Raw genomic sequence first — 72,089 nt, 5'->3', positions numbered from 1 at the left:
TAACATGAATGTCATGCGTTTCCTTCTTCACGACAATTCTCGCGTCTAGTCAAGGAGGGGATACAACTCTTGCCGGCCGGGGTGGCAGAGCGGTTCTAGGCACTGCAGTCTGGAACCGCGCGACCGCTACTGTCGCAGGTTCGAATCCTGTCTCAGGCATGGATGTGTGTGATGTCCTTAGGTTAGTTAGGTTTAAGTAGTTCTAAGTTCTAGGGGACTCATGGCCTCAGAAGTTAAGTCCCATAGTTGTCAGAGCCATTTGAACCATTTTTGATACAACCCGTCGGATTTGACCAATGACATTATACATTACTCATAGATAATGATCACTTTCAGCCATAGACAAAAAAACAGTTCCGTGTTCTGGATAAGCGCAGTCATTGTACATTAAAATAAATGAATGTGGTTTTAAAAGAGATCGCTACATATTGCTCAAAATATTTTTCGTATGCACCTACTTAAATAGCTGATTGTTTGCAATTCATTCGGTACTTAATTTCATTCTTAGTGATGTTAAGGTAATTTTAGGACAATTTTTAGTGTCTCATTTTCGTTTGTAGGTACGGATTTATCTGTTCCCATGAACCTGGACGATCTGACATATTGGCCACGATTTGTTTTTTTTTTTTTTTTTTTTTTTTTACAAATGTGTGGTCTCTTTGCCGAATATGTTCCGACGTCGTGGGTGCGGCGAACATACGCACCTCATAAGTGTATCTCGTCGCCGTACGCACGACTTATTCGTGTGGCGCTGCAGCGAAGATCGGTTGTGGCGGTCCATTAGTCGAGCTCCTTCTGCCATCGGTAGTACTACTATCTGCGTAAGAACAGACTATTAGTAGCGGAGGCGAAGGATACAACACATGTGAAATTTGTATCCCGTGCTTCAGCTGACCTATACAGTTCAACTGAACAACAGTATATTAATGCTAACGAAAACGAAGAAATCGACGTACGCTAAACTTGTATCCCGTACTGTAGTTAACCAATACAGTTCAAATGAGATTCGAGATACAACCCATATATACATGATATGAGCTATTCTATGCTACCAATATTTCCATCCATTTTTCCCCTTTGTTTTCCAGAGAAATAATACGATACAAACACGCGATATCCTTAACGTGAAAATACTACTTGTCTTGATATATGTCAACCATACTTTTTGTTTCTCGTATTCCTTTGTTTCTGAACCCTCTTGGCAGCTATTAAATCTGTGTAATAAATGATCTCCGGCAAATTCTGACTTCAGTGGTCAAAGCGGACGGGTTGTACCTCGTGCTTCACTAGACAGCAATTTTGCCCGCACTATGCAGGGACGTTTTCGATGGGAAGCCTTTGATTACCAACAATTCAGCCCGTAATTGGCTCCCACTGAGTTTCGTTTTTCCTCACATGAACCGCTGACTATAAAGACAACATTTTGGCGTAGGCAATGAGCTGTAGACCAGCGTAGAGTTTTGGCGGAAAGTACGACAAATTTCTAAGTCTGAGCGGCGACTGTGTAGAGAAGTAGATGGAAGGCATAGCTAACTGTTTCAAATAAAATACTTTCGAATTTCACAGTGGTTTCCATTTCGCCGATCGGACCTTACTGACCGATTAGCCGTCGTATATTCCCAGATTTCCGGAACGCGTTTGACTCGTGCCCCACTGTAGACTGTTGTCAAAGGTCCGAGCTTGCAGGCCGCGCGGGGTAGTCGTGCGGTCTAGGGCGTCTTGTCACGGTACGCGCGGCTCCCCCCGTCGGAGGTTCGAGTCCTCCCTCGGACATGGGTGTATGTGTTGTCCTTAGCATCAGTTAGTTTAAGTTAGTTTAATTAGTGTGTAAGCCTAGGTACCGATAGCATCAGCAGTTTGGTCCCATAGAACCTTACCACAGATTTTCAGATTTTCGAGCTTGCAGATTAGGCTCCCGATTATGTAAGTGTTTCAAAGACTCCTTAAGTAACAGAAGTCAGTACGTTATCTGCAACGGTGAGTGTTCATCTTAGACGACCGTATCGTCAGGTGTGACCCAGGGAAGTGGAGCGCGTGCGAAGAAATTTGCAATGCGTGCATTCCTGCCAGTTGTTATCGCAACGGCTGGTCCCAGCGGAGGTTCGAGTCCTTCTTCGGGCATGGGTGTGTGTGTTTGTCCTTAGTATAATTTAGGTTAAGTAGTGTGTAAGCGCCGGCCGCGGTGGTCTAGCGGTTCCAGAGGCGCTACGGTCGCAGGTTCGAATCCTGCCTCGGGCATGGATGTGTGTGATGTCCTTAGGTTAGTTAGGTTTAAGTAGGTCTACGGGCAGGGGACTGATGACCTCAGAAGTTGAGTCCCATAGTGCTCAGAGCCATTTGAACCATTTAGTGTGTAAGCTTAGGGACTGATGACCTTAGCAGTTAAGTCCCATAAGATGTCACACACATTTGAACATTTTTTGCCATCGCAAACTCTTTAAAGAACCATACCACTCTACGCCTTCCGCATGTGGATATTTTCTGGAGTTCACTCTGCCCTGATGGATGACAATACGCGTCCGCATCGAGCTGCGCAGGTGGAGGACTCTTGGGATGGCAAGATATTCGGTGAGTGGACTGACCTGCTCGCCCCACCGACTTACGTGTTGTCGAGCACGTGTGTAGTGCGTTGGGAAGACAGATTATAGCACGTCCACTCGCACCAACTACCGTCCAGCACTTCTCAACCGCGCTGGTGGAGGAAGCAACGCCCTGCCAGAACAAGTCCTTATAAAACTTGTTGTTAGCACGGGAGCACTTTGCAGAGCTTACATTGTCGTCCGTGGTGACCACACACAATTAAGGACCATGCCCTGCCTCTTGTAATCTCCAGGGGACCACCATAAATAGTGGTGACTTCAATGTAATTATTGTCAGTTCTGTTCGTCTCGTTGCGTATTTCTTTCAGTTACCTTCTGTATGCACTGTAGAAATTCTTTCTTTGTATGGCCCAAATTTCATCGGGCTGTGTTGTTTGGCAGTGACGCAGCCAGCAGTAGTTACTTTCGTCCTTAGGTTTTGCAGACTAGTCTGTTTGCACGCTTTCTAGGCACTCTATGTGCTAGGGTATTGCCGGCCGCAGTGGTCTCGCGGTTCTAGGCGCTCAGTCCGGAACCGTGCGACTGCTACGGTCGCAGGTTCGAATCCTGCCTCGGGCATGGATGTGTGTGATGTCCTTAGGTTAGTTAGGTTTAAGTAGTTCTAAGTTCTAGGGGACTGATGACCACAGCAGTTGAGTCCCATAGTGCTCCGAGCCATTGCTGGGGTATTGCCAGATCTTCCCGAGACCAACAGTCTGCTTAATGATTGTTCCTCAAAAGACGGCACTTAAAGCCTACTTGTTGCCTCCGCTATATGGACGTATTTGCACTGGCCGCACAGGAGAGAAGAGTTACATGGATTCCTCACTTTTTTAACTGAACTCATCCCAAAATGAACTTCAGCTTGGGAGGTAGAGTGTGAGTCGATCTCTCTTCCTAGGAGATTTGGTCTGACAGGACTGTAGGACACCAGTAGGTCTTGAAGAATTTCACGGTTGAGGTGTCAAGACGTCGATATTTGAGGAGGTAGATAGATCCTGACTATCACAGGGTTTCCAAACTGCATCAGGATCCACTGCAAGTACTACGACAGGTAGGCAGGAGGTGAGAAAACTTGGATTTCATGATCGCACGGCTGCTCATAAGCCACACATCACCCCGGCAAATACCAAACGACGCCTCGCTTGGTGGAAGGAGCGTTAACATTGGGCAATTGAACGGTGGAAAAACGTTGTGTGTAGTGACGAATCACGGTACATAGTGTGGCGATTCGCTGATAGGGTGTGGATATGGCGAATGCCCTGTGGACGTCATCTGTCAGCGTGTGTAGTGGCAACAGTAAAACGGTGTTTTTCATGGAGGGGGCTTGCACCCCTTGTTGTTTTGCGTGACACTATGACAGCACAGGCCTACATTGATGTTTTAAGCACCTTCTTACTTCCCACTGTTTAAGAGCAATTTGATGATGGCGATTCCATCTTTCAACACGCTCGAGCACCTGTTCATAATGCCCGGCCCGTGGCGGAGTGGTTACACGACAATAAAATCCCTGTAATGGACTGGCCTGCACAGAGTCCGGACCTGAATGCTATATAACAGCTTTGGGGTGTTTTGGAACGCCGACTTCGTGCCAGGTCTTACCGACCGACATGGATGCCTCCCCTCAGTGCAGCACTCGGTGAAGAATGGGCTGCGATTCCCCAAGAAACCTTCCAGCACTTGACTGAACGTACGCCTGCGAGAGTGGTAGCTGTCATCAAGGCTAAGGGTGGGCCAACACCACGCTGAATTCCAGCATTACCGATGGAGAGCACCACAAACTTGTAAGTCATTTTCAGCCACGTGTCCGTACACTTTTGTTCCCATAGTGTATACTGAGTTGTTAATGAAATCTCATATTTAAAATATCAAATAAATGTCCTCTTGGGTTCTTTGAATAAAGAATCATAAATTAATAAATTATAAATTACTCAAATGTGTTAACCCTTTGTCTCTGACCGACCCCCACCGCCTTCCCCGGTTTTTCCTTTTACTCGGTCCAAAAGTACACGTCTTCCCATGTGACCAAGGTAGCTGTGGCCCAGGTTTTTCCCCGCAGTCGGAAGAGGGCATAATGAACAGCTATAAACTTAATTTTATGTAACATCAAACGTATACGATGTGTAGTTCACGAAATGTAGCCAACTGATATTACGCCCAACTTGTTCAGTCACCCCGTAATTATGTAGTATATTTGATTTCCTATGATCATGGTGAAGGTATGAGAAATAATTGAACAGGTTCCAAGTGAGACTTGGCTCTATAAAGGGAACGCTTACCAACAAGGAGACACGAATGTGATTCTGTAAACTCTATTGTTATGAGAAGCGGATTTTTAAGAGAAAGTGAGAGCTATTGAAACAGCGAGAAGAAATTTCTGAGAACAACAGCTGGACTTACTGTCAGATACGAGGGAAAGAACGAAACCACCAGACAAAAATTCAAATCCAAAAAAGACAGAAGAACAGAAACACTACTAGTACTAGAACATCTTAATCAAAAGAAGACAAAAGAGCTGTGCTTTACGAACCATATTCCAGGTGGCACGATTGACGTTCATTGGAGAGGTGAGAGAGTATCCTTGAATTCCTGTTTGAATGGAAAGGGCTGCGTGGTCTTCCATAGTGATGGATGATGATCTGATAATAAATAATTTACAACATATAGGTATTACAAGGTGGTGGTTCCCATACCGTATGTTGTTTGGTTACGACCGGAGTGGTAGTATAATTAAGTGATTCACCATGTCAATCATCGATGTTCTCAACGAAATTTTCTTCTACTATTTTATATTGTGCTTAGCCTGTTATAAACCTATATAAAGTTTTTACATGAGCCCACAAATGCAGTATGGAGTGACAGAGCTGCTGGTGGCGTGCAGCGATAGGAGTGGTAGTCAGGCGAAAGGTTCAGCTGATAGTGATATTCCTAGTAGCACTCACGCCATCGAATTTATGGATGGAATTTGCTTGTTTGACCAAGGTGCCGGTATAAAAAGCATTACAAGCTTTACAGTTGTACAGGAAATCGGTTTTGAAGGTTCAGATATGTTTTAGATTGAATTTTTGTCAGAATGTGTGATTTGCCTCAAAGGCAAACACTATTATTGATGGAAGCTTTGCTTCAATGCGTGTATGGGCTACTTACAGGGAGGACAAAATATGGAAACAACAGAAACACAAAGTATTAGGATGCCTAATTGGCTGTAGGAGACCCCTTGTCACTCAAAACAGTCCCCAGTCGTCTCGGAATGGATCAATATAGGTTCAGCATGGCCTGCAACCTCAATGACTGGAGTGGAAATGTCTCTGGTGATAGTCCCACTTCGGAATAGTGCCCGATTACGAGCAAGGACGTGACTAGAGACACCCCGTACAGTGGTGGGGTACCGACCTGTCTGTCGCCCACCATACGGCCCGACGACCAGGAATCATGCTCTGGGCTGCCGTTTGTCTTCATAGCTGGACCCCATCAGCGGTCATCCAAGACACCCTTACAGCACCGCAGTACGTGGATGATATTCCACACCCCTTTTCGTTGTCGTTCATGGTAAGCCCTACTGTGCTTACATTTCAGCAAGATAATGCCCGCTCGCACACGACGAGAGTTCCTAATGCTTCTCCCCGTGCTTGACAAATCACTGCCTGACCAGAAAGGTCACCATATCTCTCCCCAATGGAGAATGCTTGGAGCATTAAGGACAGGGTCCTCCAAGCCCGCTCCGTATTTTGACGATACAACGCCTCAGTTGGACAGAATGTCGCACGGTACCCATCAGAAGGACGTCCAACATAACGGCTTACATAATGGCCAGAGTTGAACCAAAAAACGTTAGTGACGTGCTTGGTTTGTGAGGCTTTTTCTCTTGAATAAATCGTACAATCTTCATGAAATTGTGACCATTGGTATTTCTGCACATGTTGTCGAGTATCATTCCGATAGTTCCTTCATGGTGCTTGGTTTATTCGTCTTACAATGTACATAAATTTTATTCAAATATAGGAAAAATGGTTGTAATGTAATCTACGTAGATTCAGGTCACCTGTGTTTTCTGTGGCAACTCCCAGTCAGAAATTTCCCGCTTGAAATTTTTTCTACCTTGCATCACTTGTTACTTTACTTCTCTTCAGCTCTCCACGGCCACCTCGTTCCCCCCTACCTTCTTTCAGATCTTCTTCTATTGCTACAATTCGGTTTGCTCTCTTTATTTTATTTTTACTGATTCTACTCTTTTAACGTGCCCAAAGAATACTATGCCACGTTCTATAATTCCGAAAAGAAATTTGCATGGTTGTGTGTTTCCTTGTCTGCTCTAAGCCTTGTACGTTACTTCTGTTGCAACGCGCGAAGAATTTTAGCCAGTGCACTTTTATGAGAGAAAAGTGTGATTGCATACTTTCTAGATTATTTACCTGCTCGTATTCTGCACTTGGATTCTTTTAATATGCAGAAAGAATTTTAGCTAGCGTACTTCCATGCATGGAAAGAAACGTTGGCACACTTTCGTGTTTTATGTATATCTTAGTTCAAAATGGTTCAATTGGCTCTAAGCACTATGGGACTTAACACCTGAGGTCATCAGTCCCCCAGACTTAGAACTACTTATACCTAACTAACCTTAGGACATCACATACATCCATGCCCGAGGCAGGATTCGAACCTGCGACCGTAGCAGCAGCGCAGTTCCCGACTCAAGTGCCTAGAACCGCTCGGCCACAGTGGCTGGCTTTGCTCTATGTGTTTCCATGATTTTCAGTTTCTTTGTTGGCTCCTGGGCTGTAGTCCATTTTTTTTTTTCAAAGCACCGAAAGAATTTTAGCATAAATTTTCACCGGTCCCCGTTGATATATATATTATCACCCGACAGCAGCTGAAGGTATTAATAAATAATTCTAATTTGATATACTTTTATGTCCGAAGAAAACGTGTACGTACTCCCATATTCCCTTTTGTCTTATTATACCGAATCAGCTATAGCCAGCATACTTTTACGTGTGAAAAACAAAAGGTTGCAGATTTTCCAATTTCCTTAACTGCTCTTCGCCTGTACGTGTTTCCCTTTACCACGTTCAAAAAAAATTAGCTCGTGTGCCTGTCCGTAGGAAAAAAAAACAGGAAAATCTCTCATCGTTGTTTTCTTGGTTTGCATTTAGTTCAAATGCTTCAAATGGCTCTGAGCACTTAACATCTGAGGTCATCAGTCCCCTAGAACTTGAAACTACTTAAACCTAACTAACCTAAGGACATCACATACATCCATGCCCGAGGTAGGATGCGAACTTGCGACCGTAGCGGTCGCGCGGTTCCAGACCGAAGCGCCAAGAACCGCTCGGCCACCCCGGCCGGCTTGCATTTAGTCTGTTCTTTTTATATGCCCATTCATTTGCAGCCTATATTATTGCATGTCGCAAGAAAATGTTTCTTAATTTTATGTTTTCTTAATTGCTCTCAATTTTGTACGCCCTATAAATTTTAGGCTACTACTGCGTTTTCTTTTTTTATCTTCATCTGAACCTATTCTCTTTGAAAGCGTTCAAAGATTTGTAGCCAAAATACATATACGGCTGATAAGAATGGTTGCGTACGTTGCTTATTGGCTCTGTCCGTACTTTCACAGTCTTAATATAGCTACGTAATTTGAGGTAGCTTTCTTAAAGTCGGAAAAGCAGAAATGTTTACGAGCTATCGAGTTTGTTCTTTGCCCTTAGGCTACGCCTCCATTTGTCAGTGTATTTCAAACAACAATTTTTTCATCATTGCTCTTAAAGCTCTTACTTTTGAATTCTTCTGCGTCTCTCCTTCCATTTGTGCTATTTTCAATATGTTTAATCATGTGCGGTTAGCGTGAGCTGTTTGCTCAGCCTTGCCAGACTGGGAAACACAAGCATCTTTGCTCGCCCTGTCGGTATACTCGGAGCAGATTCCTGCCATCTCCGGCCGTTTCCCCGTCGTCTCTTCCGACAGCTGCTGCTGCTGTATTGCCCTCCGCCCGCTCTCTATTAACGCGCAGATGAGCGAGGGTCGCGAATTACGTATTCATGTATACGTTAAATCCGGGGTCGGAGACGTGATTTATGCAATGGCAATGATGTGAGCAGCGACTGAATTATGTATGTCGCGCAGCCGGGCCACGTCGTGTGTGTGTGTGTGTGTGTGTGTGTGTGTGTGTGTGTGTGTGTGTGTGTGTGTGTCAAACCGTGCTCTTCTGCCGCCTGACACACACACACACACACACACACACACACTCACTGGTGAGGAACATGTGAAGAGCGGTAGATGGACACATTGATTGCTGGCTGTACGTTGCGCTGCGGTCGCAAAAAACCTGGGTGCGCGGACGCATAGTAGTGCATTCATCTGTGCGTTCGAACGCTGCTGCCGCCCGTTACGGTAGACTTGATCTATCGCAAGTGGAAGCCGAATCGAATGTTGCACCGAAGTTGCTGACGCCGTCACATTCCAGTAAATGGCATTGCAGCACACCAGATTCATGCTGAATGTTACTTCGGGCGTTGTTAGTGACACGTTCTCTGCCAGATGCGATGCACTGTGAAGAGAACCCATGAGCTCAATATGCAGGATGGTCGACAAGTGTCTAGTATTCTGAGATGTGAGACGGCGTGAACCTGTGAGACCATCTTACCTACGCAGCAGCCAATTGAGAAACCTCCATTTTGCATGCAACAAGTAATTTTCAAATGGCAGGGCATCATGTGACGCACAGCGTGTTTCCGAAAGAGCGTGCATAAAAATGACAGAACATAGAGAATGCTCCACTGAGCCGGCCGCTGTGACCGAGCGGATCTAGGCGCTGCAGTCTGGAACCGCACGACCGCTACGGTAGCAGGTTCGAATCCTGCCTCGGGCATGGATGTGTGTGATGTCCTTAGGTTAGTTAGGTTTAAGTAGTTCTAAGTTATAGGGGGCTCATGACCTCAGAAGTTAAATCCCATAATGCTCAGAGCCACTTGAACCATTAGTTCCGAAGCTTTCAGACCGGACTGGCTCAAGTAGGGTAACATCCCTCTCTCTCCCTTTCTATTCAAGTTTTTCCTATCATCTGTCATCATATCTTCTTAAAATCTAAATATTTTTTTGAGTTTTTTCTTTCAATTTTTAATGTATTTTTAATTTATTAATAGTTCCACTGCAGTTACCGAAAACAATAATTGCTGCTTGTTATATGGAATATGTTCTGTAAACTGCAAGAAAATCTATAAAATGAACTACCTGTTATAAAATGTCAGGTTTCTAAATGAGCAATAAATCGAATCAAATCTCTTAACGTTCTGCTGTTGCTGTTTCCCTAGTGACGACACAATACTCCCGCCTCCTTTTACATTGGCGGGTCCGTCTCTTGCATCTGGCGGTCAATTCTGCATTATATTGGAGAGTCTTCTTAATTTTGCCGGACCGCGACTCGAACCCAGATCTCCCGCTTAATACGAGTGGTCGCCTTAACCACATCGGTCATCCGAGCACGTTTTCCATACAACCAAAATCCCCTGCCTGTTACACTACTAGCGTAGCGTCACCTACCCATTACGGCAAGAAAGAAAGAATGAATTGATTGTTGGTGTCAATAACGGTCATCCTCTACCTCCTCTGCATCGCAGCAAATGACGTGTCACTGAGCACATTTGTTCTGTGCATGCAGAACACGTGAGGCGCCTAGTTGTTTCCACTGCACTGTGTGAAATACGAAGGTTCTGTTATAGTTCACTAACCTGCTGTCTTCAAGTTGATGTCCCCAGCGCAGAAAACAGCACGCAGGTCGGAGGTTCTGTATCTTGAGACTGAAACTGACTTTCAGCGAGGTTCTGTTCTGAAATAATGTACCACATCTTTGGGATGCCACTCGCGTATTTTAATATAGCCACACGAGAAGACTACATGATCTTAATACAACACCTTCTGATAACAGCAAAGTACATGATCAAACACAATGTTTACGAAAATGTATCTTTACACTATTTGTAGCAAGTGTCTGTGCCTCATGACTTCCGGACTGAATCTTTTAATACTGAATAATGGCAAACACATCCTACAACATGTCTGTTCTGCCTATTCCAGAGTGACGAACAGGAACTTAAATAAAAATTGGAAACAGATCCTACGACAGACAACATGTCTGTTCTTCTCAACTGCGTAATCCAGAGAGACGAACAGCCCGAAACACGTCACGCGGTATACCAGAAAAGGCGTGACCCGAACACTTTCGAAGTGCTTCGTCTGCAGCTTCGTCAGTCTTTCGCTTTTGATTTAAATTGTTTTTAATAATTCTAAAAATGACTGTTTGATAGTCAGCTGGTGAGAGATATTTATATTAAAAAGTGAAGTCATTCCAATGAGTAGTTTAACTAATAATAATAACTGTACTTTAACGTTTTGGCGCCCTTGCTCCGAACACAGCAGCCCATCACAGAGCAGTAGCATTATGGAGGCGGTCTTTCTCACGGGAATGGTAACGAATCTAACATCTGTTGCAGGTACCTCACACCACATTTCGTCATCTATATACTTCTTGCATCTCCACTGCTCTGGGAGTAGCTTCTCGGAGCTTAATATGTTGGCTGACTAAGCCAGGAATATTACGCCATGAACCCGTTTACTCGTAGGGTAGGTGACGCTGCGCTAGTAGAGTGTAACAGGCAGGGGATTCGGGTCGTATGGGAAACGTGCCCGCCCGGTTGGTCGTGCGGTCTAACGCACAGCTTTCCGGGTGGGAAGGAGCGCCGGTCCCCGGCACGAATCCGCCCGGCGGATCTGTGTCGAGGTCCGGTGAGTCGACCAGTCTGAGGATTGTTTTTAGGTGGTTTTCCATCTGCCTCGGCGAATGCGGGCTGGTTCCCCTTATTCCGCCTCAGCTACACTATGTCGGCGATTGCTGCGCAAACAAGTTCCTCCATGTACGCGTACACCACCATTACTCTACCACGCAAACGTAGGGGCCACAGTCGTCTTGTGTGAGACGTTCCCTGGGGGGTCCACCGGGGGCCAAACCGCACGATAACCCTGGGTTGGGTGTGGGGCGGCGGAGGGGTGAAGTGGACTGCGGTAGTCGTCGCGGGGTTGTGGACCACTGTGGCTGCGGCGGGGACGGAGCCTCTCCGTCGTTTCTAGGTCCCCGGTTAACATAACATGGGAAACGTGTTCGGATGACCGATGTGATAAGGGCGACCACTCGCCTTAAGCGGGAGATCTGGGTTTGAGTCGTGGTCCGGCGCAATGTTACACTGCTACCAGTGACTCATTTCAAGGCACAAATGCACCTAGTGTCATTGAAAACATTTAAATAAGGGTTTGTATGGCCGCTGAATTACATAAGTTGTCAGTTCTTTCTGGCCTGTCCGAAACGACAGACAACATATATACAGCAAAGGATCGTCCCCCAGAGCATACATAAGCAGAAAATCGCATGATGCGACATGGATCATAAACTTTATAATTGATAATTTTTGTTCTTAGCCGCCCCCGTGAGTCGTAATTGTTTCGGATAGGCAACTTTTTAGTCATGAAATGTGTTCGCAGTTGAGAATACAAACAACCGTCAGCTTTTCAATGGAAATTATAACACTCCTGCCTGCTACTACTGGACCATAACCTTAAAGCTGGAAACAGGTTGTGAAATAAAACTATTTTGTTATAGCAATTATGGTATAAAGTAACAGAGCAGTGTTACCCTCTGAGAGGAATTTTGTTATGTTGACCGTGTTGTTCCTAACGGAGGTGGCTTATCGGAAATGAAAGTCAGAATTACGTAAATATTTAAACAGTGACAAACAAAATATTGCCTATCTGCACTGTTCAACGGATCACGAAAACGGTCGCCAGCCTAACTAGGCAAGAGAATGATTAATATTCCCGTTCAAGAAAATAGTTATTAGTAATTTTAATGGATAAACACACCCTATACTTTGTCACACGCGAGTGCAGTGAACTCTGACACATACATATGTTTACGGTAAAATTGAAACTAACAGTTAGAGCAGCACAACTATTTGCAGAATTATAACAGGTACAGAAAAACACTGTCACTTTCAGGGCTTACTCAAACTGAGTGGTCTTTATAACACTACCATTAACATTCCCTTTAGGATCATAAATTGGACATAGGTTTAGGTTAAGTCTGTCTCAGTTAAATACTTTACTATTTAAAATGAAAGTTATTTGAAATTCACTGACAGGTTACTTATCACTGTTTTTCTAATAAATATATTATGGTTTTCATAAATAGAGATCTTTCCGTTATTTGTTGCCTAGCATTAATACAATAGACAAACTATGGATCCTGTTATATTATTAATATGCACCTCCTATACACAAGAGAGACAAACACTTAACAAACATGAGTATATAACGTTTCACAACTGCAGTTTTCCACTTTTACTACAGCGAAACACAATGTTGGCAAAATTGAAAAAAACTAACTCACCTTTTAGAATTTACAACAGACAGCAATGTGATCATTTACTAAGCAAAACTTTATAAGCCTCAGTCTTGAGAAATTTTAATTTGAAGTTGGCAACAACACATTAATAAGCAGTTTTACTTGGAAAATTATTTTCAGCAAACAACATTACTTTAACTCACTCTCTTGCCACATTAACTTTAACTTTCTTTTTACTAAGTTCAAGAGGCATTAATTAGCATAACATTGGTCATAAATGTTCTTTCAGTAGGGACACTCGGTATTCACTTTAGTTCAAACAGAGAGGAACCTGAGAGGTGTTATGATAAGGAGAAAAATCAAGGTAGGTATATAAATTCAGATATAAATTACCTTATATTTGACCACAATAACACATCCATTAAGCTGATCCTTCACTGTACATCATTATAGCATTCCGATGCAATGATTGCGCAATGTGATGGCAACTGCACGTTGGTAGGTGGAATTGCAGGTAGAATTGCTGGACTCAGTCATTTCTTGGTGGCGATGATAGATACAAATTCCAGAATAGTTCCAGCTATTTATCCATCCATCCGAGGCATTGGAAAGTAGCAGGAAAAGCCTCTCTCGGAACCAGCACAATATGCATCTTTTACATGGCAGTGCACGGACTCGTAGCTCGTCTCCGACCGGTGGCTCGTCCCCGACTGACTCTTGGTTCCACCTTTTCTACCTAGGCCAACCACAATTTGCGCGCGCTACACAGTTCCGTTCCCGAGGGGAACCACAACACCTTTCACATACAAAGTAACTAAGAACCCTAAGTGAAGGTCAGCAGTTTACTAACAGTAACCAAATGCATGAAATAAAACAGAACATTTGCACATATTGACATTTCTACAAGAACTTATTCACACAGAAATTACAATTATATAGAGTAAGTTTTGTTCCCTCCAAATGGGACAAAGCATTTAAACGACAATATACTACACCGCATAGAATCACACCATGACTCAAAGTTTTTACAAAGAAAGGAGTATACAGTTTTGTGTTATCTATTCAAACAAACACATTTACAGAAGCACAGCAATGTAGCATTAAATGAAACAAAAGCAAAATAAATCAGTACAGCATAAGAGCTATGGTGTTACAAAATGACGACAAAGAAAATATGTGCCAGACCGGGACTCGAAGCCGGATATCCCGCCTAACGCGAGCGGTCACTTTACAATTTTTTGTTTGTTGTTGTTCTCATTTTGTTCTACATTGTTCGTTGAATTCGTTGGGGGCAGACGTCCGTTCCGGCTCTTCGTTGATCCGTTCACTTAGTCTTTTCATTACAGAGGGCAACTAACCCTCTGACCGAAGACGCTGAGCTACCGTGCCGACACCATTTGGGTATCCGAGCACACTCCAAACCAGACCCAAACTTGCATATTCCATTACCCATGTGTCTACAATCTGTTCTCGTACATTGTGTACATTTTGTACAGGAGAGACATTTTAATTGAAAGTCGCTCGCCCGGTATCGGCAGTGGCTGTGTTGTTCAGAACTGCAGTGCAGTGTTGTTTTGGACAGCCACGTTGACACCGGGCAGGCGACTTCCACTTAAGGGGCTCCGGAAAGGCTCAAAATCATGAAAAGTTCAATTTTTACTTTTTTGCGTTTTCTGAATCTGCAGACTATTACCTTTTAATAGATATATAATTTATTCAATTCCAAAGACTACAACTATTTTTAATTTTTTTTTGAAATGTGTTCTACATGGGCGTGACCCACTGTGGCGCTGTTAAACTGCTGTCAAATGGTGTTATTATTAACGTCCGTGTTCATCAGGTACATTTTAGTGATGTGAGATAAAGTATGTGTTGTGGCTAACCTGTGATGGTTCAATATATATCGCTGGTGCGATTGTCGATTGTTTCATGTTTATTTACTCTGTCGTTATCTCGAATATATTCGTAATTAATTCTGTTTCTTGAGTCTCTGTTTTGTTGAAGTATAATAATGAGTAAAAGTAAAGTTATTAGAAATCCTCTGAAGGCTTTTAAGAGAAGGAGAAATGTTGGAAAGCCAAAGGTATGTGTTATTACTGTAAACAATAAAGACGATAACCAAGTGAGTGAACCTAACCTCTCAAGTACACCTGCCCATAGCAGTCAAAGTGGGAAAGAAAATACTTCACAGAAGAAGCTTGGTTCAATGAGTGAAAACTATGAATGTTTTATGGGCGAATCGGATGTGAATGAAATATTTGATATGTCGGTTCTCAAAGGAATTTTTTCAAACTGTGTAAGATGTATTCATTGTAGTGAAGTTGGTCTGGAACTCTCCATAATAAAGCACGTAGGACTTGCTAGTGAAATACAACTGAAATGTGATAAGTGTTCATACATGACCACCTTTTGGAATAGTGTTGCAGTAACTGCAACTGAAGAAAATGGTAGCAAAATCTACGAACACAACAACGAGCGATGCTTGCTTTAGACAAGGAACGCCTTCGGGCTGCAGACAGGGCTGTAAAGAGTCTAGAAATACAAGCAAGAGTAAACAGGAGGAGGAACAAGAGGAAGCTGGAGGAGGAGTTTGCAGAGGATGAAGATAATCCATCCTATGGACCTGGAATGCACTAAAAAGTTAATCCAATCTGTGTCGCTCGATTCCCAAAACTTTTATTTTCTCATACTAATTACATGTTTTCTAAGGATCTTCCAAACATATTTGTTTCAAACTTTCAGTAAATGTTACACAGTACCTTCTGCATAATTTAACACAGCCTTTTCCCAAAAAAACTGTATATTTTTGAATACATAAGTAAAAAATTGCAAAAAAATGTTGTGAATTTTCATTACAATTGAAAAAAAATCATCTTTAATAACTGAACTAAAATTTTGTAAAATCCCTGTGTTAAGTTGTAGTCCATATTCCAATAAATAATCTGTAAAAAGTTCAACTTCCTACCTCAAATACTTTGTGAGGAAAGATGTAATTCATAAGCGTTATTTTAACACGGCAAGTATAGGGCGTTCCGGAGCCCCTTAAAATCTTTCCACTGTAGATAATGAATGTGCGAGTGCACGTTGTGGACACATGGTTGACGACGTATGGAAGTTTGAGTGTGGTCGTGAAGCCTGCTCGGACAGCCTAATGGTAAGGCGACTGCTCGCGGCAAATCAGGGTTCAAGTCCCGGTCCAGCACAATTCTCATTGTCGTCGTTCCATTATGCGGCTGATTGTTGTCAATATTCGCGATTGTGAATACATTTAATGTATTTCATAACTCCCGAGCTACCCCAGTGACTGTTCCTTCGGAAATGCATGCATGTCCGAAGGAACATTGCACCGTAATTATGAACGACGCAGGCACTGCAGTATCGTACTTTCTAATCAGTCGCGTTTCAAGACTGATGGAAATTGCCACCGGTGGAAATGACGCTGAACTGTTACTGGAACGAGAACTGTTAATGTGGTGCTTTGCTGTGCGTTCCAGCTTTTCTAGGCCGCGCGCAGTGCATACGAACCGCGAGATTTGAAAGGTCACACCCCGCCGCAGCGATAAAGTCGCTTGTTTAGTGCGCGGCGGGCTGCATAATCGGATTTGTGCAGGCGCAGCCCCGTCTGAAACATCGGCTGCACCAGTCCTCACGTACGCTACACGCACACAAACTCACGCACCAACTGTAGTAGCTACAGTTGCGCTATAGGCCACGGTAAGACTGCGCGTTTCGGCCACGCCGCCCCTCCCCCCCCTCCTCGGCCGTCGATTAGATCATCCGCGCGCACCCTAACTGCGCATTTCGAGCAGTAATGCAAATTTTCTCACTGTGTCTGTAGTGGCGGTCCAGCGCGAAGTGCAACGGCGAAACAGCTGCACACTCCACGTACTGGGAATTGTGTTGAGTGGTTCTGACGAAAGCTAAAGGAATATGCAGCCCTGTGTTTGCGCTAAACAGCATCATTTGTAGGCTATAAATCACCTGGGAACATCTCGGCAAGTTACCAGAAAAAATTAAGATTTCATCGGTTACAGATATATATCCCCGCGGACATCGACGGACAGTGCAAAATTGTTGACTTCGGCGGCCGATGGATGAATGTGTGATGGTGCAAAGCAGCTTCACTGAGCAGCTGTCAAGAATAATAAACAGTCTGCATGACGATACCAGGGCATAAAGTCTTTGCAAATTTCATTCCGGGTACTCACTTGCCTCGCAGACAGGAGCATGAACAATACAGGCATATGAAAATTCCTGGCAGTTTAAAACTGTGTGCCGGACCGAAACTCGAACTCGGGACCTTTGCCTTTCACGGGCAAGTGCTCTACCACCTGAGCTACCCAAGCACCACTCACGCCCCGTCCTCACAGCTTTACTTATGCCAGTGTCTCGTCTCCTACCTTCAAACTTTACAGAAGCTCTTCTGCAAAACTGGTAGAGCTCTTGCCCGAGAGACCGAGCGAGGTGGCGCAGTGGTTGGTCACTGGACTCGCATTCTGGAGGACGACGGTTCAATCCCACTTCCGGCCATCCTGATTTAGGTTTTCCGTGATTTCCCTAAATCGCTCCAGGCAAGTGCCGGGATGGTTCCTTTGAAACGGCACGGCCGACTTCCTTTCCCATCCTTCCCTAATCCGATGAGACCGATGATCTTGCTGTCTGGTCTCCTTCCCCAAACAACCCCCAACATGCCCGAGGAAGGCAAAGGTCCCCAGTTCGAGTCTCGGTTCGGCACGCAGTTTTAATCTCCCCGGAACTTTCATATCAGCGCACACTCCGCTGCAGAGCACTATGGGCCTTATAACATCTGAGGTGATCAGTCCACTAGACATACAAATAACCCCAACTAACCTAAGGACACCACACACATCCATGCCCGAGGTAGGATTCGAACCTGCGTCCGTAGCTGCCGAGCTGTTCCGGACTAAAGTGCCTAGAACCGCTCTACCACAGCCGCCGGCTCAGTATTTGAGAGAGGACGTGTAGTAGGGCTAAAGAAGTCGGTTGATGTAATTGGCGAATCGCTCGTCATTTGAATGGGAGCGATGCCACTATTTGACAATGTTGGCAGGAATGGGCGAACCTCGGCCGCACACAGCATTGAGAAGGAAGCGGTCGACCTAGAAAGTGGACAGTACGTGAGGAGCGAGCAATCGCCAGAGTGGCACACAGAGCCCAGGATTCACCATTATCGTCGATAGAACGTTCCACTGCTGGTTTAGTGATCACAAGGAGCACTAACAGGCGGCTCACAGAAAATGAGTTGACTTCACGGGGCCCCTTGTGCCGACTACCATTGACCTCTGTATACCAGGAATATCGTTTGCAGTGGTGTTGGACACATTCGACCTGGGATCAAACTGAGAGTAGAATTTTCTTTGCTGATGAGCCCAGCTTCGAAATCAGCCCCAGTGACCAGCAAAGACGTGTCTGGAGACGACCGGACAGCGATGCGGTACCAACTTGACTGTCGCACGCCATAAAGGCCGAGAACCAGCGGAGTGATGGTCTGGAGTCACATTTATTTCGTAGAAAGACCCCTTTGGTTCCCATCCACGAACCTTACTGCACTGTGCTATGTAACTATATTCTACGCCATGTTGTTGCTGTCCTCCATTCCAGTCCATGCTGCGCTTACATTCCAGCAAGATAATGCCCAACCGGATTGAAATTTCGACAATATAACGAGCCAGCCGGTCAGAATTTGGCACGACGTCCGTCAGGAGGACATCCAAGAACTGCATCAAGAAACACCAAGACCAATAACTGCTTGCATAATGGCCAGAGATGAACCAATGCCGCGCGGAGTAGCCGCGCGGTCTTGGGCGTCTTGCCACGGTCCGTGTGGCTCTCCCCTCCCCCCCCCCCCCCCGCCCCGCCGACCCCTCCGTCGAAGGCTCGAGTCCTCCCTCGGGCGTGTGTGTGTGTGTGTGTGTGTGTGTGTGTGTGTGTGTGTGTGTGTGTGTGTGTGTCGTAAATTAGTTTAAATTAGATGAAGTAGTGTGTAAGATTAGAAACCAATGACCTCAGCAGTTTGGTCCCATAAGACCTTACCACAATTTTTGAACCAATGCGTTACTGACTTCCTCACTTTGTAAAGCTCTTTCTCTTCAATAAACCGTTCACTTTCCCTCAAATTTTATTCATTAGTTTGCCTGTACATTTAAATCACATTCGCGTCGGTTCTCTCTCTCTCTCTCTCTCTCTCTCTCTCTCTCTCTCCCTCCCTCTCTGTGTGTGTGTGTGTGTGTGTGTGTGTGTGTGTGTGTGTGTGTACCGCTCAACCAATATAACTTGAGTGTAAGTTAGTGTTCTGGTAATGGAAATCTCTCCTATATGTTGCCAGTACATACACGACATCCTTACAGACTTACACGGGGTACCCTGCATCTCGGCAAACGTTAGTATACTACCCGATACCTCTTATTACCAAATGCTAAGCTTCCGTATATGCTGGCGATATACAGGGTGTTTCAAAAATGACCGGTATATTTGAAACGGCAATAAAAACTAAACGAGCAGCGATAGAAATACACCGTTTGTTGCAATATGCTTGGGACAACAGTACATTTGCAGGTGGATAAACTTTCGAAATTACAGTAGTTACAATTTTCAACAACAGATGGCGCTGTGGTCTGGGAAACTCTATAGTACGATATTTTCCACATATCCACCATGCGTAGCAATAATATGGCGTAGTCTCTGAATGAAATTGCCCGAAACCTTTGACAACGTGTCTGGCGGAATGGCTTCACATGCAGATGAGATGTACTGCTTCAGCTGTTCAATTGTTTCTGGATTCTGGCGGTACACCTGGTCTTTCAAGTGTCCCCACAGAAAGAAGTCACAGGGGTTCATGTCTGGCGAATAGGGAGGCCAATCCACGCCGCCTCCTGTATGTTTCGGATAGCCCAAAGCAATCACACGATCATCGAAATATTCATTCAGGAAACTAATGACGTCGGCCGTGCGATGTGGCCGGGCACCATCTTGCATAAACCACGAGGTGTTCGCAGTGTCGTCTAAGGCAGTTTCTACCGCCACAAATTCACGAAGAATGTCCAGATAGCGTGATGCAGTAATCGTTTCGGATCTGAAAAATGGGCCAATGGTTCCTTTGGAAGAAATTGCGGCCCAGACCAGTACTTTTTGAGGATGCAGGGACGATGGGACTGCAACATGGGGCTTTTCGGAACCCCATATGCGCCAGTTCTGTTTATTGACGGAGCCGTCCAGGTAAAAATAAGCTTCGTCAGTAAACCAAATGCTGCCCACATGCATATCGCCGTCATCAATCCTGTGCACTATATCGTTAGCGAATGTCTCTCGTGCAGCAATGGTAGCGGCGCTGAGGGGTTGCCCCGTTTGAATTTTGTATGGATAGAGGTGTAAACTCTGGCGCATGAGACGATACGTGGACGTTGGCGTCATTTGGACCGCAGCTGCAACACGGTGAACGGAAACCCGAGGCCGCTGTTGGATCACCTGCTGCACTAGCTGCGCGTTGCCCTCTGTGGTCGCCGTACGCGGTCGCCCTACCTTTCCAGCACGTTCATCCGTCACGTTCCCAGTCCGTTGAAATTTTTCAAACAGATACTTTATTGTATCGCTTTTCGGTCTTTTGGTTACATTAAACCTCCGTTGAAAACTTCGTCTTGTTGCAACAACACTGTGTTCTAGGCGGTGGAATTCCAGCACCAGAAAAATCCTCTGTTCTAAGGAATAAACCATGTTGTCTACAGCACACTTGCACGTTGTGAACAGCACACGCTTACAGCAGAAAGACTACGTACAGAATGGCGCACCCACAGACTGCGTTGTCTTCTATATCTTTCACATCACTTGCAGCGCCATCTGTTGTTGAAAATTGTAACTACTGTAATTTCGAAAGTTTGTCCGCCTGAAAATGTACTGTTGCCCCTAGCATATTGCAACAAACGGTGTATTTCTATCGCTGCTCGTTTAGTTTTTATTGCCGTTTCAAATATACCGGTCATTTTTGAAACACCCTGTACGTAGATCAGTGGTTAGATGGGATGAAACCTTTTTCCCCATTTGTTGTGGTGAAAAGTTTGTACATGTTGTGAAGTTGCATTACACATTCAGGCATGAAAGAGTGCCCAAATTTCCGAGCAAACTGAGCCGTGGCGTATTTGCAAGTACCTCGCCTTCGCACTCTTATCTTTGGTTGTGGCGCGTACTGAGTCTTGGCTGCCTTATCTTTGCTGGAGGAGTTAACTGGAGGCACTCGCCAAGGACGGGGACAGTTGGCGTTCGATGTTACCTGAGGACGGAGTGCGCTTGTAGTGGAGCGGGAAGCGACCACGTGTGTGTGGCAGCTTGCTGGAGAGCCTTTCTTGTCGCCTTTGAGGAGGCCTGCTGCCAGTTCCGGACACGGCTGTCTACGGTCGTCCGCTGCCTTATTGCCGCCTACTGTACCCGACGCAAGCTATATCGGACGTCCAGCGAAAAGTTAAGTGAGATTGTACTTACGGCATGTTTGTGAAGGTGTTGAGGGCTTCTACCTCACTTCCGGTAACTGAAAGCGCGTGGGTGTTACCATGGAACTCTATGAAGAGTTCATGGTGTTTAAGACAGGTGTTAAATATTGATATACTGCACGAGTGTGCCTCTTCCAGCTCGTGGGAAATTGTTGTTTGATGTAATGCGTAATCAGCTGCAAGACCGTTATCTGTTTATCAAATATACTGCATTCGAGTGTTTGGTAGCCTTAGCGCAGTGAACCCCTCTACAGCTTACAATGAAATTTTCAGACTTGGGCTCGTTACGCTATTCACGGAACCTTGGAATATGAGTGTTCACGTAATTCAATTGTGACTACGACTAGAGTGCCAGCTGGCCTTGCTAGTAGCTGTCTTTTTTAAATATCTTAATAGCAGGCAATTCTTCTTAAGGTTATTGATAAGATTTGCGCTTTTGGTTGTACCTTGCCTGTGTACTTCATTGGTATTGGGGCAAAGGCAGTGTGCCGTTTTATTAGTGAATTATTTAACCCGTTATTTGATATCCTTAGGTGGTTGTTTACATTGTCCCTGCGGACCTGTTCTGTGCGCTTGTTAACTGTTACAGCTCACTGGCTGGTGTTTTGGAGTAAGCGCTACCTTTCCACCTCTGGGTAACGGGGCTGTGAAATCGCGGGTAACGTTGTCGAAGCTCGTGAAGTGCGTCTTGTACGAACTGCCGCCTTTCGCCTTGGCTTCTCCAAGTTAAGTTTTCGTTCTGCCTTAGAGCGACCTGCCGTCAGTTCTCACTAATTAATTCTGGCGCTAATCATTTTTATTGGGTATTTATTATATTCATTAAACCTTGTCTTAAGAGCAACATACAATAGTGAAAGGTTGGTGTTGTGCAACTCTTAGTAAGACTTTTCACTGACTAATTGTGTTACTGGGACTGCGGGCCGAAGTTTGGAACCTTAGTGAGCCTTAGTGATACTGATTGACACTTCAGTGTGAAACAGGTGCCTTTGTATTAACTTCACCCTGCTATTTATTAGATGCATCTCTGGCAGGTTGTTATTTAGGTAAATGTTTTTGAGAACATCAGTTCTCAGTGTGGAGTTACTCGATCGAGGGGTAGCGGCTCCGGTCTCGGAAACTGACCTACGGTCGGGAACGCGATGTGCTGACCACATGCCCCTCCATATACGCATCCAGTGACGCCTGTGGGCTTAGGATGACACGGCGGCCGGTCGGTACCATTGGGCCTACATGGCCTGTGCGGGAGGGGAGTTCTCACAAGGGAACCTCCCCATCGCACCCCCCTCAGATTTAGTTATAAGTTGGCACAGTGGATAGGCCTTGAAAAACTGAACACAGATCAATCGAGAAAACAGGAAGAAGTTGTGTGGAACTACGAAAAAAATAAGCAAAATATACAAACTGAATAGTACATGCGCAAGATAGGCAACATTAAGGATAGTTCCACACAACTTCTTCCTGTTTTCTCGATTGATCTGGGTTCAATTTTTCAAGGCCTATCCACTTTGCCAACTTGTAACTAAATCTGGAGGGGGTTCGATGGGGAGGTTCTCTTGTCAGTGTCCGAAGACTAGTCAGAAATATTGTGTGGCCGTCAGGCGCATATTGCCAGTGACTTCAAAATTTTCTTACGTATGAGACAGACTTTGTTTCATAAAAACACATTGGTAGCAGAGTCACTAAATTCTTGTGACTTACTATTCTTATTACCTAAAGTAATCAGGATTAAGATATTCTTGTTTTAAAGGAATTTGTTGATATGATTGTTAAATAAAACGAGTGATAACAAAAGGAGTCCAGTTCTTCCTATTGTTTCCCTATTCCCTAATAGAATAACGTTTCAATGCTAACAGACCTTCTGCGCCGACGAATTCTCCAGGAAAAGCCAATCAGAGCCTCCATTCACAATTAAGCTGTTCAAGAGTTCTTCAAAAACAAGAATAAAGACTTCATTCTCTGGTTATCGCGTTCCTTTCCCCCATTCCCCGTACCCACCTCATTCAGACGGAAAACAAGAGATTTATTATTTTAATTTCCTCCAGCGCGCAGCCATGAAATTAATACGAACTTTCCCCGGACATCATACGTCGCCCCCAATGAAATTAAACGCCGTTCGTTTTTCTGTCATCCCGGCTCTCGGCAGTAGGTGCAGATGAGGGGCGGTAGGTTCCGCCTCCAGCGCGACCCCCTAAGGGAAGACAGATCTGCGCTGGAGAAGGGTGGGAGGCAAGCAGTGCAAAGAACTTGCTCCACGGGACTTCAGAAACTGCGGTGGCGCGGAGAATGGACGCGGGGTGAAGCCAAAGTCTCCTAGCGTCGACTTGTGAAAGGATGGAGGGGCGAGGGGAACAGAATGAAATCACCGCTCTGCCCCCCACAAGTTGGAATGAGTTTCCCGTCCTCCTCTCTCCCCTCCACCTCCCCCCCCCCCAACTCATCGTAAAGCGCGGTTCACTATCGATAAGTGAGATTATCGAGAATTAAAACTTTCTTTTGCGCCGGCAACAATTAATGCCGTTCGGACGACGCTGGCCGTGCGCCGGAATTTCAAATGAAGAGGCCAACTTCCTCGGCCTATCTGGCCACCCTCCATTCATTGCCCCGCAATATTGGATCCAGTATTTTCCGCCAGAGGGTCGCACGTCTTCCGCCAAAGTTCTCCTACTCTTGCGAAAGAGTTCTGTGTCGCTCAACCGTTTGCAAACTCAATAGCTCCGAATGTACGAAGAGCGATGTTGACGACTCAACAGAAGGCGCAGACCGAATGAATAATTTCGGATATACCGAATCTTCCGATACCACCATTCCGCAATGACCCTCAACGTCGGTAAAATAACGGGATTAGACCCATCACCGAAATACAGTGGACGGAAAATAATTGCCATAATCAGAATTATACTCTGGAGAACAGAGTCGTTGACGTAGCGAACTAAGAATGGAAGTGCCGCCTTCCGACGTAACCTAGTCTTCGGACTACCGTTTCAGTAACCGTGGTCTAAAATGGTTCAAATGGCTCTGAGCACTATGGGTCTTAACATCTGAGGTCGTCAGTCCCCTAGAACGTAGAACTACTTAAACCTAACTAACATAAGGACATCACACACATCGATGCCCGAGGCAGGATTCGAACCTGCGACCATAGCGGTCGCGCGGTTTGTAAAACTCCGGTTTAATCTTCTGACTTACCCCGCTCGATCGGGATCTGATAGCAGCCCAAATAGATATTAATTAATGTGACCGTGTGCCTAATGGGGCTGGCAATCGGATTGGACTGCTACGGAGTTGTTACATTCCATTTTGTCCTTCTCAAATGCTGTAATAATGATATGTCTGGTGCCAAGAAGAACAACAACACAGCTTCATTAATCAACAACCTATGTTTATCACCAAAAACACAAAGTAAGGAGACATCCACTGCCATCGTCGTACAAAATTAATAACGGCTAATCTCAGCACAGGCCTCTTTGTTATTCATTATCGTCACACGCAAATTTTAATCACTGTATCCAACACTGCAATCCAACACTGCAATCCAAATAATGCCGGCGCGGTAGACGCGAAAATACAAATATTGGCACAATAATATCACTGAATCACACTAGTAATTATACTTTTTCACTTTCCCGAATATTCCTAACACAAAGGGGTTAAACCACGGCAATGGCCACTCCCTTTGTCGTTACGGTCTTGCATTCCAGCAACAGACCTCCACCCTGCTCGGCCCGCAGCGCGTACCACACACTACTCTCTCAACACTCGCTCTCGCTCTCGCCACCCGACGCACACTATCGGTTGTTTGTCCTGTCGACATGTGCTGTCGCAAAACTTATAGTAAGGGCCTACGGACCCCTTACATCCCCGCCCTCGAAAACTTCTTTGAAGCCACAGGCGTAAAAGAATCGGCTAGGGAATTAGACATCACTACATATGAACAAAACACACAGTGCAAATAAGTAATGAAATTACAATCACCAAGAAAATCGTTGACTCCGGTAGTGGGCTGCCTCTACAATAATATTCTACAAAAAGTTATTACATCTCAAAAATATGGCATTGTCCAAATAACACACAACATCAATCCTACTTACTTAACATAGCATGGTAAATATTTTTTTATAAACTTATCAAAAATTTCCAAAAACTTTTCACTTTCAAAGGTTTGTACGAGTCATTAACTACATATCTGTTATAACTTACTATAGCAAAGACAAGAAAAGAAACTAGTTGAATGCCAGCTAGCCCTTTGGTATGCCGTCCTTTCAGCGGGGTTCGTGCCGTCCATACCACTACCACACTAACTTATAACTCCCTTCCCAACGCATATAAAAGTTAAGGAAGAAAAAATCACAACTTATCTAAATCTTTAACACAAGCAAATTAAAATTGAGACAAAATATGACATTTATACATTGAATGCCAGCTACCCCTTTGGTATGCCGTCCCTTCAGCGGGGTTTGTGCCGTCCATACTACTATCACTCTAATTTATAACTCACTTGGCCAACACACATAAAAGTTGAGGAAGATATTCACAACTTCTTCATTACAGATTCCATAAATTTAAATGCTACATTGTACCGCTAAGCGTGTCTTACATAATTATTTGCAACACTACAAGTAATGTGGTCATCCAATGAAAAATTTTAAACTACTGATCATTTCATTTTGTCAAACATTACTGCCATATGTGAATTGTTATCAAGAAAGCTTAGATGAGAGGTACAATATTTCCTGTTATATTCACAATAATTCAAATCCACTATATGAATATTTGTCATTCATTACTCAGTGCCAGAATTCTGCTTCTAAAGCTTGACCTACGTATAACCATAATTGACTCTGATAGCTAATTGGATACTTGAATTACTAATTATTCATTAGTTACACTTTGTTTTATCAGCATACTTCAGATAATCATGTATACCTACAAATAACTTGCAAACAGATGTTGCTCATGTGCTAAATGACATACTTCAATATTTCAAACATCTCATACTCCATACTCTTCATTACACATAACTTAACACCAACTTCAACTGCAAATACATACATATCTTCAACCTATATCAATCCTCTATATACTTCAACACTTCAAACCTCTCATACTCAATATACATCATTACACATAACTCCCTCAACTTAACAGCAACTTCAACTGCATATATATCTTCAACCTACATCAACTCTCCATATTCGCTGCAATAACCACATAAAAATACTACTTCAGGCTCCTTAGTCTCTCCATTCATCATATTTCACATCATTTCTCCGAACAACTATCTCCTTGTATATTTGTTTCTTTATATGTTCATCTACTTACAAGCTGATACATTACTTCAATTTTCTTACAACAGTTTGACCTTTTCATGCCTCATAAAACAACTCTATAAGATTACTCAAATTCTTGTTTAACCAATTAGCTTACCACGACATTATGTAAACATTCGCTTTCTGATATGGTTCTCATTTTATTCCTTCTGGCATTATTAACTTTGGTTATGTACTCACAGTAAACTGAGCTTTTTTTAAGTTATTGATTCACTGACATCTCACACTCTACATCAACAGCAACTACTACAAATTTACTACATGGTTCCTGACTGAATTACTTGGATGACCACTACCAATCCTAACTACTACACTAATTTTCTTAACCTAAGGATAGAGAAAGATGGTAGAGGAGTGACACTTGAAATTAGAAATAAAGTCTCACACAGCTGGGAGTGTACCAGTCGCCACTTGGTATACCAGCAAAAGAGTTGCTAGCTCCCTACACCTTAACTACTTCTCCATATATGAGTGAACTATAAATTTGCTACAAGATTCCTAACTATCATTTGTACAACCACTACCTATTCTAACTACTACACACTAACTTTCTTAACCTAAGGATAGAGAAAGATGGTAGAGGAGTGAAACTTGAAATTAGAAGTAAAGTCTCACCCAGCTGGGATGTGCCAGTCGCCACTTGGTATACCAGCAAAAGAGTTGCTAGCTCCCTACACCTTAACTACTTAATCACTTCACATATTAATTTTCACCTACACAGTTTATGTAAAATGTTTTAAATAAGATAAATCATACCACTTATAAAATTTATACATATAAAATCCCCCAAAAACAATAAGAATATCTGTATAATTATCATGTAGACCGCGCAGTATGCATAAATAAGTATGCTCAATTTCAGAGTATTTTTCGCAAACTTTTCGGAAATTACTGCAATTGGGCACCTTTTCTAACACACAATTCAGTTTACAAACGTTCATTTACCGCGAAAACTGCACATTGCAATTTAATGTTATGTCAACCAGTCGTCTCCACTCACCAACCGACGTTACCACGAGTCGCGATGTTTTGACGTTTGAAGTGGGCGTGGCGCTGTACTGCCGCCGGAACCGCGTGAGGTCCCGCTGTGGTGGGACGTCGTAGTTCTCAGCCGGCCGCTCCCTGGCGCTGCAGGTGGGCGTAGTTTGTAGTTCGGCTGCTAGATGTTGGGACGGCGCTCGGTGTAGTGCGTCTGTGCTTGAACAATTCTTTGCACAGGTAGTTGGGATGACGTGTGAAATCACCTCGCAGATCGAAGCTCTTTGGCGCAACTGCTACATGTGTCTGCGTGACGTCACTCAATAATTGCGTCGCCACAATACATTGTCGTCCGCATACCAGTTTATGGGTCTGCATGAAGCTGTCTGAATTTCTCTATTCAAAAAACAATTTCAGTCACAATATTACTATTAAACACTTCTGTAAAGCAAAAGTCGTGATAATGTTCACACGTGTCTTTCTTTGGTGTTCACTTTTCACAGTTTTTCGCGCAGATTTACGCATTTGCACATTATAACACAGTTTATTGACACTATTATTCTCATCTAAAACGGCAAAAAAAAGTGTAGTCAAAATCGTAAGGTGCTATTACTTCGTATTGTTCAAAATGCACTGTTTCCTGTCGCGATTTGAAAGTTTATGCTCTGTCTCGATCTAACATTGGAAAATTTTTTTCTCACGTTAAATAAGATAATATTACCTATTGTTCTTTATGATTCGTCCGAAAATTTCACTTGTCCTTTCACGGTAAGCCAAGGGTGTAACACTCCGGTTTAATCTTCTGACATATCCCGCTCGATCGGGATCTGATAGCAACCCAAATAGATATTAATTAATGTGACCGTGTGCCTAATGGGGCTGGCAATCGGATTGGACTGCTACGGAGTTGTTACATTCCATTTTTTCCTTCTCAAATGCTGTAATAATAATATGTCTGGTGCCAAGAAGAACAACAACACAGCTTCATTAATCAACAACCTATATTTATCACCAAAAACACAAAGTAAGGAGACACCCACTGCCTTCGTCGTACAAAATTAATAACGGCTAATCTCAGCACAGGCCTCTTTGTTATTCATTATCGTCACACGCAAATTTTAATCACTGTATCCAACACTGCAATCCAAATAATGCCGGCGCGGTAGACGCGAAAATACAAATATCGGCACAATAATATCACTGAATCACACTAGTAATTATACTTTTTCACTTTCCCGAATATTCCTAACACAAAGGGGTTAAACCACGGCGATGGCCACTCCCTTTGTCGGTACGGTCTTGCATTCCAGCAACAGACCTCCACCCGGCTCGGCCCGCAGCGCGTACCACACACTACTCTCTCAACACTCGCTCTCGCTCTCGCCACCCGACGCACACTATCGATTGTTTGTCCTGTCGACCTGTGCTGTCGCAAAACTTATAGTAAGGGCCTACGGACCCCTTACAGGTTCCATACTGTAGCGCCTAGAACCGCTCGGCCACTCCGGCCGACAACCGTGGTCTAGCTGTTTGTTGCAGTAGGCAGTTTCTTGTCTTCATTAAGGCTGATCAACATTTCATAGAGAAAATATTATACACTCCTGGAAATTAAAATAAGAACACCGTGAATTCATTGTCCCAGGAAGGGGAAACTTTATTGACACATTCCTGGGGTCAGATACATCACATGATCACACTGACAGAACCACAGGCACATAGACACAGGCAACAGAGCATGCACAATGTCGGCACTAGTACAGTGTATATCCACCTTTCGCAGCAATGCAGGCTGCTATTCTCCCATGGAGACGATCGTAGAGATGCTGGATGTAGTCCTGTGGATCGGCTTGCCATGCCATTTCCACCTGGCGCCTCAGTTGGACCAGCGTTCGTGCTGGACGTGCAGACCGCGTGAGACGACGTTTCATCCAGTCCCAAACATGCTCAATGGGGGACAGATCCGGAGATCTTGCTGGCCAGGGTAGTTGACTTACACCTTCTAGAGCACGTTGGGTGGCACGGGATACATGCGGACGTGCATTGTCCTGTTGGAACAGCAAGTTCCCTTGCCGGTCTAGGAATGGTAGAACGATGGGTTCGATGACGGTTTGGATGTACCGTGCACTATTCAGTGTCTCCTCGACGATCACCAGTGGTGTACGGCCAGTGTAGGAGATCGCTCCCCACACCATGATGCCGGGTGTTGGCCCTGTGTGCCTCGGTCGTATGCAGTCCTGATTGTGGCGCTCACCTGCGCGGCGCCAAACACGCATACGACCATCATTGGCACCAAGGCAGAAGCGACTCTCATCGCTGAAGACGACACGTCTCCATTCGTCCCTCCATTCACGCCTGTCGCGACACCACTGGAGGCGGGCTGCACGATGTTGGGGCGTGAGCGGAACACGGCCTAACGGTGTGCGGGACCGTAGCTCAGCTTCATGGAGACGGTTGCGAATGGTCCTCGCCGATACCCCAGGAGCAACAGTGTCCCTAATTTGCTGGGAAGTGGCGGTGCGGTCCCCTACGGCACTGCGTAGGATCCTACGGTCTTGGCGTGCATCCCTGCGTCACTGCGGTCCGGTCCCAGGTCGACGGGCACGTGCACCTTCCGCCGACCACTGGCGACAACATCGATGTACTGTGGAGACCTCACGCCCCACGTGTTGAGCAATTCGGCGGTACGTCCACCCGGCCTCCCGCATGCCCACTATACGCCCTCGCTCAAAGTCCGTCAACTGCACATACGGTTCACGTCCACGCTGTCGCGGCATGCTACCAGTGTTAAAGACTGCGATGGAGCTCCGTATGCCACGGCAAACTGGCTGACACTGACGGCGGCGGTGCACAAATGCTGCGCAGCTAGCGCCATTCGACGGCCAACACCGCGGTTCCTGGTGTGTCCGCTGTGCCGTGCGTGTGATCATTGCTTGTACAGCCCTCTCGCAGTGTCCGGAGCAAGTATGGTGGGTCTGACACACCGGTGTCAATGTGTTCTTTTTTCCATTTCCAGGAGTGTAATTGTAAGTTATTTCGATCGTCAAGCAAATGAGGTCATAACATTGACGATGTTAAAACTTGAGAGTTGTTAATTTTTAATAATTATCTTCAGTATCCAGAGCTTCTGTGAGACCCGCCAGGTTAGCCGAGAGGGCATTAGTGCAAGCTAATGCGCTGCTTCCTGGACTCGGGTAGTCGCGCTGGCCCCGGATCGAATCCACCCGCCGGATTAACGACGAGAGCCGGTGTGCCGTCCAGCCTGGATGTGGTTTTTAGGCGATTTTTCGCATCCCTCTAGGTGAGTACCGGGCTGGTCCCCATGTCCCGCCTCAGTTACACGACTCACAGACATTTGACACACATGCGCACATTTCCATGTTTTACACTAGACGCGGAGGGATGGGGTACTATGGTTTTGTCCCCGGGGGGGGGGGGGGGGGGGGATGGCGGCAGAAAGGGCATCCGGCCACCCCTTGAAATTAAGATGCCAAATCCGATTTCACCACGCCAACCCAGTGCAAAATGCAGGACAAAGGCGCAAGCGATAGCGATACAGAGCTTCTGTGAAGTTTGGAAGGTAGGAGACGAGGTACTGGCAGAATTGAAGCTGTGAGGACGGGTCGTGAGTCGTGCTTGGGTAGCTCAGATGGTAGAGTATTTTCCCGCGAAAGGCAAAAGTCACGAGTTAGAGTCTCAGCCCGGCACACAGCTTTAATTTGCCAGGAAGTTTCAACTTCAATATATTTATAATTACGGTTTGTTCTGGTGAAACACACACAGATATTGGTGAAGTATCATCTGTGACAATATTAGTAAGCTGACTGAGAAAAAAAAGTCAACTACGCTTCCTGCAAATCATAAAAAATCAGTTCTCTACTATTTGACAGTTTTTAAAATATTCTCTGACATACTCTAACAACTATACTCTAACAACTATACTGAAATGTCCCTATACGCAGCAGACACCTTACGTCGTGTCCGTTGGCGGTAGCTGTGTGGTCAGCGCGACAAAATGTCAATCCTAAGTGCCCGGGTTCGATTCCCGGATGGATAGGAGATTTTCTCCGCTCATGGACTGGGTATTGTTTTGTCCTAATCATCCTCATTTCATCACCATCGACGCGCAAGTCGCCGAAGTCGCGTCAAATTGGAAGACTTGCACCCGGCGAACGGTCTACCCGACGGGAGGCCCTAGCCATACGACATTTACATTTCCCTTACTTCGTCTTGCCGCTGCAGCTGCGTGACCGGCAACATGCTAAAGTAATTCAAAAGAAATGTAGGATCCACGCAGAGTGCATGGTCACAACCACCGATATATCTCATTCTTTGTATAGAAACTGAATGACCAGAAGCGGTTTGGTCATTCAGAAGAGGTGGTGAAATAATGAAAGAAACCCATGAAAACTTTTAATTTACTGTCTTCAGAATAAGATAATTTAAACACTGACAAACTTTACACAGACCTTTCCTTTTGTTCAACTCTATCATTCGCAACAACCTCAATTATTTCACAATGTCTACAAACAACAATCGCGTATCTGGTCACAACGAAGATATTACTTTCAATGTATGCATACACAAATGTGAAAAAATTTCCTCCATTGCGCAAGCAAGCAACAACTGCATGCAGCAAAAAAGTCGTTTACCAAAAATCCTCAGTTAATACTGAAGTCGTCTCCGGCGCTAGTATCACCTCTCATGCGGCGTGGCTTCTCTCTACCGCACGCTGCGTCCAACAGTCTCCGACAATCTGCGGTCTTGGCTACCAATTTGTTGTTTTAGGAGCGTCTAGACCGCTCTCAATTGAGCAAAATGTGCTCCCTACAAAATCTCCGACGACTCCCAACAACTGTGCTCTCGCTACTACTCGCGATACTAATGTCTCAGGCGCATAGTTTGTGTCGGCACACCACAGCAGAATCCATGGCCAACTTTCCAAAGAAATATTAACATCCAACTTTCAAGCTGCTACTTACACAATTTGTTCAATTTGACCACCGGGGATGTCGATGAGATGCTGCATAGAGCCAGATTTGCACCTGGTGCCCAAAATTGGAGGCAACTATTTTTTCATCCTAAATCGCTTCCATATTAACGCATTAGAAAATGCTGTACAGCCCCAGATTTGCGCCATGTGGCCAAAATTGGAAATTCATCCTAAATAGCTTCCACATTAACGCGTAAGAATATCTACTAAGTTTCAATAATTGCAGCCCACACTATACGTCTATGAGCAGCTGCACATTAATTACAACCGCCCAGTGAATTCAGGACACGACCACAAAATGGCGTAAGTGGGAGCTGCAGATGGTTAAGTGTTTAGAAAAAAAATAGCATTTTTGGCGCGCATCGGACGAGACACTTGCTTACAGTGTTTGCGTTCGTTATAAGCAACGGTTGGCGCAGCGAAAAGCGTACGGAGGCGTAAGCGGAGGGTTGTGGGATCGGATCGACAAGCGAAAATGTATTTCTTAATATTTTCGTAAGAGATGTGAGAAGGAAAACGAAAGGGAAAGAAAAATTTGGTGGACTAATACGTGGCAAAATACAAGGACATCGTCATTACTTCATCAAAATCTGCGAACCTACAGCAGTCTTACACAAACTATTTTCACTGACGTGATGAAACCACATGTGCGCGACAACAAGTTTCTTCTGTTAGTTTAACTCTTTGGGAAGACAAACAAATATACAATTATGCGATATTTCAAGACGAAGAAGCATTGCCATCATGGAATATTGAAATGATTCCCTCTTCTCCACATAAATACACCACGAGTAGTTTGCTATTGCTGCCAGGTTACGGGATTAGATGAAAAAGGCTCAAAACTGCTCTTATCGCATTTAGAGTGAGTGAGTGAGTGAGAGAGAGAGAGAGAGAGAGAGAGAGAGAGAGATCGACATTCCCAATATTTTGTGAATTGATGCTTTAAGCATGATGTGCTGCCACTGCGTTTGATGAGACAGAATCTCATAAAAACGTAAATCAAGTTTTTTTTTCATATAGAAACTTTAAAATCACAATTTATTTGTAAAAAAAAGTTACTGCTTTCCTGTTATTACGAATAATATAACGTCAGCGCGTGTGTATCATCATCTGTAAAATAATGAAATTATCAAATTTTATGTACGAAGTTCACCTGCACGCCCTACAATCCCATCCTGGATATTTATTTTCAATCACTAATTTTCGTTGAACATTCCTTTTCACATCTTTTTTTAAATATTAATAAATAGAATATATTGAGCATTATTCCTGTTTCACAGCATTGTAAGAAAGACAATTGAAAATCAGAGAGTTTTCACACAGGGGTTCGACCCCACGACCATCAGCTTACCACACTGTACTCTTTACGCTGCCCCACATGATGCTGGAAAGTTCGATATCATAAACGCTTGACCAGTTCCAAAAATGCTAATTTTTCTTAAATATTTGGTTATCTGGAGTCCCCACTTGTCACTTGCACATGTGGCCAAGCCCTGAATGTAGCATAAATTTGATAAATATGAATGAAATAGGTTAATCTCTTAGAGGGTGGTCTACTTCATTAATTTTGGTTTCGTTGTAGGACAGATTCATATCGTCATGGAAAGAATGTACGTTTTGCCAAGTAGCTGCATTGCGTCGTAGAGGTGAGCCACACTGTCGTGATCTACTCCGAAACTTTTATCCCGAGCTAAGGAAAGAACTTGCGCACTGCAAAGTACACAGGATTCCCTGCTGGCGCGAGCCACTGGGAGAAGGGACGCCAGATTTCCGGGCTGCATAAAGAACCGCGGCTTCTTACAGTTATTTGCAGACGGGAAGCCGGGACGGAGAGGGTGGAGTTGGCAGAGGCAGCGCCCGTTCCCTCTGGCGATCACCGGGCTACCTCAGGGGAATCCCCCAGCGACGCACAGTAGCTCAGTGGTGTGGCAGCACTGGCCCGCCACGTCCCAGGGGGTTTCCCCGAGGGCGCTTCCCGTTCCGACCGCTTGGCGGCGCATCAAACATTCAGCGAGCCCGGGGATTACAGCGCCGCACTGTGTCTCTGCGCTCTTTGAACGTCTCCGACGGGCGGCCAAGAGGTTGTAGCCACTGTGCGCTGTCTGTGCTGACGTCACCGGATACTTGACAGCACTGTGCGTCGCGTGGGCGATAGGGCGGATGCCTTAAGAACTATGGGCGCCTATTTGCCTTCGCCGATTTGAAACACATCTTTTCTACTGAACAAATACTCATAGCTCTTAACGTTAGCATCTTAGAGTCCATGTTTACTGGACTTCTTTTTTCCGTCCATGTTATGGTACATACCACGTCTCAAAATATGGAAAGCAAAGAGGTTGCGGAAGAAGACTTGTTTCACGATATTGAAGATGAAGTAGTTCTGATAGCTGTTACGGTATTTCTTTTAGAGCCCACATCTACTACATCTTTATGTCTTGTTTCGATCGATACTGTGGGGTTCTGGCTACTCATCTAGTATAGGGTGCCTAAACGATGCTGCTGTCTCGAAACGCTATACAATAATTCAAGCACATCACGTTAATAGTTTTTATTACAATAAAGATGATTACAATACTTAACTTCGTATTTATAAGAGCGGGTCCCAAGCGGTGGGCGACATGCAAGAAAGTAATCTTATTCGCTATAGACAATGCCCATGTAAGCAATTGATGTAGATCACTAATAACTGCCATCGTAGTGTCGGTCTGCAGCTGTGGTGGTCAGCAAGTCCCAGTCTGGTTCTGTGCCAATACTATGCGGTCGAGGCTCGCAGGAGCGGTGCTTATATTCACTTCTTATAGAGGCCGCTCCTGTCGTGGTGCTGTCCTAGTCACCGGACTGTTGGGTGATGTCGTCTCATCGACTTCACTGCTCATGCTTTCTTCGTCTTCGTGTTGGCGCTTGTGGTTACGCCGAAACATATACTGCCATCTCTGAAAGGTTGTCAGTAGCGTTCTGGTGCGCGGTATTAGTGGAATGTTCCATTCAGTTTACATTTTTTTATTTACTTTTGAATACACCGTGGGAGCAGACAGTTATCAATGTTATTACTAATAGTTACTATTAAAATCAGTCTCGATCACAAGTTTATTTAGACTGGTAACTGGTTTCGACCACGTCTGTGGTCATCTTCAGACCTACAAGTCAAATACAAAGCCCTCTGATCAGACTTTGTATTTGAATTGTAGGTCTGAAGATGACTACAGGCGTGGTCGAAACCGGTTACCAGAATAAACAAATTTGTGGTCAAGACTGATTTTTATAGTAACTATTACATTTGTTTATATTCCTTTTAGACTTTGTTATAGATTGCAGAGGTACGTAACTGCCTTCTCAGGCCAAATCATCGGCTGTGTAGTACATCGAGCACCTTAAATATCCGCCGCATGGAAGATTTACTCTGGAAGCAAACTTTGGAAGTTGTGCATCCATTTGTTTCCTCGGCGCAGTGACTGCTACATTAAACTTCGGGTGTGCAGGCGCATAAATTCCGCTTCTGCTACCAACATCTCGGCAGTGTATTGTTCAGCCATCTTCAGAGTAAGCCGAAAGGCTGTTACTCCAGCACTCGCTCCGCCCTTTTAAACTGGCGGACCGCACAACTGTGCAAGTGGCTAAAGGTAGCCAGAGACGTTGATCGGCACCAAGCCAGTACACTATGCGTATCTGTGGCTGCGCGGTCGATGTATCACTGCTACCTACACAGTGGCGACGCCTATGTAAGTTTACTACCGAAAGCGCCGGATTCCATGAGGTATCCAAGCTAAAGCCGATATCTCTGTTAATATGGTGGCCAGTTTTTTCATGGATGGCTTTGTGAGGAAGACGCTTGCATATGCTACCTTAAAGCACACAGTATACTGGAGATACACTGACGACACATTTGCAGTGTGGCCCCTTTTAAACCAGCTGAATTTCATCCATGAACAAATCCAGTTTTCAAAGGAAAATGAAAAGGAGCGAATCCTTCCATTTTTGGGTGTTTTGGTTCAGCGCAAAGATGATGACACTCTGTGACAAACGATGTATGTGAACCCGACGCATAGAGCTTTATATTTAGGAGCAAATAGCTGCCACCATCCTTTCCAGACGAAGAGTGTCCTCATACTTGCTGACGAGAGCCGTCTGAGTGGTGAACTTCTACACTCAAAGAGAGAGTTTTTGAAGCCAACAGAAATTCTCCACAGCACATGTGTAAGGCGCTATGACCGAAACGAAAAGTGGTCGTAAGGAATGCGGTAGAAAACACAGAAAGGTTCAGATCTGTGGCTTTTCTGCTGTAGATGGGAAGCCTACCGTCAGCAAGGACAAAGTAAACATGACGTTTCGAGGTCCACGGAACGCAGCAGCACTCTTGGGTTCCGTTAAAGATAATTTGACGCTCTGTAAGGCTGGGGTTTCCAAGCAAGATCCACTGCAAATGTGTTCTTTCATACAACGGACAGACAATTCTTACACTCTATCAAACATATATATATATATATATATATATATATATATATATATATATATATATATATATATATATATATATATATATTACACATTACGACCCTCTTCAACTGTCGGCGGTCTCCGTCAGTCAACAGACGAGGTCGGCCTCTACGCTTTTGTGCTGTCCGTGTCCTTCACGTTTCCACTTCACTGCCCTATCGGACACAGTGGACGTAGGGATATTTAGGAGTGTGGAAATCTCCCATACAGATGTTTGACACAAGTGACTCCCAATCACCTGACCACGTGCGAAGTCCGTGAGTTACGCGGAGCGCTCCATTCTGCTCTCTCTGAGGTCGCCGATATGGAGTATCTGGCAGTAGGTGGCAGCACAATGCACCTAATATGAAAACCGTATGTTTCTAGGGGTATCCGGATACTTTTGAACACATAGTGTACATATCTATATGAAATACTTGTTTGATGTTGAGGTACTCCAGCGTCCAACAAGTTCGCCACATCTGTCCCCAGTAGAATATGTGTTTTATTAGCTCACCTCTCAGTCCCGTCTCAGTTCTGGTATCCAGTATGTCAAGGACCTGTTACAACAGCTGTGTGTCAGCTGGCGCCAGCAGAGAATTCAATGGCTTCATGACACTCTTCGCTACTAGATCAGTCTATACATCCAGCTCAGACAGGGTGCAACATCACACTGGTATGTAGGGTCAGACTGGGAAGGTTTTTGTAAATCTGACTCGCTTTGTAATAACTGCAGTAACATCACATACCCCTTCAATACGTGAGGTTTATTCCCCATTCTTCCTCCAGATTTTTTAATCAGACTGTGTATATATGCTACTGTTTTAAATAATTTAAGAATAGCCCGCGTATATGTGGTTTCAATCCTTGAGACCGTACTTTAATGGGTTTCAAAGTAAATTATCGGGACATGCATTTATAAATTACATTTCTGAGGAGTGTTTACCATAGATATAGAAATATTCTGTTATCAAGTACTAAAGAATCACATGGACATAGTGTAAAGACTGGACAAATTTTAAATAAGGAGTACAAAACGGGCATTGACTATGATAAGACACTAGGTGTTGTATAATTCAACAGAGGCACCAGTCGTTAAATATTTATCAGCCGAGGGAGAGTAGTGGGCTGGTGATTCCGAGCTCACTCCAGCCTGCTCGTTACCTTCAGTGACACCGGCTGCATTTCCATTTCAGCTCGCTGATAAATGCGAAAGTGAAAATTAGGCAGTCGAGTATTATTGATCGTTGTCGAACATCCACATTCACTAGGTAGAGTTTCAAAAACAAAAGGAGACTGTATAAAGAAAGTACACGTCTGGTATATCCAACACCATGTTTTGTCTGTGACTATAATGAAGTTTCATTAATTTCATCTTTAATTACATCCATTGTATAATCATGATTTCAGTACTAGTAGTAGTAGTATTATTCATCTGTGTGTCACTTTTACGACGCTACTGGAAGCATCATGGTATTACAGTTCAAGAACAACAAAAATAAGGTAAATATATACAAACACATTTGCACACTTACATGCGTAGTTTGTGTGGTGTCACCGCCAGACACCACACTTGCTAGGTGGTTTCCTTTAAATCGGCCGCGATCCATTAGTATACGCCGGACCCACGTGTCGCCACTGTCAGTGATAGCAGACCGAGCGCCACCACACGGCAGCTCTAGAGAGACGTACTGGCAATCGCCCCAGTTGTACAGCCGACTCTACAAGGAAAGGTTCACTGACAAATACGCTCTCATTTGCCGAGACGATAGTTAGCATAGCCTTCAGCTAAGTCATTGGCTACGACCTAGCAAGGCGCCATAGCTTTGATAATTAATATTGTGAAGCATGTATCATCAAGAGCGATGTTCTACAAATGTGGATTAAAGTTAAGTATTACAGCAACTGCGTCCATTTTCTAAGTTCTCATTTCCTTTTAACTGTTCCAGACCTCACGCCAATCTGCGTGAGCTTAACGCGTGCCTTTCGGCTTCCTCTCGTTGTGACTTGGCTGTCGTGCTAAGTCACAACAGTTCGACGAGTATGGGACAAATAGTCTGCCTTGGTGATGGAGTAGGAACCATTCTGGCATCTGCCTGAAGTAATCCAAGTGAGGATAGCTTGATGAATATTGGAGCCTCCAACCTCCCGAATACAAGGCTAGTCTGTTTAAAACAGCGCCACTTCATTTGGTTTATCCATAGTATAGTATTTTGTAAAGAACGTATTTAGTAATCAAAATATCCAGGGGTGTGCTGCCGGTCTAGGTGTCCAACGGGCACAATATTTCGGCGATCATACATGTCGCCATCATCAGATGAACTGACGGATTGAGCTCCTGTGAACGTGCCGGCACGGAGATCCGTACGCTATGGCTGCTCAGAGGGAACTGGGTTCGGTCGCGGCGGCGGCAGATTTAAATACCCTCCGCCCGCGGCGCGCTCCCTCCGCCGTCCGCGCCCCGCGCCACGGTCGCGCGGTGGAACACATAGCGACGGCGTCTGAGATGACATCGGTGTGATGGCTCTGTCCGCCGTGGTCGTCACAACTATACGTTTGCTCCATTTACTCTTGATCAACCCAATCGCTGGTTCCCAAGCCTTACTAAGATTATAGCCACAGTCACGGTTTATGAGGTCGTCATTGGTGCGAATTTCGATGGCCTCTCTAACAACGCTGCCCAGTATCTCGACGTCTGTACCAGAATCCTCGTGCGGTCATATTCCATGGCGTGATTTTCCGACAAACAATGTTCAGCGACCGCCGACTTGCTCGGATACATCAGTCGAGTGTTCACGGCATCGATCCTCGACGGTACGCATCGTCTGACCAATATACGACTTGCAACATTGACACGGAGTCTGGTACACGCCGGCCTTCCTCAAACCGAGGTCATCTTTGGCGCTCCCCACCAGTGCACGAGTATTATTTGGAGGACAAAACACAGTTCCGACCCGGTGTTTCTTCAGAATGCGGGCGATTTTCCCCGAGAGTGCGCCTGTGTATGGAATAAATGCAGTGCCTACCTCCTCCCTCGTGACTTCATCCATCTCAACAGGTTGTGCTGCAGTGGTTGGGCGGAGAGCACGTTGAATCTGCCACTCTGAGTACCCATTTCTTGGAAATACAGTTCTCAGATGTTCCAATTCCTGGGGTAGACTCTCTGCGTCAGAGATAGTGCGCGCCCTATGTACTAGAGTTTTAAGTACCCCATTCCTCTGTGAAGGGTGGTGGCAGCTGTCTGCGTGCAAATACAGATCAGTGTGCGTTGTCTTCCGATACACCCCATGACCTAGTGTGCCGTCAGCCCTTCTCTTGACCAAGACGTCAAGGAAAGGTAATTTACCCTCCGTTTTGCCCGCATCTCGTGGTCGTGCGGTAGCGTTCTCGCTTCCCACGCCCGGGTTCCCGGGTTCGATTCCCGGCGGGGTCAGGGATTTTCTCTGCCTCGTGATGGCTGGGTGTTGTGTGATGTCCTTAGGTTAGTTAGGTTTAAGTAGTTCTAAGTTCTAGCGGACTGATGACCTAAGATGTTAAGTCCCATAGTGCTCAGAGCCATTTGAACCATACCCTCCGTTTCAGTCTCCATAGTGAATTTGATGTTGGGGTGTATGGAGTTTAGATGTGTAAGGAAGTCAAGGAGTTTATCCATACCATGTGGCCAGATGACGAACGTGTCGTCCACGTAACGGAAAAAGCAAGTAGGTTTCCATACGGATGACGACAGGGCTTCCTCCTCGAAGTTCTCCATGTACAAATTCGCTACCACCGGCAGCACACCCGTGGATATTTTGATTATCAAATACGCCGGGAGAAACTCAAGAATCACAACATATTTAGTAGTTAACTGAAGAAAAAAAAACTTTTAATGCCTAGCCGAAGTTTTTCTATCCCAACTGAAGTACGATAACTAGGTTCAGTTGCTATCTGCTACCATCTTCAGATTGTTTAAAACGTGAATACCAACCGAAACTAGTCATCGTATTGTCATTTTGATACGAAAACAGCTGTCTAGGAATTAAAAGTGTTAGGTAGTAGGTAGATGGTCATAATGTTCTGGTACTGGCTGTTCAGTGTATCACTGCACTCGTCTTTACAAGCGCTTTCGAATGTCGACATTAAGCAGTATATCGTGTCATTAAAGGAGCCGCCCACATAGCCTCGCTCACTAATACACCACTTCTGGGATTCTGGGTGTGCACCGGCCCCGGATCGATTGCCCCTGGCGGATTAACGACGAGAACCGGCCTGCCAGCCGAACTGTATGTGGTTTTTAGGGTGTTTCCCACATCCCACTAAACAGGCGAATACTGGGCTGGTACCCGGGTCCCACATTAGATACACGATTCACAAATATTTCGAAATCGTTCTCAAACATTCACATGGGACAACACTAGGGATGTGGTGACAGAAAGGACATCCTGTCACCCTCTACCACTAACAGAGACAAATGCAGAACAACATGTCATCTCTGTAATGACACACGATAAAGCAAGGAGAAAGAACCATAAGGCATTGACCCATTAAAGAGCCAGTTTCCTTCAGCATATTGGTTAGTATCAGACTAAAGTGTATTAATAAAGAATAAAATTAAATGCCAATATGCATACCATCATTGCCCACCCACTCCGATTATGTAAAGAGTTGAACTTCCATGTATAAAACAGTTTTAAATAACTGATCAATTTACGAATGAGTTAATCTATATGTCTGTAAAGCACAGTGTCCTGACTGACTGACTGACCCATCATTGCTCAGCTCAAACGGCAAACTTGAAATTTGTTGAGGATGTAGATAGTACGCTGTGGGCAGCGTTTAAGAAGGGATTGTTGGAAATTTTACTCGTATGGTGTGAAATAGAAGTTGAAATGCGTTTTGAAAATATGTTGCAATGAAGGCAGTTGCGAAGCCAGAACTACGAAAATTACTATTTGGTTTCTCAGTCAGAAATAAAAAAAGTATGTGTTTCAGCATTGTTGGAAGTTCAACCTCTAAGGGAATAAAATAGTGGGTGAAACATTTTTTGAAAATAAACCATTTTTAAAAAGTTACTAAAGCATTTTAACGCTACAGCGATATCTATGATAATTCTTATTTGACTTCTCAATTAGAAATAAAAAGAGACATGTTTCAGCGTTCTTAGAAAATCAGCGCCATAAGAGAAGCTGAAAATTTTTATTAAATTGATTCAGTGTGGAAGTATTTTCAAAACTATATCTTTGAAAACTGGTATTTGGATTCTCTGTTAGAAATGAAAAAGGAAGAAATGAAAAGGGGAGGAATAAGCAATGAAACTTTTTAAGAAAATATTTCATTGTACGAAGAAAGTTTTAAGGATAGAGCTGTGAAAATACGTATTTCTCTTTCAGTGAAAGATAAAGAAGTATGTGTTAGGTCGACGAAAGTTTCTATGGAAATAACCCCACAAGAACAAAAAGGCATGATTAACAAAAACTTAGGACTCCGACTACCAGAATCGCTTTTTGGTCAGAAGTACATTCTGAAAAGGCCGTGCTTCTATGGCCTTCATTAGCGTGAAAGGCTTAGAAGGTGATCTACTTCTACGATGGAATTACATTTTTCCAGAGATACGTGAGCCTCAACTTTATCTTGGGGATTATTACATCTGCCTAGTAAGCAGGAAACCACGACTGGAGTCACGGCTGCGGCACAAATTTAATTAATTGCTTCAGCTTCTATTCTCACCGAAGTTAAGGTGGTGTTGCAATATGTGCACAGTATAAAAACGCTATTAAAGGAAAGAAAAAGTCTGTGCAGGCCGTACTGTCTACGCAAGTGAAGCATCGGGCACCAAGTTAGAACGTGTTAAAGATCTGACGCAATATTTCACACATGTAATTGTTCATGGAGTCACATCTTATGAACTACACTCCTGGAAATTGAAATAAGAACACCGTGAATTCATTGTCCCAGGAAGGGGAAACTTTATTGACACATTCCTGGGGTCAGATACATCACATGATCACACTGACAGAACCACAGGCACATACACACAGGCAACAGAGCATGCACAATGTCGGCACTAGTACAGTGTATATCCACCTTTCGCAGCAATGCAGGCTGCTATTCTCCCATGGAGACGATCGTAGAGATGCTGGATGTAGTCCTGTGGAACGGCTTGCCATGCCATTTCCACCTGGCGCCTCAGTTGGACCAGCGTTCGTGCTGGACGTGCAGACCGCGTGAGACGACGCTTCATCCAGTCCCAAACATGCTCAATGAGGGACAGATCCGGAGATCTTGCTGGCCAGGGTAGTTGACTTACACCTTCCAGAGCACGTTGGGTGGCACGGGATACATGCGGACGTGCATTGTCCTGTTGGAACAGCAAGTTCCCTTGCCGGTCTAGGAATGGTAGAACGATGGGTACGATGACGGTTTGGATGTACCGTGCACTATTCAGTGTCCCCTCGACGATCACCAGTGGTGTACGGCCAGTGTAGGAGATCGCTCCCCACACCATGATGCCGGGTGTTGGCCCTGTGTGCCTCGGTCGTATGCAGTCCTGATTGTGGCGCTCACCTGCACGGCGCCAAACACGCATACGACCATCATTGGCACCAAGGCAGAAGCGACTCTCATCGCTGAAGACGACACGTCTCCATTCGTCCCTCCATTCACACCTGTCGCGGCACCACTGGAGGCGGGCTGCACGATGTTGGGGCGTGAGCGGAAGACGGCCTAACGGTGTGCGGGACAGCAGCCCAGCTTCATGGAGACGGTTGCGAATGGTCCTCGCCGATACCCCAGGAGCAACAGTGTCCCTAATTTGCTGGGAAGTGGCGGTGCGGTCCCCTACGGCACTGCGTAGGATCCTACGGTCTTGGCGTGCATCCGTGCGTCGCTGCGGTCCGATCCCAGGTCGACGGGCACGTGCACCTTCCGCCGACCACTGGCGACAACATCGATGTACTGTGGAGACCTCACGCCCCAGGTGTTGAGCAATTCGGCGGTACGTCCACCCGGCCTCCCGCATGCCCACTATACGCCCTCGCTCAAAGTCCGTCAACTGCACATACGGTTCACGTCCACGCTGTCGCGGCATGCTACCAGTGTTAAAGACTTCGATGGAGCTCCGTATGCCACGGCAAACTGGCTGACACTGACGGCGGCGGCGCACAAATGCTGCGCAGCTAGCGCCATTCGGCCGGCCGAAGTGGCCGTGCGGTTAAAGGCGCTGCAGTCTGGAACCGGAAGACCACTACGGTCGCAGGTTCGAATCCTGCCTCGGGCATGGATGTTTGTGATGTCCTTAGGTTAGTTAGGTTTAACTAGTTCTAAGTTCTAGGGGACTAATGACCTCAGCAGTTGAGTCCCATAGTGCTCAGAGCCATTTGAACCATTTTTCTAGCGCCATTCGACGGCCAACACCGCGGTTCCTGGTGTGTCCGCTGTGCCGTGCGTGTGATCATTGCTTGTACAGCCCTCTCGCAGTGTTCGGAGCAAGTATGGTGGGTCTGACACACCGGTGTCAATGTGTTCTTTTTTCCATTTCCAGGAGTGTATGTATCGTATACTGATGCACTTGCGCAGCTACATTCACTGGTACATGTTCATACTGTGTGGATAGTGTGTCGGGAATAGAGTCACTAGTATAACACTAATAAATAAAAACGCCATGCTTGATGCTGAGCAGCGTAAATGTAGCAAGTGACACTTTTTTCTTTCATCTTTTTACGGGGGTTGTGACGGAGGAAAGGCTTCGAAGTGGTTTGAAATTAAGTGTAGAGCTTTGCTTGAAGATCTATGCACAATTTCTAACTTCAATAGGTGACTTATTATGTAAGACGTTTAGCATAGGATTATACCTCTTAACCCAGTGAGATCCTTCATAAATACTCATTCCTTACTATGTGCTGCGAAATCAAATTTTATACATATGAGGTGGTATTATTGTTTTACGTATCGGCTAGTACGATTGTTTGGTATTGGGGACGTCGAGGCAACCTATGTCTAGAGCAACACCACACATTCTACACTACCAAGCATTTTCACTTGGATTTCCTCTTACGTGGCATACAACACCTTTTCGGTAACATTTTTTCTTCTCTGTTGGGGGTATGTGCGTCGGGAAACGAGTCCATAATTTTGCGTGAAATCTGGTAGGAGTGGTACTCGATGAATGTCGCCGGCGAACAGAGCACTGGGATAGCTGGTGCACTCTCTACAATTGTTGTGCGACGCTGGTCCAGCAGATTGTATTCTTTCTACTGACCTTTTGAGACAGGCAATGGAAGGAGCTGAAAATACTCGTATTAAGGAGAGAAGAAGTGCCTTGTTACCATTCCATTAAATGTTACCTGATCGCAAAGAGAGCTGTCATCTGGTCTTTAAATTCTACACCACCCATTCTGATCTGACATTCGAGGGCAGTTTGAAACACTCCTTGCGGTTCTTCAGAATCTGGAACAGTGAAAGACAAACCCTTTGCATCATAATCACTGTTGTAAACACTACTAACTAGCTTCTGTAAACCTTCTCCATCACCACCAAGAAGTACACTGTTCGCCATGTTAGTTGTTTACTAATTCCAATTACTACTAGAGTTCTACTCTACCAACACTCTGGTTAGGTAGTTTTGGTAAAGTACATAAATGACATAGCAAGTGGTAGGATTGTAGGTAGAATTTATTGGTAGGTAAAGAAACATAATTTCTTCTAAGAACTGCACATGATTTACTGTTAGTTCATTGTATATTTCATGTCCTTACAGACTATAATGCATTTTATAAGTAATAAAAATTAGTTTATCCCATAACTTACGCGCTTTCCTGTATCCAGAATATCTGCTTTTCAAACAACTGCAGTTTACATACACAAACGTAAAATGAAAATTATTGTTGCTTTAGAATTTCCTCCATCAAGATTACAGGCAAGAGTTTTCTGTTACTATTGATAAACGAGAAAGTTGTGTATGAGTAACAGAAAAGTGTTTTACAGGAACTGGACAAAGTGTTGAAACTATATTTGAAATAGTTTTGTTTCGCATTTTTTATTTTACCTTTTTGTTGAGAAAATTGCTTTTTCTAGCTCTATATGGTAAATTCGTATAGTTTTCATAATTTTTACAATAAAACCCTTCTGTTTCACGTTACAAATCAAAAATTTGTGAATAAAACCTGAATTAAACACTGTCAATTCCAGTTTTGCTATAAATACTGTTTATTTGTGAGTAACACACGAGGATATCTGTGTAGCATAAAAAGGTTTCATAGGTTACCCAACCCATTGTATAACATCAATTAGTTTCTATATAGTTCACCGTTTCCAGTTTTTAGGGGAATATAGTAAGACACTGATCGTATTCAAAAAGCAAGAGACCATCATGAGGTAATGCCTGATAGGCATGCAACACGTGTGCAGGTAACGGCAGTACGCCCTTAACTGACCAAAGCTACTTGCAAAACTACTATAGTCTACACTTGCTTACGGTAGTCTACAGGAGGCTATGCTAGTTTTACAGTGCTGCATACCACATGTCACACATGGTCTCTGTATCATTTAGAATAGATCTGAGAGCCATCTATCGGCTAAAAATTCAACTCCATGCATTGATACAGTGAAGCGTCCATTTAAGAGCTGAGTTCGTACTGCAATTTAAATGCTACTTTAGTTTGATTCGACTACAGCTTGAACTGGATGTGATTGGGTTAATGATTGAATTATTACTTCATTTTAAATTTTTAAATTTGTTTAATAATCGGACATAATACTGAAAATAAAATTTTTGTTGCCCCTAGGAGCTATTAGATAGCAACATGCAACTGTTGCTGTGCGTTGGGTCAACGGCGTGTTACCACGTATGAGACTCATGCTAAATACATCACTGACCATTAAAATTGCTACACCAACAAGAAATGCAGATGATAAACGGGTATTAATTGGACAGATATAGTGTACTAGAACGTACAGGCGCATTTTCACGCAATTTTGGTGCATAGATCCTGAGAAATCTGTACCCAGAACAACCACCTATGGCGGTAATAACGGCATTGATACGCCGGGGCATTGAGTCAAACAGAGCTTGGATGGCGTGTACAGGTAGAGCTGCCTTCAACACGATACCACAGTTCATCAAGAGTAGTGACTGGCGTATTGTGACGAGCCAGTTACACGGCCACCATTGACCACACGTTTTCAGTTGGTGAGAGATCTGGAGAATGTGCTGGCCAGGGCAGCAGTCGAACATTTTCCGTATCCAGAAAGATCCGCACAGGACTTGGAACATGCGGTCGTGCATTACCCTGCTGAAATCTAGGGTTTCGCAGGGATTGAATGAAGGGTAGAGCCACGGGTTGTAACAGATCTGAAATGTAACGTCCACTGTTCAAAGTGCCGACAATGCGAACAAGAGATGACCGAGACATGTAACCAATGGCAACCCCTTACCATTACGCCGGGTGATACGCCAGTATGACGATGACGACTACACGCTTCCAATGTGCGTTCACCGTGATGTAGCCAAACACGGATGCGACCATCATGATGCTGTAAACAGAACCTGGATTCATCCGAAAAACTGACTTTTTGCCATTCGTTCACCCAGGTTCGTCGTTGAGTATACCATCGCAGGCGCTCCTGTCTGTGATGCAGCGTCAAGGGTAACCGCAGACATGGTCTCTGAGCTCATAGTCCATGCTGCTGCAAACGTCGTCGAACTGTTCGTGCAGATGATTGTTGTCTTGCAAACGTCCCCATCTGTTGACTCAGGGATCGAGACGTGGATGCCATGCAGATAAGATGCCTGTCATCTCGACTGCTAGTGATACGAGGCAAGCACGGTGTTCCGTATTACCCTCCTGAACCCACCGATTCCATATTCTGCTAACAGTCATTGGATATCGACCAGCGCGAGCAGCAATGTCGCGATATGATAAACCACGATGTCGATAGGCTACAATCCGACCTTTATCAAAGTCGGAAACGTGATGGTACGCATTTCTCCTCCTTACACGAGGCATCACAACAGCGTTTCACCAGGCAACGCCGGTCAACTGCTCTTTGTTTATGAGAAATCGGTTGGAAACTATCCTCATGTCAGCACGTTGTAGGTGTCGCCACCGGCGCCAACCTTGTGTGAATGCTCTGAAAAGCTAATCATTTGCATATCACAGCATCTTCTCCCTGTCGGTTAAATTTCGCGTCTGTAGCACGTGATCTTCGTGGTGTAGCAAATTTAATGGCCAGTAGTGTATTAGTGTGCATGCGTTCCATGTCTAACGCCCCAGCCGTGTGGCGGGACTAAGTGAAGCAAACGAAGTGGCCCGGTTGCTATCACTAGGTGAAACTAGGCCAGTGTCAGAGCGAAGTAGGCAGGCCCGCACTACTTGGCGTCGTGGCGTGTAGCGGCGGAGCAGCCCCCGGCACTACAACAAGACCAGAGGGCGGAAGCACATCCGCGGTGTGCTGCGGTGGGCCCTGCTCCGTGGCACAGGCAGTTAATTAAACAATTAATTAAGCCCGCACTCCCTCCCTCTCCCTCCCTCCCTACCTCCCTACCTCCATCTGTACGGCTTTACCCCCACGCCCCTCCTGCATGCACACGACCGGCCTGCAGCTCGCGCCGCGCCGCTGCCACCCTGAGCTAACACCCGCTAGACACACACTCGCACACAGAGACGAGACACGTCTGAGCCCCAAGGTCTTACAAGTCTTCATTCTCAACACGGCCGCACCCATTCATATTTCACTGTAGCGGAGCGCCCGTTCCCAGTACAGATGCCTGCTGTGCCCCGCTAACACTGGTAGCGCCAGGAGCCAGAGCAAGGGGGAGTTGCAAGCAAGCGTACACACACACACACACACACACACACACACACACACACACACACACACACACAACTGTAGCTGTACTCGGTGTTCTTGCTTCAGCATTCACCTTCCTTGTCCTCTGAACATATATTATGTTCTTTTACATAGACATCAGAGCCACCTGGAAGGTAGGACCCGTCTAATTAAAAATAAAATAATATTATAATGGAAAAATCAGTTAGAAAAATCTTCGCGAGTCCGATTTTTGTTATTTTTTAGACTTATGTACCTCATTCGGTAAAGACGGAGCCGTTACAAGATCACGTTTTGTCTGTCACTCCAATTGTTAAGACGCCTTTTTCTCATGGATCGGTTGATGTAACAATTTGATTGTTGTTGTTGTGGTCTACAGTCCTGAGACTGGTTTGATGCAGCTCTCCATGCTACTCTATCCTGTACAAGCTTCTTCATCTCCCAGTACCTACTGCAGCCTACATTCTTCTGAATCTGCTTGATGTATTCGTCTCTTGGTGTCCCTCTTCGCTTTTTAGCCCCCACGCTGCCCTCCAATACTAAATTGGTGATCCCTTAATGCCTCAGAACATGTCCTACCAACCGATCCCTTCTTCTAGTCAAGTTGTGCCACAAGTTCCTCTTCTCCCCAATTCTATTCAATACCTCCTCTTTGGGTATGTGATCTACCCATCTAATCTTCAGCATTCTTCTGTAGCACCACATTTCGAAAGCTTCTATTCTCTTCTTGTCTAATCTATTTGTCGTCCACGTTTCACTTCCATACTTTCAGAAACGACGTCCTGACACTTAAATCTATACTCGATGTTAACAAATTTTTCTTCTTCAGAAACACTTTCCTTGCCATTGCCAGTCTACATTTTATATCCTCTCTACTTCGACCATCATCAGTGATTTTGCTCCCCAAATAGCAAAACTCCTTTACTATTTTAAGTGTCTCATTTCCTAATCTAATTCCCGCAGCATCACCCGACTTAATTCGACTACATTCCATTATCCTCGTTTTGCTTTTATTGATGTTCATCTTATACCCTCCATTCAAGACACTGTCCATTCCGTTCAACTGCTCTTCCAAGTCCTTCGCTGTCTCTGACCGAATTACAATGTCATCAGCGAACCTCAAAGTTTTTATTTCTTCTCCATGGATTTTAATACCTAATCCGAATTTTTCTTCTGTTTCCTTTACTGCTTTCTCGATATATAGATTGAATAAAATCGGGGAGAGGCTACAACCCGGTCTCACTCCCTTCCCAACTACTGCTTCCCTTTCATGCCCCTCGACTCTTATGATTGCCATCTGGTTTCTGTACAAATTGTAAATAGTCTTTCGCTCCCTGTATTTTACCCCTGCCACCTTCAGAATTTGAAAGAGAGTATTCCAATCAACATTGTCAAAAGATTTCTCTAAGTCTACAAATGCTAGAAACGTAGGTTTGCCTTTCCTTAATCTTTCTTCTAAGATATTTATGTCAGTTTTAGATATTTATGTCAAGTCTATGAGGTACGGTCTCTTGTGGGTGTAAGAAATGTAAGCTTCTAATTCAATGCAATCGAAAGTTATCATTGTATGTGTCTCATATTTTGAAATTCGCTAATTCAGGCACATCAAAACGTATTGAGTACTTTACGTTGACCTAGAATCATGAATCTTGGCAAGAAGCAAAGTTTGGCTGTATAGGTAAACGAAAAAAAAAACGAAAATTATTAATACGCAGTTATATCACGTAAAAAATACTTTATTGCCATTCCTTCTCCGTCTCTCTGTCAACACTAATTTTTCTCAGGAATCGATACAGGCGTCCAATTGAAATTTAAGACAAATACTGAAATCTACGATCTCTTAACGACTTAAGAAATTTAAGATTCCAAGTCAATGCAGTGAAAATATATGGTTATTTATTTCACAAATTCTGACAGTCGTAAACCTAAATGAACTCCCTATACGCTCGCGTATCATTACGTTTGTACGGAACACTAACACCTCGAGTTTTATTCAACTTTTCCGATTATTTTTTCTATTTAGAAGAACGAATGACTGATCCGCTTCTGCTATTAGGATATTTGTTCCGTATTTTGATGACCGGTCAAGGAATTGTTGCCAGAGGTGAATAGGGGTAGCCTGTATTCTTTTTCAACCATTGGGAACACTTCTCTCTCCACACTCATGATACCATATCCTACTGTAGGTTCGAGGTCCACATGGAGGGCTTCGCCCTTGACACCGCAGCAGTGCAAACTTCTCATATACAACTGTCTTCCAACTATGAGTTTCTCCATTTTCCACCGTACACTTTGCATGCTTCATTCCTTCGATAATAATTCATATCCCTTCCTATTCACAATGTGTCCTAAGTAACATGTCTTTCATTGTTTATGCATACTGGGTGTGTCTCCCAAGTGTTGCCTGGCGCAGTTTTTCTGCTGTTTCGGTAGATTTTTGCGAAATCGTTTTGCGTTGCGTAGCTGGAGGCAGCCCAAGCATTTACTGCTCATCACACCTTTGACGTGATGCCCAGATCCAACAGAAAGTGTCGGTATGTTTTCAATTATAAATAAAATTATTTTCAAATCGGAATTTTACGTGCCCATTCGATACAGAGCTCCCAAATTAGGCTAATCCTCCATACGTTTTACCGATGCGTATCAAACGTTCAAATGTGTGTGAAATCTTATGGGACTTAACTGCTAAGGTCATGAGTACCTAAGCTTGCACACTATTTAACCCAAATTATCGTAAGGATAAACACACACACTCACGCCCGAGGGAGGACTCGAACCTGCGCTGGGACCAGCCGCACAGACCATGACTGCAGCGCCCTTGACCGTTCGGCTAATCCTGCGCGGCGATGCGTATCGACAGGGACAGTAAAACACGACTAATAAACAGCAATCCAGCAGCGACCGAGTAGCGCCGCATGAATGGGGGCTACCAGTCAGTGCGTGCCAAGGTGGTGCTATTGCTGCTGGAGTACTGGTTATTCCCCGCGTTTTTCTGTCGCTCTTAATACGTGTCGCCAAACGAATATCGGACCAGACTAATCTGGGACCGCTCCGTCGAATAGGTACATAAAATTCCGCTTTAAAATATTTTTGCTTGTAATGGGAAAGAAACCGACGGTTTCCATCGACAAAGGGCGTCGAATGAAGAGAATGATGAATTTGTTGGAGCTGACTTCAGGTACACAATGCAAAAACGAAACTGCAAATATCTTCCGAAACACCAGAGAAAATGCGGCTATTGGCTCTTGGAGAGGAAAGTCAAATGGCTCTAAGCACGATGGGACTTAACATCTGAGGTCATCAGTACCCTAGACTTAGAACTACTTAAACCTAACTAACCTGAGGACATCACACACATCCATGCCCGAGGCAGGATTCGAACCTTCGACCGTAGCAGCAGCGCAGTTCCGGACTGAAGCGTTTAGAACCGCTCGGTCACAACGGCCTGCCCTCTTAGGAGAGAAACCCTGTACATGTACGAGCATAGGGTGTCCCGAGACTATTCGTTGAGATTAGTACCGGAGGTAGAGAAAATCTAAACAAACATACACTGAAGAGCGAAGGAAACTGCTACACGCCGGCCGATGTGGCCGTGCGGTTAAAGGCGCTCCAGTCTGGAACCGCAAGACCGCTACGGTCGCAGGTTCGAATCCTGCCTCGGGCATGGATGTTTGTGATGTCCTTAGGTTAGTTAGGTTTAACTAGTTCTAAGTTCTAGGGGACTAATGACCTCAGCAGTTGAGTCCCATAGTGCTCAGAGCCATTTGAACCATTTGAAACTGCTACACCTGCCTAATATCATGTAGAGCCCCCGCGATCACGGAGAAGTGCCCCACACGACGTTGCAGGGATTCGACTAATGATTGAAGTAGTGCTGGATGGAGGTGGCACCATGAATCCTGCAGGGCTGTCCGTAAATCCCTGAGAGTACGAGGGGTGGAGATCTCTTCCAAACAGGACGTTGCAAGGCATTCTTAATATGCTCAATAATGTTGAAGGGTGGAGTCCGGTGGCTAGCGGAAGTGTTCAGAAGGTTGTTCCCAGAGGCACTCCGTAGGAATTCTGGGCATGTGGGGTGTCGCATTGTCGTGCTGGAACTGCCCAAGTCCGTCGGAATGCACAATGGACGAGAATGGATGCAGGTGATCAGACAGGATGCTAACGTACGTGTCACCTGTCAGAGTCGTATCTCGACGTATCAGGGGTCCCATATCACTCCAACTACACACGCCCCACACCATTACGGAGCCTCCACCAGCTTGAACAGTCCCCAGCTGACGTGCGGGGTCCATGGATTCATGAGGCTGTCTCCATACCCGTACACATCCATCCACTCGATACAATTTGAAAAGAGACTCGTCCGACCAGGCAACATGTTTCCAGTCATCAACAGTCCAGTGTCGGTGTTGCGGGCCCAGGCGAGACGTAAAGCTTTGTGTAGTGCAGTCATCAAGGATACACGAGCGAGTCTTCGGCTTCGAAAGACCATATCGATGATGTATCGTTGAACGGTTCGCAGGCTGACACTCGTTGATGGTCCAGCATTGAAATCTGCAGCAGTTTGCGGAAAGGTTGCAATTCTGCAACATTGAACGATTCTCTTCAGTCGTCGTTCTTGCCGTTTTTGCAGGATCTTCTTCCAGCCGCAGCGATGTCCAAGATTCGATGTTTTACCAGATTCCCGATATTCACGGTGCACGGTACGGCAAAATCCCCACGTCATCGCTATCTCGGAGATGCTGTGTACCATCGCTCGTGCGCCGACTGTAACACAACGTTCAAACGCACTTAGATCTAGATAACCTGCCATTGTAGCAGCAGTAACCGATCCAACAATTGCTCCAGACACTTGTTGTCTTACATAGGCGTTGCCGATCATAGTGCCGTATTCTGGCCTGTTTATATATATCTGTATTTGAATACGCATGTCTATACCTTTGGCGCTTCAGTGTGTATCTGAAACAAGTTATTGAAGCGTTGAAACACAACTGTCTGAAATCCGAATACTTCCTAACGCGATAACCTTCCTACCCGTTACACGCAGCTGCCTCATGTTGTTGATGGTAACCTGAACTTCCTCTCACATTTTACGGCGCTACATAGGAGCCAAGCCACAGTTCATTGTCGTTCAAGTTCCTACCTGCAACTACTGGGGAGTCGACAAACAGTATTAGCAGTAGACTATCATTTACATCTTTTGCAGTTGCCCGCTTGGTGCTTAAGCTGTGTCCCATCGCTCGTGCGCCGACTGTAACACCACGTTCAAACGCACTTCAATCTAGATAACCCGCCATTGTAGCAGCAGTAACCGATCTAACAATTGCTCCAGACACTTGTTGTCTTAAATAGGCGTTGCCGACGATAGTAACGTATTCTGGCCTGTTTACGTATATCTGTATTTGAATACGCATGCCTATAACAGTTTCTTTGGCGCTTCAGTGAGTATCTGGAACAAATTATTGAGCTATTTAAACACAACTGTCTGAAATCCACAATAGTTTCTAATGCAATAAAAGTCCTCCTCGTTCCACTCACTTGCCCGAAGTAAGTGATGGTAACCTGTACTTCCTCTCACATTTTACTACGCTGTATAGGACCCAGGGCACAGTTCACCGTCGTTCAAGTTCCTACCTGCAACTACTGGGGAGTCGACAAACAGTATTAGCAGTAGACTATCATTTACATCTTTAGGAGTTGCCCGCTTGGTGCTTAAGCTGTGTCCCATCGCTCGTGCGCCGACTGTAACACCACGTTCAAACGCACTTAAATCTAGATAACCTGCCATTGTAGCAGCAGTAACCGATCTAACAATGGCTCCAGACACTTGTTGTCTTAAATAGGCGTTGCCGACCATAATACCGTATTCTGGCCTGTTTACGTATATCTGTATTTGAATACGCATGCCTATACCAGTTTCTTTGGCGCTTCAGTGAGTATCTGGAACAAATTATTGAACTATTTAAACACAACTGTCTGAAATCCACAATCGTTTCTAACGCAATAAAAGTCCTCCTCGTTCCACTCACTTGCCCGAAGTAAGTGATGGTAACCTGTACTTCCTCTCACATTTTACTACGCCAGGGCACAGTTCACCGTCGTTCAAGTTCCTACCTGCAACTACTGGGAACACGACAAACAGCATTAGCAGTAGGCTATCATTTACATCTTTGGGAGTTGCCCGCTCGGTGATTAAGCTTCGGAGAGATTCGTCGTTCCACAAGCGCAAGTACTTGCGCCGGCTGCGTGAGCCCGGTGGTCCTGTGGCGCAGCGGGATGCCTACCCTCGGCGGTAGCGCGACTGGTGAGGCACGACTGCGGCAACTCGGCCGGCCCGCCGCGCCGCAGACTTGCCGGCGTTCACCTGCCCGCTGAGGTGAGGCGGTGGGGAGGATGTTGCGGCGAGCGGTTAATTAAACAATAAATTACCGCCAGCGCCAGTCAGGCCCGCCAGAACGGAGCGGAACACCGGCGCAGGGTCTGCGGTCGGCTGCCGCAGTAGCACCATCTATCCTCCCGCCTTGCGCCTTACAGCTAGCCGAAGCACACCGGCCTAAGAACCTGGCACTACTTACAGTGTCTTCTGGAACATGTGAACATAGGTTTTAACCCCCAGAAGTGCAGATTTTTTGTATAAGGAGCTTTAATATGCACACCAATTGTTGTCTCTCTGTATCAAACATGCAACCCATAAAAAGGTAACAAACTTTGCAACCTGATGTTTTCTGCATGCTCATACTGCACACTAAATGGACTACACCTGACGGTATAGATTAATTGATTAACTGTTTTGCATCCAAGCGTCCACGCTTCAATTGACATGCTGCCCATAGGAAAATAAGCATCAATGGCTTTCTCTTGCCACACTTACTTGGAAGTACTTACCAACCTAAAAACATATCACTGCTAATGGCTGTAATTATTAGTCTGCAAACGATGTAAATACTGATGCAATGTTGTTCAGTCTACTCTCATCAGTCAACAATAGAAACATCTGCATTTTTACCCATCTCTCCCACTCTCTCTCTCTCTCTCTCTCTCTCTCTCTCTCTCTCTCTCTCTCTCTCCTTCCTGTCCATCTCTTCCTGTCCCTCTCTCTGTCCATCTCCATTTCACCCTCCAATTCCTACTCTCCACTCAGTCTGTCCATCTCTTCCAAGCTCACTTCCTGTTCATCTGCTCCCCTGTTCTTCCCGTGTCCATCTCCCACTCTCCGTGTCCATTTCCCCTCCTCCTACTCCTATTTGTGCTTGTTTCTCCTTTCCCTCCCACTGTCTGTCAATCTCCTCCTCCTCACTTTTCTCACCACGTTATCACCCTTTCGTGAATAGGAGGCTGTTGGTTCCTATGCTTACAGTATTACCTTCCATATAGTACCTGATATGTTTACCAGATTTGACTGAAATCGTTCAATGGATTTACAAAGAGCTTTTCATCCATGCATCATACATATTTCACGCATATTTAACAGATTTCTCATGTATGTGTACACTATTTCACATCTGCATCTAAGGAATTCGCTCTCCAGATTCACGTTCACATGGCTCAATGTTTATGATGTATCTCCTGAACTGTGTGCTGTGCAATGATACAGTATTGTAGTTGTATTTAATGTTACGTGGGACTACTACTTGGGAAATGCCTTGTACAGGGAGTCGCCGTTAGTGGACTACCCTGCTATTTCACCCCCACGCTTCTGATAATCGGATGATTGTTTCCCCCCGCAGCGATTGTTTCCAGGCAGTAAATGATAGGCGTACCAAGTTTGGCTGAAAACGGTCCAGTGGCTTGAAAGATGTGGAACATGCATACATAGGTTTCTATAAATTGTATGGATAAACGATCATATGGAATTCTGACTGAGATAGGTGACACCAACCTGTCGCTTTTTCTTACTGCTACCTCCTCAGACTGTAGCGACCCACCTCTCACGACTGCGACGAGATGCTACTCCAAACGTCATTCATATACGGAACAAATACCAACCCTGCCCCTAAGAATTTTCCTGGCATGTGCAGCTTAATCGGTTGACTTAGTAGGTACCTAGCTTTCTTCTTTGAATAGTCGCATGTCAATAGCCTGGTCGTAGATACTTAGTGTTGCCTATGAAAAACTGGGGTGGGTTTCTAGGCTCAGGCTTTGCTACATGTTATTCTGTCAATAAATCTAATTTTTCTCCATTCATCAAATAGACTGATGCACAAACGAGATGAAGAGGTGTGCGAAACCTAAGGGCCAAAGTAACTTTGGCATGATTTGTGACTGCCAAGTAACATAGCTCGATGAAACTTGGACCATACATAGAAGGAACTGCCTCACTATAGTATAGTATAATACAGAAGGTTAGTGAAAGACACACGCAATGAGACGAACACAAATCACACTTTGGTTGAAGGAGGTCACTGTGAAACGTCTCTGTTAGAACCGTTTCATGGCATTTGATTGTATTTCGTGTTTTTCTCGTTCAATCACACGTCATCTAGTATGTATTTCGTGTCTTTTCCCATTGTGTGCTCTACATCTACATGAAAGTATTCATATTCCCATCAAGCACCCATTTAATTTATATTACGTACATTATGTGTCTCCAGATTCTCTCTCTCTCTCTCTCTCTCTCTCTCTCTCTCTCTCTCTCTCTCTCTCTCTCTCTCTCTCTCTCTGTGTGTGTGTGTGTGTGTGTGTGTGTGTGTGTGTGTGTGTGTGTGTGTGTGTGTGTAACCTGTGCATGAATCGGTGAGTGAAAGTGTAGTCTTAAGGTTTCATTTAGATCGTGGCACCTGTAGTAGTAACAGTGCGGCCAACGTAGAGGCAAAGACGTTTGTGCCATCTCGGTAGTCATTTGACAGTAGTTAGGTTTGTGGCGGAAAGGACCCCTCCGGTATTTTCCGGCAAGCTGGGGTGCCCGTTGCTCCGAGAACATACTCCAGCATTCAGGGCTGAACATTTGGTAAGCATACATCCTAGTCTTATGCGGTCTTGCGTATTTAATTCACTTTAGCGTGTGATAGTGGTCCTAACCGACGAGCGTATATGGCCTTCTCGTATAATTGCAATTTTGGTAGTACGGCATCTAAATTTTTCCGAGAAATTTACAATTTTATTTTCTGAATTTAGATATATTTTTCTGGTTCTTGCTTTATGTAACTTGAACTTGCGGTGAAGGAATCCCCTTACCATACCATGTGCTTGACATTCAACTCTATAACTTCATTTAAAATCGGAATGTTTGTGAGACTCGTATCTCATGTGTATGTGTTTTATATCTCACTACTTACTAAATTCGTTTGAATTTAGTTAGTATCATTGTAACTTTCGTTTGTTGATAGCGCGTCGGGGATAATTTCATAGTGAGTACCTTCAGTGCTGTCTTATATAAACTTTGTTTTTGATTCCGCGTGATATTAGTTTTTCTTTGTTTCTGTTTGATTTCAGTGTGTGTTTTGGTAGCTTGCGCGAGACCTGACAATTTCACTTCATTCGTGAGAAGGTATCCTGTAATTCACACACAGAGCATTAAGCTTCTTGAATTAGTTCTGTGTGGTTTCACTTTACTGTAATTTGCAGTTAGATGCATCATTGTATTTACTACTTGTTCTTAAATAATCGCACAATTTACCAAGAAAATTATCCTCAGTCTGCATTTTCTTCAAACGTTTATACACAAAACTCAGATAGCTACCTTTGCCACTTCCTCTTAACGCTTGCAACAATTCCAGTTTATAGGCTTTGAATGACGGGTGTTTCGACTATACCTTCCGCATTCAATTCCAAGCTGGCACGTCTCGTTTATTTACCTGATCTAAGAATATAAGATCTGTTCAGTAACTTCGACAGAGACAACTTGCCGACCCTGACACGGCGTCCCTAATGATACACAGCCAGTTGTGGTAAAATGATTTTACGATTTACTAACAGTTTGTCTTCGAGGTGGTGGCTTTCGATATTTAGTCCTGAATTGTCTCTAAACTGTAGTAGCTGATATGGATCGATGGCACCAAAGACAATACTTCGCACGCTCTGCACCGTTATACGTCTCCATGGTCACTTTGGTGTAACTTATTCGTGCACGCCATCTAGTGGGGACGTTGGGAACTAACAGTAACAGGCGGGAATAAAACTGGAAGATGCACTGCATACGGGGCAGTGTCAACAATTTCTGACGTTATTTACCCTCTTCGTAATTAAAGATCACTTTTGTATAACTAATTTATAAACACCTTACTTAAATTCTGATAAAAACATACAATGTACACCGAAGAGACAATGGAACTGGTACACCTGCCTAATACCGTGTAGGGCCCCCGCGAGCACGCAGAAGTACGGCAACACGATGTGGCACGGGCTCGACTTGGGTGTGAAGTAGTTCTGGAGGGAACTGACTGCAAGCATCCTGCAGGGCTGTCCATGAATCGGTAAGAGTACGACGGGGTGGTGGAATCTCTTCTCGACAGCACGTTGCACGGCACGCCATGTATTGCTCAATAATATTCATGCCTGGGAAGATTGTTGGCCAGCGGAAGTCTTTAAATTCAGGAGAGCGTTCCTGGAGCCACTCTGTAGGAATTCAGGACGTGTGGGGTGTCGCATTGTCGTGCTGGAATTGCCTAAGGTCGTAGGAATACACAATGGATATGAATGAAAGCAAGTGATCAGACAGGATACTTACGCACATGACACCTGTCAGAGTCGTATCTCGACGTATCAGAGGTCCCATATCACTCCAGCTGCACTAGCCCACACCATTCCAGAGCCTCCACGAGCTTGAACAGTCACCTGCTGACATCTGGGATCCATGGATTCATGAGGTTGTCTCGATACCCGTACACATTCATCCGCTCATGAGACTCGTCCGACTAGGCAACATGTTTCCAATCATCAACAGTCCAATGTCGGTGTTGACGGGTCCAGGCGAGGCGTGAAGCTTTCAAAAATGGTTCAAAAGGCTCTGAGCACAATGGGACTTAACTTCTAAGGTCATCAGTCCCCTAGAACGTAGAACTACTTAAACCTTACTAACCTAAGGACATCACACAACACCCAGTCATCACGAGGCAGAGAAAATCCCTGACCCCGCGTAAAGCTTTGTGTCGTGCAGTCATCAAGAGGACACGAGTGGGCCTTCGCCTCCGAAAACCCATATCGATGATGTTTCATTGAATGATTCGTACACTGACACTTGTTGATGGCCCAGCATTGAAATCTGCAGCAATTTGCCGAAGGGTTGCTCTTCGGTCATGTTGAACGATTCTCTTCACTCTTCGTTGGTGCCGTTCTTGCAGGATCTTCTTCCGACCGCAGCGATATTGAAGATTTGATGTTTTACCGGATTCCTGATATTCACGATACACTTGTGAAATGGTCGTACGGGAAAATCTCCACTTTATCTCTGCCTCGGAGTTGCTGTGACTCAACTCTCGTGCGCCGACTATAATACACTCCTGGAAATGGAAAAAAGAACACATTGACACCGGTGTGTCAGACCCACCATACTTGCTCCGGACACTGCGAGAGGGCTGTACAAGCAATGATCACACGCACGGCACAGCGGACACACCAGGAACCGCGGTGTTGGCCGTCGAATGGCGCTAGCTGCGCAGCATTTGTGCACCGCCGCCGTCAGTGTCAGCCAGTTTGCCGTGGCATACAGAGCTCCATCGCAGTCTTTAACACTGGTAGCATGCCGCGACAGCGTGGACGTGAACCGTATGTGCAGTTGGCGGACTTTGAGCGAGGGCGTATAGTGGGCATGCGGGAGGCCGGGTGGACGTACCGCCGAATTGCTCAACACGTGGGGCGTGAGGTCTCCACAGTACATCGATGTTGTCGCCAGTGGTCGGCGGAAGGTGCACGTGCCCGTCGACCTGGGACCGGACCGCAGCGACGCACGGATGCACGCCAAGACCGTAGGATCCTACGCAGTGCCGTAGGGGACCGCACCGCCACTTCCCAGCAAATTAGGGACACTGTTGCTCCTGGGCTATCGGCGAGGACCATTCCCAACCGTCTCCATGAAGCTGGGCTACGGTCCCGCACACCGTTAGGCCGTCTTCCGCTCACGCCCCAACATCGTGCAGCCCGCCTCCAGTGGTGTCGCGACAGGCGTGAATGGAGGGACGAATAGAAACGTGTCGTCTTCAGCGATGAGAGTCGCTTCTGCCTTGGTGCCAATGATGGTCGTATGCGTGTTTGGCGCCGTGCAGGTGAGCCCCACAATCAGAACTGCATACGACCGAGGCACACAGGGCCAACACCCGGCATTATGGTGTGGGGAGCGATCTCCTACACTGGCCGTACACCACTAGTGATCGTCGAGGGGACACTGAATAGTGCACGGTACATCCAAACCGTCATCGAACCCATCGTTCTACCATTCCTAGACCGGCAAGGGAACTTGCTGTTGCAACAGGACAATGCACGTCCGCATGTATCCCGTGCCACCCAACGTGCTCTAGAAGGTGTAAGTCAACTACCCTGGCCAGCAAGATCTCCGGATCTGTCCCCCATTGAGCATGTTTGGGACTGGATGAAGCGTCGTCTCACGCGGTCTGCACGTCCAGCACGAAAGCTGGTCCAACTGAGGCGCCAGGTGGAAATGGCATGGCAAGCCGTTCCACAGGACTACATCCAGCATCTCTACGATCGTCTCCATGGGAGAATAGCAGCCTGCATTGCTGCGAAAGGTGGATATATACTGTACTAGTGCCGACATTGTGCATGCTCTGTTGCCTGTGTCTATGTGCCTGTGGTTCTGTCAGTGTGATCATGTGATGTATCTGACCCCAGGAATGTGTCAATAAAGTTTCCCCTTCCTGGGACAATGAATTCACGGTGTTCTTATTTCAATTTCCAGGAGTGTATCACGCTCAGACTCATTAAATCTTGATAACCTGCCATTGTAGCAGCAGTCACCATGTAACATCTGCACCAATCCCTTGCCTTTTATATACGTCACCAATCGCAGCGCCGTATTCTGTCTGTTTATATATATCTGTGTTTGAATACGCATGCCTATACCAGTTTCCTTGGCGCTTCAGTGTATGAACGAAGGTTTACCTCGAGGAAGACACGCTACAAATATCACGGAAGAATGTGGTTAGCAATGTTACACACATCAAGATAGTATAAAAAAAAGTTTCTACCGCACTGAATTACAGTCATTTAAATTCTTAATCCATCGCACATCATGACATTTTCATACATCAGGGCCTGGTGGCTGTTGAGTATCATTGTTTGAAGTGTCGTTGACCTTGGAAACGATATACTGACTTCCACATAAAGAGTAGTAAGGAATATTAATTTCGTAGAAATGGATGTACAGGTTCGACTTCCGCAGAATAAAATACATAAAAGATGCGACGAGAGAAGCAATCGGTCGTTGCGCTTTCAAACTATGTGCGCACAGTTGACTGGTACATCTGCCTAAAAGCTATAAGATCAGCATATAAAAATAATCTGGTTGCGTAAAAGATCTCTACAATAACAGTAGACACCACTATTCATGAATAAAATAATTATTAATCGATAATTCTGGTGTTATATAGAAATGATAACACGTACCTCATAATCCATAGAGGGACAGAATAAAAATGAGTAATTCAGAATAGAAAGTCTCAGGTTTCATGTTTCTTTCTTAGGCTTCTGTGCAGACTTAACTGTGTGTGTAGACAGTACATCCATCTCGAGAATCCAAGATCTCTACGGCTTCTTTCTGCCTGTTATCGACACTGAACTAGCAAGATACCGGTCCCAGGGATTCTATGCCTACGGAGAATATCTTACTTCCAAATTTGATGTCGGATAAGAAATGACAAAGGAAATATTTTTTGCGTGATACAGTTACAAATTAACAGTTTTCAGAGTTTTTCTTCTTTTACATGTTCGGTGTAACTCGTTTCTTGCCAAATTTCATGACACTGTATCAACTTCAGGTGCGCTACAGGTTTTAACACGTGAGTATGCAACTATCAAAGTACAATTATCTGACATAAATAGCCTTATCTCGTACTTGCGTTGACTTAGAAGCTTACGTTCATAAGATCTCCAAGACTCTATAGACCTTACTATGTGACACAAATTGCAACTTTATACCCCTATGCACTCATGACAAAAAAGGGGGCCTAAAATACAGGCAGTCAGATAACAAAGAAAGAAGTATGATATAATTGCAAATTCACAATTTTTGGAATTTTTTTCCTTTACTTCTACAGTGAAATCTTTATTCCTGCGAAATTTCTAGATGATCGAAAAGTAGTCTATACGTTTTGAGTGAGTTCGGGGGTATTAAAATATGTAACACAAGTGGCCGTATCTCTTGACTGCAAAGAGAAGCTAACGTTTATTACACCGCTAAGCGACCATTAATCTTAGCATGTGAAATAAGTGTCAGTTTAATACGTCTATGTTTTCCTTACATAAAAGGGTTTTAACGCATGAAGGGACAGAGAGGAAAGTCCGGTAGATAAACAGACAGACAGACAGACAGAAAAACGGACAAGAAACTGATCCTGTAGGGGTTCCATTTTTACCGATCATTCTAAAAATGAATACAATACAGAGAGTACTTATTTCGTCGTATGTATAGTGCCTGTGATTTACAATTAACATTCGTCCTTTAATCATTGCTATCACATACGTGTTTTGAGATGCAAGATTTTCTTACAGGTTAGTGGTTTCTTCGTAAAAGTAATAAAAAAAATTAAGCATCGTTTTATATGATATGCTTCAAGGGATGCAACGCCCTATCACGACAACTCGTTAATAACCCTGCGGCCAGCATGGGACCACTTTTGAGAACATCCATTACTGTCCTTGTCTGTCACCTACTGTATTAAGAAACATATCTTGCCTTTTATGATGGCCAGGGTTTCATCATTAATCATAAAAGCTTCAGTGTAATTATTGGCTTTGAATAAAAGTGTGGTATGTGTTCATCTCATTGCGTATGTCTTTAAGTTACCTTCCGTACTATACTGTCTCAGTTCTTTCTATGTGTAATCCAAGTTTCGTCGAGCTATATTACCTGACAGTTACATATCATGAGCAGTTCTTTTCGTCCTGAAATTTTGCACGCCAGTGTATTCTATCCTCTTACGCTAACTACTATACCTATTTTTTATTATAAATTGTGATGCAGTTCATGTTAAAAGTTACGTTACTGTTCCTGTTTTCACGTAAGAAGCGCAGTAATCACATTATTAGTTATAAGTTTGGGTTTTAACGGCTTAAAACTGACGTTTTATGTGAGATTTACGCAGCTGATGCACCGATTTAGTTTTTTGAATAAAGTATAGAATGTCAGACGGTCATTTCGTCGTGTGTCGGACGTGTGAAACGCGTTACGTATTCATGGAGGTTTAGCGCAGTTTTTAAATCTCCCTCAGTGCCGACGACATGCAGCTGTGCATTATTAATGAACGACCTACAGCAGTGATCACACCCGCCGACGTACAGCACACAAAATACTGCTGTGGGCCACAAGGAGTTGCCCCGGAACTGGTAACAGACTGTTAACCTGTTGTATTTATGACTTAGCTTTACGAATTTACTCTCTACAATGGGTCAGGGAGGATAGATCTTCATGTAATTGCGGTATCCACATGCGACCTCTGCAGAAGTAGCGTAAAATGAGAAAACGTGTTCTCGGATACCCCCTTCAATCTCTAAACTTTGAAAAACTTCCTGAAAGTAAGTCCATTATTATGCCGAAACATAGTCATGTCTGGCGCGAAATACCCCAGGCTCAAATGCACCGGGTGATCAAAAAGTCAGTATAAATTTGAGAACTTAATAAACCATGGAATAGTGTAGATAGAGAGGTAAAAATTGACACACATTCTTGGAATGATATGGGGTTTTATTAGAACCAAAAAAAAAAAAAAAAAAGTTCACAAAATGTCCGAGAGAAGGCGCTGCACGGCAAAACGTCAGTGACTGCGCATGACAATCGTGTATAAAAGGAGCTGTAATGAGAGAGAGAATCAGATGCGCCAGCAGTCGCAGCATGTTGACGTTACCTGAAAAGGCGCTTTTAGTGAAGCTGTATTTTCAGAAGGTGGTATGTGCTAGTTCAGCGTTACGATCCTATCACCATAGGAAGGCGTTTCGAACGGGTAAAGGTCCGTTAACAAATGCAGCTGTGGCGACAATGATATCGAAGTTCGAAGCCACGGGTTGTTTAGACGATAGACCCCGTAGTGGCCGACCGAGCACAAGGCGTAATGTTCCTGAGACAGTTCAGGAAGAAATGGAGACTGCAGCGGGTTCGTCTATGCAGTCGCACGTCGCACCGGCGTTCCATACACTACTGTTTGGTTGGCACTGAGGCGTACCCTCCGATGCTATTCGTACAAAATCCATCGGCATCATCAACTGTTACCTGGCGATTTAGTGAAGCGGAGGGCATTTGGAGTGTGGGCGTTTCAAAAGATGGCGGAAGATGACGATTGGTTGAGTAACGTGTAGTGGACCGACGAAGCTCATTTCATGATTCGAGGGCCTGTCAACGCCCTCAACTGCAGAATTTGGGCTACCGAACATCCTAGAACTGTCGTGGAAAACGCCATTGCACGACGAGAAAGTCACGGTATGGGTTGGATTTACCACATCTACCGTTATCGGGCCTTTTTTCTTCGAGGAAATGAGTGATTCTGGTTTTATAACTGCTACCGTGACGGGTGAGAGGTACGCCCATATGTTACAGAATCGTATCATCCCCAGCCTGGCTGATAAACGACTGCTGGAACGTACGATGTTTATGCGGGATGGCGCTCCACCACATATTGCTAGACGCGTGAAAGATCTCTTGCGCGCGTCTTTTGGTGATGATCGTGTGCTCAGCCGCCACTTGGCCATGCTTGGCCTCCCAGGACCCCAGACATCAGTCTGTACGATTATTGGCTTTGGGGTTACCTGAAGTCGCAAGTGTATCGTGATCGACCGACATCTCTAGGGATGCTGAAAGACAACATCCGACGCCAATGCCTCACCATAACTCCGGACCTGCTTTACAGTGCTGTTCACAACATTATTCCTCGACTACAGCTATTGTTTAGGAATGATGGTGGACATATTGAACATTTCCTGTAAGGAACATCATCTTTGCTTTGTCTTACTTTTTATGCTAATTATTGCTATTCTGATCAGATGAAGCGCCATCTGTCGGATATTTTTTGGTTCTAATAAAACCCCATGTCATTCCAAGCACATGTTTACTGTAGGTACCTTCACGTTTAATCCGAGTAAATTCTGCAGAAAGCGTTACCAAAAGCCTTTTTGGAGTGATCGCAACAAAAACTACAGTTACTAATAGCGTCAGATATTCAATCGACACGGTTATTATAGAAGAAATGGTAACAATAATGCACATTGCAAAAGTGAATAACTATCCACATGACTTCGTAGGTTCTATATATAAGAACATTGCTAATAAATATAAAATAGGATGACGCTTTACAATAATATGGCTTCTAGAGAAAATACTATGTTTGTTAGTTTACGTTACTACGGAAAAATGAGCACAAGGATTCCAACTATCTTTAGAAAGTACAATGTGATAGTGTCTATTGGAACCAAAAATAGCTTAGGATGTATTCTGCAACACACTGCAGATGCAAAGCACATATTTAGTGCTTCTGGAGTTCATAAAATTGATAGCCCAGACTGTAAGGCCTGTTATGTTGGCCAAACAGGATGGAGGCTGGAAATTACGTTTGGGGAACACGTCGCGTTGGGAAGAAAAGATACCACGGAGAAACCGAGTATGTCCGCCCATTTGCTTACAACGAAACATAAGGTGCCGACTTTGAGATCTAGTGTGAGGTTGCTGCATAAATGCGAGAAGGGCAGTTTCCTCGACGTACTAGAAAAGCTGAAGATCTTCTGCCATCACAAGAACGCCGAAAAAAACCTGTTTAATGATTAGGTCGTTATGAAAAATGCCCTGTTCTTAGAACTGTTTAAAAAACTATTGCTTGGAAATAGTGTAAGATTTGTCCCAGGGGGAACGAAGTAGCTCCTGCCGTCTTGCCAATATGTAGCAGCAATTAGCATAATACTGTACGAGTTACTGTGATGGTTATAATATTCAAACCACAGAACTTTCTCCATGGTACGTTAGCTCAGATGTATGTACATTGTTAATAACAGCAATTCAGTGTTTATTGTATTTATAAGTAAAATCGGTTTAAAGTGACAAAGAGACTTAATACCCCTTACATCTGTAACGGAATGCCAAGTTACACCAACCATCCATCTGCCTGATATTTGGCGCCATCTATGAACTATTTTGTAAATAAGAGGAACAACATACCTGTCATGATGTTTAAATAAAGAGGAAATATAAAACAAATATAAAAACATTTAAAAAAGATCAACTCTAATAGATGCGTGTAGCATGTTCCTTCTTCTGTCTTATAAATAAATAAAAAAAATTTCACTCATCTGACCTTACTTAGTTGCTTAAAGAATAAAACAACTGACTTACAAGGAGTGAACCTTGAAATTTCTTATATATATTGCTATATTTACTGGCAAATATGAAATAAGTCGGACAGCAACGTAAAGAATTTTAATTACGTTTTATTTTATGTAATTTCCGTGCAAATTTGGAGTTCTTTTTTATTTCCCTTAAATATTGTATACGTAGTTCACATAAGAGCGCCATACAACCAGCCGATGTGTTCTCCACACAGCCTACCTTCTTTATACAGTAGTATTCAAAGAAACGTGACTGGCGTCCGAACAACAGACGAGGTGTTTCGCCTCCAGCGCATGATAAACCGCCCGGACTTCAGTGCAGCGAAGAGTTCGTTCTATTAACGCTTCAGAGACCAACAGCATTGTTCTCCACAAGGGGAAATCTAAACAAATATCACAATAAAAGGCAACCCAGTTAAACAGGTGTCTTTCAAGCACCTGGCCCCACATTCCACCAACAATAAGAGACAAAATCTAGAAATAAGGACGGCAGGAAACACTTACGGAACACGAGAAAATTCTTTATGATATATACAGGGTGTTTCAAAAATGACCGGTATATTTGCAACGGTAATAAAAACTAAACGAGCAGCGGTAGAAATACACCGTTTGTTGCAATATGCTTGGGACAACAGTACATTTTCAGGCAGACAAACTTTCGAAATTACAGTAGTTACAATTGTCAACAACAGATGGCGCTGCGGTCTGGGAAACTCTATAGTACGATATATTCCACATATCCACCATGCGTAGCAATAATATGGCGTAGTCTCTGAATGAAATTACCCGAAACCTTTGACAACGTGTCTGGCGGAATGGCTTCACATGCAGATGAGATGTACTGCTTCAGCTGTTCAGTTGTTTCTGGATTCTGGCGGTACACCTGGTCTTTCAAGTGTCCCCACAGAAAGAAGTCACAGGGGTTCATGTCTGGCGAAAAGGGAGGCCAATCCACGCCGCCTCCTGTATGTTTCGGATAGCCCAAAGCAATCACACGATCATCGGAATATTCATTCAGGAAATTAAAGACGTCGGCCGTGCGATGTGGCCGGGCACCATCTTGCATAAACCACGAAGTGTTCACAGTGTCGTCTAGGGCAGTTTGTACCGCCACAAATTCACGAAGAATGTCCAGATAGCGTGATGCAGTAATCGTTTCGGATCTGAAAAATGGCCCAATGATTCCTTTGGAAGAAATGGCGGCCCAGACCAGTACTTTTTGAGGATGCAGGGACGATGGGACTGCAACATGGAGCTTTTCGGTTCCCCGTATGCGCCAGTTCTGTTTATTGACGAAGCCGTCCAGGTAAAAATAAGCTTCGTCAGTAAACCAAATGCTGCCCACATGCGTATCGCCGTCATCAATCCTGTGCACTATATCGTTAGCGAATGTCTCTCGTGCAGCAATGGTAGCGGCGCTGAGGGGTTGCCGCGTTTGAATTTTGTATGGATAGAGGTGTAAACTCTGGCGCATGAGACGATACGTGGACGTTGGCGTCATTTGGACCGCAGCTGCAACACGGCGAACGGAAACCCGAGGCCGCTGTTGGATCACCTGCTGCACTAGCTGCGCGTTGCCCTCTGTGGTTGCCGTACGCGGTCGCCCTACCTTTCCAGCACGTTCATCCGTCACGTTCCCAGTCCGTTGAAATTTTTCAAACAGATCCTTTATTGTATCGCTTTTCGGTCTTTTGGTTACATTAAACCTCCGTTGAAAACTTTGTCTTGTTGCAACAACACTGTGTTCTAGGCGGTGGAATTCCAACACCAGAAAAAGCCTCTGTTCTGAGGAATAAACCATGTTGTCCACAGCACACTTGCACGTTGTGAACAGCACACGCTTACAGCAGAAAGACGATGTACAGAATGGCGCACCCACAGACTGCGTTGTCTTCTATATCTTTCACATCACTTGCAGCGCCATCTGTTGTTGAAAATTGTAACTACTGTAATTTCGAAAGTTTGTCCGCGTGAAAATGTACTGTTGTCCCAAGCATATTGCAACAAACGGTGTATTTCTATCGCTGCTCGTTTAGTTTTTATTGCCGTTTCAAATATACCGGTCATTTTTGAAACACCCTGTAGGTTCACTTTGCATGTAAGCACTACAATGATTCGATGAAATACATCCGCTGATCTCTTTCTCGGTGAGAAATCTGCACCTTCGAACGTGGTACTGGAAAACAAACTGAGGCCTCTGACATCTAGAGGGTTGGATCCCCTCCTTCGAAAGCGTCTGATTGCAAAGCCTGGGCTACTCTCAGGGTGGAATCTCCGTCTTCGAAGATTGTGTGTGTCTGTCTGTCTGTCTGTCTGCCCGCTACTGTCACTGTTCGTCCGTCCGTCCGTCCGTCCGTCCGCCTGCTGGCTGTCCATCGCCGTCGTCGCAACCGCCGCCGCCGCCGCCTGCTGTTCGTCCGTCTGTTCGCCGCCGACGCCGACGCCGACGCCGCCTGCTGTTCGCCGCTGCCCATCGCCGACGCCGACGCCGCCTGCTGCACGTCCGTTTGTCCGTCGCCGTTCGTCTGCAATGAGTACTCCCACCTCCACCGTCATCTACACCTCCCCCTCCCCTTCTCCCACAGTCACTTCCTGGAGTGCCGCCTCTGGCCTCCCTCCTTCCACCTCCCCTTCCCTTCCTCCACTTACCCACCCCCCTATCTCCTCCCCTGCTGTATACCCACACCTCTACACCCTTCCTCCAGCCTCCACACCCTCAACAGCTCCCACTACTACCCCCGCCCTCACGTACGCCTCTGTTGCCGCCTCTGCTGCCGCCCCTCAGGTGGTTGGCTTCCCCTCTCTCACCGACCCCGTCGCGTCGTCTTCTGCATCTCCCGCACGCATCACGTTGCGCCGAGCCACCATCGCCACCACTGAACCAGCTGCTTCTCCCAGTGCCTCCACTACGCCACAGGGATCTGCCACCCGCCACCTCCCTCTCCTCCCCGTCCCTCTCCCCTCCTCCCAGCCTCCAGTCTCCAAAAAACCCCAAAAGCGCGTCCTTACCGACTCTGCTCCCGCCACTTCCCACAAAAAATCAACGCCACCTCCCCCTCCCCCTGCCGTCACCATGGACACCACCCCTCCTCCTGCCACCCCTACCTTGGCCCCCACCCTCCACACCTTTGTCCTGTCAACTCCCGGTCCTAAGTTCCTCGACGCTCGTACCCTCACCAAGGAAATACGAAAGTACTTACCTGGTGCTCCCATCTCCCAACTCATTCCCCGCAGGGACTCAGTCCTTATCAAGTCCCCGTCCCCATCATTTCACACAGACCTCCTGCGAAAACTCCCACGAGTTATGTTTGGCCCCCACGCCTCTCTGACACCCTTCCTTTCCGCTTCCACTCCTCGTCAGCCCCAGCCTCCCCGTCGCCCCCCCCCCCACCTACACCGCTGTGATCACCAAGCTCAGCCCGGTGATCACAGAGGATGAAGTGTTGGTCGAACTGAACTCCCACCCGGACTTGGAAATCCGCTCTGCCCGCCGTATCCACAATGCCTCTGGTCCCACCTACCTCATGCGGGTATTCTCAGAGTCCGCCCCATCCATAGACCATCTCCTCACCCAGGGTGGCCTGATATACCACCATCGCCACCCTGTTGAATCCTCCAAATCCCCTCCCCAATCCTACCGTTGCCAACGGTGCCTGATGTACAATGACCACCTGACTCCCAACTGCAAAAACCCCCCACCTGTCCCCATTGCAAGGCCTCCCACTTTCTCAAGAACTGCCCCAACCTCGCTGCTCCTCCTTCCTGTAATACCTGCAATGGCCCCCATCCCACATACTCCCACAAGTGTAAAGCTAAACCCCCTCCAGCCACCCCTGAACTTACAGTCCCAGTTCGTCCCGTCGATCCTCCTGTCCATCCTAACAATTCCCTCCGTCCACCCCCCACGGCCGAGGACATCATCCGGTTCATTACCGTTGTACTCCAAAACATTCACCCTTTTCAGTGCCTGCACACCTTCCAACAAATATCCCTTGCTGCTTGCTCTGTTTTCCACCTGAACACCTTCGCCACTTACTCCCACAACCAAGCCCACTTCACCTTCACCCGCCACGACACCCTAGTTTAAGTCTCTTCCCTTCCCTCTCTTCCCCCCCTCCTTCCTGTCATGGCGCTGCGCGAGTCTCGCATCCTCTTCCAGAACATTCGCTCCTTCCGCTCCAACAAATACCTCCTCATGCACACCCTCTCCCACCACCAGGTCGACACCTTCCTCTTGAACGAAACCTTTCTCCAGCCCCACCATTCTATCCGCACCTCCCCCTATATCCTTCACCGCACTGATGCTCCTGGTCCTCGTGCGCAGGGTGGAGTCGCGATTGGCCACCTTAAGCATATCCCCATCCGGCCACAACCTCTCCTCAATGACCCTACTGAACACCTTATCCTTAGCGTCTTCTTCCCCTCCCTCACCATTACCTGTGCCACCATCTATGTCCGCTCCACTGCTCCTCTTCCTTATGACTTCATCTCACACATTGACCACACCTTCTCCACCTATGTGATTGCCGCCGACCTCAACATCCATAGCCGCACTCCTGCTGCCCTTCGGCGGTG

Source organism: Schistocerca piceifrons, chromosome 10 (genome assembly GCF_021461385.2).
Source record: "Schistocerca piceifrons isolate TAMUIC-IGC-003096 chromosome 10, iqSchPice1.1, whole genome shotgun sequence".
Lineage (NCBI taxonomy): Eukaryota > Metazoa > Arthropoda > Insecta > Orthoptera > Acrididae > Schistocerca > Schistocerca piceifrons.
This window is presented reverse-complemented; position numbering follows the sequence as displayed.